Source organism: Suricata suricatta, chromosome 7 (genome assembly GCF_006229205.1).
Source record: "Suricata suricatta isolate VVHF042 chromosome 7, meerkat_22Aug2017_6uvM2_HiC, whole genome shotgun sequence".
Classification (NCBI taxonomy): Eukaryota; Metazoa; Chordata; class Mammalia; order Carnivora; family Herpestidae; genus Suricata; species Suricata suricatta.
This window is the reverse complement of record NC_043706.1, coordinates 96,104,427-96,166,910: the sequence shown is the minus strand read 5'-3', so window position 1 is coordinate 96,166,910 and position 62,484 is coordinate 96,104,427. Positions and strand designations below refer to the sequence as shown.

At 44.9% G+C, this 62,484-nt stretch overlaps 1 protein-coding gene and 1 long non-coding RNA gene across 3 annotated transcripts; one reads left to right on the top strand and one right to left on the bottom strand.

Moving 5' to 3' along the window:
* Positions 1–3,156: 3,156 nt before the first annotated feature.
* Positions 3,157–44,404, top strand: TRAF3IP2 (TRAF3 interacting protein 2). 2 transcript variants are annotated; one of them, XM_029944192.1, is made up of 10 exons: positions 3,157–3,359; positions 14,727–14,820; positions 15,594–16,424; positions 26,466–26,649; positions 30,631–30,809; positions 32,904–32,992; positions 36,934–37,002; positions 38,100–38,216; positions 41,564–41,638; positions 43,811–44,404. In XM_029944192.1, the coding sequence occupies exons 3-10, from the start codon at positions 15,602–15,604 to the stop codon at positions 43,955–43,957; spliced, it is 1,683 nt and encodes a 560-aa protein (XP_029800052.1). In that variant the 5' UTR covers positions 3,157–3,359; positions 14,727–14,820; positions 15,594–15,601; the 3' UTR covers positions 43,958–44,404. The 2 variants fall into 2 exon arrangements, with proteins under 2 accessions (XP_029800052.1, XP_029800051.1); XM_029944191.1 differs by lacking the exon at positions 14,727–14,820.
* LOC115295892 lies at positions 34,552–35,553 on the bottom strand. Its single transcript, XR_003910618.1, has 2 exons — positions 34,992–35,553; positions 34,552–34,920 (listed from the first exon to the last, which is right to left on the bottom strand). It is a non-coding gene; the product is annotated as an uncharacterized LOC115295892 (long non-coding RNA).
* Positions 44,405–62,484: the final 18,080 nt, after the last annotated feature.

Below are 62,484 nucleotides of genomic sequence, written 5' to 3'. Positions count from 1 at the left end.
TCTTTAGTTTTTGCTTCTGAAAGACACACAGGAACATGCTGAGAATCTTTCAGTTTGCATGCCTTCCACCTAGTGTGTGTCTGGAATGAGGCAAGTGCTCACTGAAGGTTTGGGGACCAGAATACCCAGAAGAGCAAGACTAGACCCTGGGAGCCTGGGCGTTTCTGCTCCTGCTGCCATTTGTCTTAGCGGCCACGCCGCAGCCTTGTGAGCCAGCAGCGTGAGCGCCAGGGACCCTCTGAGCGAGGGCCAGTCTCAGGGAAGTTCCTCATGGTGTGTCATAGTTTCGCTCTGCCCTTCCAGCACTTGAAATCAGACCATTTAAAAATGGAAAATCAAGGCTTGTCCAAGGAATGAGTCTTTTTCTTTTTCCCTTCTTCTCATAAATTAATACCGTAGAATGGATAGTTTCTGAACATCAGATCCAAATGGCTTTGTTTCGTTTACAGAGGAGGAGAGAGCTGACTTTCATCTAATTATGCATTTTGCAAGAGTACTGAGCAACTCTAGAAGCTGGCAAACACAAACCCTCCCCTCCTAGACATCTCACTGGAGGGTGAGGGCTGACCGGTGTCTTGGCTCCTCTGTCTAGTACGTACACAGCAGCCAGCACTGTGCACACACACGATTTCATGTGACTGGCAGTCTCAGCTCCACCGTTTTATTGTCTACACCTTTCTTGCTTCTTGAGTGCTGTCAAGAGTTGTGTGAAGGAGGGGCACCTGGGTGGCTCAGTCGGTTAAGAGTCTGACTTCAGGTTATGATCTCAAAGTTTGTGGGTTCGAGCCCCGCTTCAGGCTCTTTGCTGACAGCTCAGAGCAGGGGGCCTGCCTCGGATTCCGTGTCTCCCTCTCTGCCCCTCCCCCACTTATGCTCTGTTTCTGTCTCAATAATAAACATTTTAAAAAAAAAGAGTTGTGTAAAGGAAGCAAGTTACCTCTGTTCACCCAAACACGTAGGAAGGACAGACTACAACATGGCAAGAAGGGTTGAGAAGTAACATCCACCCAGAAGTGGGAGAGTTCCAGAATTCTTTTCCACAGACTAGCTGGGTGAACACGGAGAACTTGGATTCTGAGCCTTGGATTCCTCAAAGGTAAAGTGGGAATGACAGTAAATGCCTCTCTCAGGACTGTTGGAGGGTTGAATGTGCTGGCAGGTGGTGGGTGTGTGGTGGCTTCTCAGTGAAGCGTCCCTCTCCTAGGATGGCGGCTAAGAGGGTGTATGTGTTAGTGTGAGGACACCAGTGGGGACTCCTAGGGGCCAGAGGTGCTCATTTTCCAGACTCCCTGGCACTGCCCCTGCCCCCATATTTCACTGTAACTGCCTCCAGCACACTTAGACATTCTAAACAGTGTACATTCCTGTGTGGCTTCTCAGTAGGGGCCCCAGTGAAGGCTCCTGGGTAGGCACCATTAACCTATTCCTGCAAGTGGCTGACTTTTTGTTCAGGATAAATGAGACTGGAGAAAGGCCCAGCCGACAGCAATTCAAAGCAGCACCACAGCACTTGGTTATCTTCCTACAGGGCCCTTGGGCCTCACGGCTTGGGAACCAGTCAGTGGGAGCGATGGAAAAGAAGATTCTCCCTGTTCTTCCGGACGGCTTGTATTCCAAAGGTAGTACTCGACAGAGGCATCTTCCAGGCTTCTCCCAATCCATTTAAGGGATCTAAGAGAAATAAAAACGATTTTCATCCCGCCCCTTTCTCTGCTCTCTTTCTTGCTTCCTCCCCTTGACATTCGGCTCTGTCTTCCTCTCCTAACGCACCTTTTTCAAAGTATTCTGGTACCAGCAGCTGCACAGAGAGTACTATCTTTTTCTGAACTAAAAAAAAAGATTATTATTATAATAATTTTGAGGCAGAAAGTTCAAGGCCAAGGTAATATTATTTTTTAAAATATGGTTGTGGAAAAAAAAATCAAACAGCCCATATGTGTAAATAGTATAAAAGTCCTCCATTCTCACTCATTGCCCTCAATCTCATTCCCTGGTGGTGACAACCACTGGACAGTTTGGATGCATTCTTCCAGACATTTATGATTTTTTCATTTGACAGATATAGAATGATGGCTTACTATGTCAGATGCCAACCAGCAGTGGAAAGTGTGCATCGATACATGACGTACATGTGTTTATCTGCCATATATATTAACAAAAATGAGATCGCATTACTCCATAAATAGCATCTCATAGTCACTTTTTCATGTTAGAATGTAGAAATATATACATCCACACATATTTATGATTTTTCACAGCTGCATAGCATTCCATGGCAAGGCAATGACAAAATATATACAACCTGTTGTAAGTTATTTTAAAATCAAGCCATGTTTCCTTTGCTCGCAGAATGTAGAGCAACGCACTTCACGTGACCTACTTGAGCAGAACCTGCCAATGTGGAGGGGGGTGCTCTAGGATCTGTCCCTTGCACAAGGGTAGAGAGATGGCTGGCCACGTGGGCTGACCCTTGGACCTCTTCAACAGGCAGGCAAGGCCAGCATCAGGAGCACAGTGTGCCTGCCCAGGCAGTGGGCTGTGGTGCCCAGTCACCCAGTGGCCGAATTGAGTTCACACCCACATCCCTCTGACTCCAGAGCTCTAGTGACCACAGCCCCCATCACACGTTTCCTTTGACAATAAATTCTGTATGCTACGGATTAAAAAGGAGAAGGAAGGAGAGGAAATAAACTTGAGGTCATGAAGAATGCAGCCAAGGGAGGACAGTGCATACATGCTTGTGCACGTGTATGCATGCACGTGTGTGTGTGCACACTCACAAGGGGATGGGCAGTGACTCCTGCCCTCACATGTGGAAAGGGCAGCAAATCCTGACGTTTAAACTGTCAGAGAAAGTAAGAAGCTCTTGCCTCACACTCTACCCCGCTATCTGCCCCTAATCTCCTCTTTTCGGAGCTGCTAATGAATAACTGATCTTAACACCCAAGTTCAAGTCCCTCTCCAGGCACCTTGTCTGGCTAGGGCTCTGGAGTACCCTGAGATCCAGGGCAGTGCGGACATTCCTCCGCAGTTACTTAGCTGGGTGGTGGAAACAAAAATGCACCCTAATTGGTCAGTCAGTGGCCTTTTCTAGTGAATGAAGGAGGTTTCTGTTTTAAGAAATAAAGTGACTTCTCAGCTGTTGATTCACTGCCCACAGGGAGATTTTCTCGGCAGAGGCTTCCTAGCCTCAGTAGAAATTTGCATACAACTTCCACTTCCTGCTTCAGAGCCTGTTCGACAGCTTACCTGGGCCTGGAGAGGGAGGAGGGAGGCAGGAGCGACCCAAGGTGGAGTGTGAGAAGGAGAGAGCCTGACCACCCCCGTCGGCCGGTCTGTCTGTCCTTGGTGGTGCTAAGGTAAGTCGTTCAGAGCTGTCGCCTGCCTAGCCTTACTTTTGAACTGCTGACCCATTTTCCAAAACAGTTTTCGCCTGTTTCACTGAAATGTTCTGCCTTACTTTCCCCCCCCCCCTTCCACTCCCCACCTTTAACTGGTTCGCGTGGAGACCGGCTGGGGCCGAGAAAATGACGCGTTAAGTTTCTGGCTTCGAGAAAGTGCTGGTGGTTTAGTATTTCAGACAGGCGAGCCGAGATTAACTCTTTGAGGAGTGGACAGCGCGCACACGGGTGCTTTCTCGGAGCTGCCTGGGAACCATTTGTTTGAGTACTTTGTGTCCCTACAAGTTTCGGTTAAGAATCCAGCCTCACTTCTCCAAGGAGGGAACCGGGGATGGCAAAAATTAAGTCATTGGCTTCCAGCCCCTGGACACGTCAGTGGCAAAGATGGGAGGAAAATTCCCAGTTTTCTCGATCCTTGTTTCATGCAGGGAAAAGATCAACCCCATATTCTTGGGCCAGGAAGTTCAGTTCAGTTCTGCGCGGGCTCCCGGCTGCCTTCCCGGCACTCTCCCACAGCCCCTCCGCCCCTCCCAAGCAACCTAGACTTTTGCTGGCACCGAAAAAGGAGAGAAATGCTATTACTTGATCTTAGAAGCTAATCAAGTTTCATGTGACTTTCAGTTCAAGTTCAAGACGGTCTCTTAGAATAGGCGGAATGTTAATGGGGGAAGGGGAAAGCAAATAAATAATAAAGAAGGGCTAGAAACTCAGTTTCAAGTCCTCCTCTTGTTGCTGGCTCTGTGGCTTAGGCAATCACTTTGGTTTCCCTAGAACTGGATTTCTTCATCAATAAAATGTGTGTCAGGGGTGAACTAACAAGATTTTGTCTAAATTCCCTTCTAACAAAATAAAGCTAGGGTAATGGGAGTCCCCAGAGTGGTAGCCGTAATGGGTGGTCTTGGAAGACTTAACTTTGTTTACTGACTATTCAAACATATGAATTTTACCTCCTGCTACTAGATGGTTAGTTCCTTGAGGCAAAGGACTTTGTTTCTTAATCCTTTTCTACCGCCTAGCACCGAGTATACTGCCAGGCACCTCGTCGGTGCTCAAGCTTTTTCCACCTAAGCTGCTTTGATTTCTGTTTCACTCACCTGTTCCCGAGGCATAATGTGAAAGCCTCAGTGAGGGCCAAAGGCTAGGGGAGGTTGGGCAGCCACGTGGCTCTGCAGGAGGCTGCAGGGAACTTAAGCGGTTTTTACATAAAACAGGGAGTTTCTTGAATTAGTTCACGTCTCATTTGGGTTACTGCCTTATGCACTTGCCCACAGATTCGTGGCAGGCCAAAGAACTGGCAGACCAGGCTGGCTCCCGAAGGTTACTGACTTAGCTGGAGCTGAATACCACTTCTGGGCTAGACCAGTCACTGTGTGCCGGGCCTTTAATGGGAGGTGAAAGGAAGCTGTGAAGTACATCCTGATACCATGTAAGGGTGACGACTATGATTGGACACATTAGGTGCCAGGCACGGGATCCTTAACCTTTTCCAAACCACTACATTATTATTATTATTATTATTATTATTATTATTATTATTATTGTCATCATCATCATCATCATTATTATTATTACTTGTTTGGGGCAATTATTTTTTGTCAATACTGCTCCACCAGGCCCTGGCTGACTGGGATGGGCTGACTCAGGGATTTCAGTATTGCTAAACTGTTTCTGTGGAAAGGTCCTGGTTATAGGCATTGTCACGTTCTTAGATGGCTGTCTCTAGGCCCCGCCCCTCTCCCACCGGGGATGAGAGGACGGGGAATTTCAAGATGTTTCACCTGTGATCAGTTACTGATTCTATTTTCGAAGAGCACCATTATCTGAAATGAGGCTAACTGCTGCTTGGCCTCCAGGCCTGCTTTTACCCAGAAAGACCACCCACAGCCATTCTTAATCTGGTGTTACAGCTCCAAGTCATTTCGTGATGGAGGTCATGAAATAGTGCTGTGACTCTGCTGCCTGTGTGGGGTGGTGGGCGGACTGGGAGTGCGGTCAGGGCAGTGAACCAGCATGATCCGGAGAAGGTTCCTAACTCCGGGACAGATACTCTGGGAGAACGCAGAGACAAGTGTTTAAGCTTGTTTCTCTTAGGGTTAAGCAGTGACTTTCAAATGCTCTGAAAATAGGAGGAGGTATTCCGATTTGCAGACATTCTTTAACAGGCATTCAGAAAGCTAGCTTATGCGGGTGGTTTGTCTAAATGAAATCTGTACTTCCCCGCACAGAATTGAAATCTCAGAAATACCCTGAATTCAACCATTTTTCTGCGACAGGCATTTTTAGATTAGCCCATAAAAATAGGTAAGAATTGCAGGCAACTGCTTGGGGAGGGGTGGGAGAGTGGGCAAGGGCACAGATGAGGCACATTAAACTTTAAATTCCTTTCAGATCCAATGAAATGACCCCTGATGTTTGATCACATTTCCTTATCAAAACAATCCTGCAGGCCTTCGTGAGAAAGCATCTGAGGATTGGAATCAAGAAGCTCTCCCCTTGGGCCTCTCCCGTTTCTTCTCAGTGCGTTGTCACCACGATATTTTTAGTTCATGAAACCCCAGCTGTCCTTTCTCCCCCCGACGTATTTCTCGTCTCACCAGCAGGCCTCTACTAGCCCGCACGTACTCCGACGCCGGGCCGCTCGCATCGCTCTGTGCGCGCGCGCGCATGCGTGCATCTCGACCTGCCTGGAGGCCGGAAGTCGTACCCTGGCCGGGGAGGTGGGGGTCTTTCGTGTACCCGGTGAACCGTAGAGCTGTGCCAGTTTGGCTTGGCTCCCTGACGAGGCAGCCGATGTGGAGCGATTTGGGAGTGATGTAACTGACTGGCGCCCCCAGTCCGCGTGTCCCCCTGCCTTCCACCCAGAAGACTGAGGCTGGCTGGGGTCTTGGCAGGTCCCTCCGCCATGACGGAAACTTGGCTCTTGTCTGCCTCATTGTTTTCCTGCTCTCGGGGTTCCAGTGTTTTTCCTTCTTCCCCTCCCAGGGTCACCAGGTCTCCCTGCCATCTCCGATCTGCCTTCCTCCTCTGTGCTGTCTCCCAGGCTCTTACTGGCTCACCAGCTTACCGACAACGCTCTTGCCTTTCACCTCTATGCATTCTTTCCCTTCCCTTCCAACTGCCCTTTCTCATACTCAGGAATACATAAAAATGACAATAAAGAAGTCTCTCTCCTATGCTAATAAAAAGCAAATTGTTTAAAATGTCCTTCAAGTTTTCCTCCTTTCCTTGGTCTCTCCTCTTCCATTCTCCATTCTTACGTTGTATCCCTTCATCTTCCTCTCCTGATTTTTCCTTTCTGCCCCTTCTCCTTCACTGTAGGGCTTGGACTGAAATTAAGAATCATAGATACGTGCTGAGAGAAACCTTATCTGAAGCAAAACAAAAACCCGGGCTGGTTTGAGGCCGTTCTCCAAATGTGTATCTCCAACTAACATAGCCGAGTCAATCCGTTCCTACTAGTCCGCGGTCTCCTTGTTTAGCAGCTCAGAGGAGCTCCAGCATGAACTTCAAATCAGGTCAGGTCACGCTGTGCTGCCTTGAGCCTGAGGTGAGCTATGCTGTGCAGCGGGATGCACAAGGGCCCGTAAACGTAACCTTGTCTCCAGGGCTCACCACTGCGCCAGTCCTCTGGCAAACCAAATGGAAGAACTTCTCTGTCTGGGAAATTCTGCAAGTAAACTTGGAAGTGTTTATTCACTGGAATTTGAACCGGAGCCAAACAGTTGCCTCAAAACCAGCTTCCTCCCAGCAAACGGACATGGTGAAAATTTGCGTGCATTTGGGCAGTAAACGAAAAGCATTAATGAGTTTAAAGATTTTTTTTAATAACATGACTTTTAGACTTTTAATTTACAAAAAAAAAATCATTCTATGAGGAATGAAGAATGACCTTGAGAATCTGTAATTGAAAGTATCTGATCCAAATCGGGTCTGAGGATCTGGATTTCCAGCTGTAAATTTTATATATTTATTATGTCCACCTGAAATATTCATGTTGTGTGTTTCTAGGACTCTTCGAGACTATTGTTGACCCAAAGAATTCTTTAAAAAACAAAACAAGCATTGGTGAACAGCCAGCCTCGATTATTTAGGAGCTGGTAATGTGGTTTATTAATTACTCAGGCTGTGCACTCCTGCCCTTCCTCTGTTTCTTGCTACGCCATTTGTCTTCTTCCAGGGACATAACACCTTCATTAAATCCCATCCGTCCTTGCCTCCGAGGCGTCCCCTGGAAGACATCCCCTCTCGATATGCATCACCATTTATCATCACCCTTTGTTTGTGCTCTGTCAACCAGTTTTCAATTTATTTTGAATTCAGCTTATGATTAAAATTTAATGAGATCCAATCAAGTGCTTTTCTCAAATCAAGATGCCTCTGCATAGGTGTCTTCTATTGCATTGGCATGAAGGAAAGCCATCACTGGGTTTCCCGCCTGGTAATCCTTTATAAAACACCGGTGGCCTGTATCCATGTATCCTGTATCCTGTATCTGAAACCTATTCATTCCAGAAGCTTCCAGGGATTACTCAGCTCCTCCGATCCCCTCCCCCACCCTTCAAAGTCAGGCTCCTAACCAAGAAACAGATTGTTAAGTGCATAGGTTCTGGGGCTGAACTGCTTGAATTTGAATCCTGTCTGTGCTGCCTACTGGCCATGTGACCTTGGGAAAGTTACTTAACCTCCCTGTGTCTCAGTTTCCCCATCTGTAAAATGAGATTGACAATTGTAGCTACCAAATAGGGTAGCTGTGACGATGAAGTAAGTTAATACATGTAAATCACTTGGAACAATATTTTGATACATAGTAAACATTCAACAGGTATTAGCAATTACTACTGATAAAGGGGAAGGTTTCTTTGTGTTCTATCAGTGTAATCTGTATCAGCCATTGGTAAACTATAACCCACAGGCCAAATGTGGCCCATAGTCTGTTTTTGCTACAGCATACTGTTAGGAATGGTTTTTATATTTTTAAAGTGTTGCTTAAAAACAAAATTTTTTTTAAAAAAGCAAGAATATGAGACAGAGAACATCTGTGATCTATAAAGCGTGAACTCTTTAGTATCTGGACCTTTACAGAAAAAGTTTGCTCCTGATCCATGTGGTTTACTGGAAAGAACTCAGAGATCTATAGGCTAGATTCAGCTTGACTTTGGAAAAGCTACTCAATGTATCTAAACCTCTATGAAACAGGAATGCGGAAGTTCTAGAACATACCCTGTCTGGCCTAGCTCCTTTGAAGACCAGAGGCCATGTGTATTGAATATGCCAGAAGTATTGGTACATATTGGTTAAAAAGGTATGGTCTCCATTCATTAAGTTTATATAATAACATTAGCATTTAGGTATAAAACCGGTGAACGTAGTCTAGAAGAAAGTTCTAAAGCCAAATCACTTGTAGAAACAATAAAACGGGTTTTCTTTTTTGAGAGCTTGATATTGCTGGGTCCTGCCGTCAGCATTTTTATTTACATCTTTTATCCTCAACTTCCCTGTAAAATGCATGTTATTTCCCCCATTTTACATATTTGAAAAATGAGGCCCAGAGAAGTAAAGTAACTTTCTCAAGGTCTCACATCTGATCATGAAGCTGGCAGAGAAAACATTTAAAACACAGGGAGTTTGAATCTAGAGCCTGTGCGTTTAAATACCGCATTCTAGAAATATGTGTTGATTCAGAGTAAGTCCGTCTACAGTTAGGTGCAAATGTGGACATGACTCCTCTTTGCCTGTGCCCTGAAAGGGACTTGTTTTGCACACTGGCCAGGGGGTGGGGTATAATGGACATGCAGAAAGGGAGGTGGGGATGAAGCAAGGAAAAGAAGCTTTGTGATGAACTATGAGATTGGAAAAATCGTGTTGTGAAGACTTAATAGGCTCTGTTTCAAGAAACTAAGAATTTAAGGCAGGATGTGCTGCAGGAGAAAAAGTTGCTGGGAACAAAGAGCTGAGGGCAGCTGGGGTGTTGGGGTGGGGGGCTGATGAGAGCCATGTGCAGGAAAAGGAAGGAGGGGGTGGGGAATTCTGTGAATGGGACCCCAGGGAGCATTGTCACATGGGATGCCAGGACTGCCGCCATCTGGATAAGATCTTATCTTCAAAATCAGGCTACTCGAGGTAGAGTGGATATGCTGAGAAAGGTTTCAGGCTGGAGAAGGCAGAAAGGAAACCAAAGACAAGACTTGGACAGAGAAAAACTGCCCGAAGAAAGGTGTGGTCAGAATCAAGAGTTAGGACCACCGCTCACTGTCCAAAGGTCAATGAGTTTCAAGAGAAGGAAGTTAGCGTCTTTTGGGTCAACTCCATGAATCAGAACCAGACTCCCATGTGTGACTGCTTCAGCCTAGCTGTGTGTATGTGCAGACTAGCCTTCCCTATTCCTGGCTTGTGCCCACCCGTTCCTGCCCCCGGGGGCCAATTTTCTCACCCTCTGCTGAATGGTCTTTTTTATTTTCAGGGACACTTTGATTTCCGTGGGTGGTTTCAGGAATGCCTCCTTCCTTCACATTGGTTCTTCATCTTGGTGAACAGCAGAATCACTTGAAGTTTTCCTCTTCTCTCTTTTTTTAATTTTTAAAAAATGTTTATTTTTGAGAGAGGGAGATACAGAGTGTGAATAGGGAAAGAGTAGAGAGAGAGGGAGGCACAGCATCTGAATCAGGCTCCAGGCTCTGAACCGTCAGCATAGAACCGGGTGCGGGGCTCGAACTCATGAACCGTGAGATCATGACCAGAGCTGAAGTCGGATGCTTAACCGACTGAGCCACCCAGGAACCCCTCCTCTTCTCTTTTTATCTTTTAACTAGATACATAAGGTATAAAATGCTCCAGAGAGCAAGTGTCCCTCCTGTCCCTGATCCCTCGCCATCCGGTTCCTTTTCCATAGGTGACTGCTGCTCCAAATTTCTGACTAGATGGCATGTGCATATCCAATCTCAGATCATACAAAGGGTAGCATGCTCTAGAGCCTGTTCTCCTCTCTCCTTTTTTCTGACTTCACAAATAAATCTTGGACATAGTTCCACATCAGTCCCCAGAGCACTTCCTCAGTCTTTTTAAAACAAGACACAGAGTAGCCATTGTTTGGCTGAACCACAGTTGTTTAAAGATCAGAACCTTTCTGGACATGTGGCTTGTTTCTAGTCTCTGCTCTTATAAACAAGGCTGCGTTGCCTATCTTCAGAGCCTCTTCATTGCACAGGGTACACATCTATCCCTGTGAAGGAAATTCTTAGAAGTGAAATTATGAGGTCAAAGGGCATAAATTTTAAAAATTCTGATAGTGCCTGCCAAGTGACACAGATCACGTTCCCCTCGGTGAAGTACAAGGGAATCTGTGTACCTGTGGGACTTAACAAAGATACACGGAAGCCCTGACCGCACCTCAGAACCTCTAGGTGGGGGGCCTGAGCACCTGTGTTGTGAGCCTCAAAAAGAGATTCTGAGCCAGAAGACTCCCGTGAGTGGAGTTCCCTCACCCTCCAGTCTCTCCCTTCCCCCAGGAATTGGCCCCAAGGCCATTTAGACAGGCCCCACTCCCCGCAGGCTGGCTGAACTGGGCAGCATGCCCATGAGCCACAGAATGTCCAGGGCACTGCTGGCACTCAGACTTGCAGGGTCCCGGCTGGCAGCTCTTCTGTACCTTTGTGGGGCTCAGAGCCTTCTCCTCTAGAACAATGGTAGGAAACAGGGTTTTTCCATTTCACTCCAAGTGCCACCCCCTGTTGGGGACTGGAGCACAGGCATGCCAGCTGTAAAAGCATGTGCACATCATGTGAGAAGCCCTGGAATACAACAAGGGGAAATGGAAATATTGGCAGTGGCGAGATACCGAATGATTGCTTTTAATATGTAGCATTTTTACAATATTGATGTTCAAGACCAAAAATAAAACTGCCATTTCCAACACAACCCACTAATCTGTCATGACCCTCTGATGTGGCATTTGAGTATAGTTGTTTTCAATGACACCATTGCATATCAGGGTTTGTCCTGCCAGTTCTGGCTGGGATCTAGGGCTGGGAGAGACCCACGTGGTAGCTCGGAGGCATGCCCACCCTCTACTGTTTTGGGCAAAGCCCTGATGATGCATGAACCGACCAGCTCCCTCTCTGGAACAGAATACCAGATGTTGCCTTGACACTAGATGGTAGAATCATCTTTATTCTGCAAGTGAGGTTCATGGTCCTCTCTGCCCACGGATGGGACCTCTTAGGCATGGCCCAGACTTACCTTGGACCCTGACACTTAGTCAGCCCTTAATAAATATTTGAGAAAAAGCAAGGAAGTATGGGGGAAGGGTCCCCATGTGGAATAATTTTAAGAAATGTGAGTAGTTAGCCCACCAAATATTCCTTGCTACCCGCCAGGGTGCCTGGTATTCTCACTGTCAGTGATCCTTCCTGCTACATGGATCTGTACTCTTTCCAAAACAGGCATTTATCATTTATTCAATCCACAACTATTTATGTGCTGGGTACACCTCTAGGTAGTGAGAATATAGCCATGAGCCTGACAGTGAAAAGTCACACTCTCATCAAGTTTAAATTATGTGGGAGGAGGAGCGCCTGGGTGGCTCAGTCAGTTAAGCATCCGGCTTCGGCTCAGGTCATGATCTCACGGTTCGTGGGTTCGAGCCCCACATCAGGCTCTGTGCTGACGGCTAGCTCAGAGCCTGGAGCCTGCTTCGGATCCTGTATCTCTCTCTCTCTGACCCTCCCCTGCTCACACTGTTTCTCTCTGTCTCTCAAAAATAAATAAAATGTGGGAGGAGAGAAACAATAAACAAATAAGGAATGTATTAGATATTTGCATTTATAACAATTTGCAGTGTGTAAGATGTGATAATTACTGGAAAGGATGGTAAAACAGGGAAGAAAGGGAGTGAGAAGGGCAAGTAAACATTTTAGAGAGGGTGACGAGGGGGATTTCACTGAGAAAATGAAATAAAGACCTGAGTAGATAAAGCAGCTGAGTAAAGACCTGAAGGAGAAAGGAAGCAAGCCCTGCAGATATTTAAGGAAAGAATGTTCAGAAAAGCAAGAACAGCAAGTGCAAAGGCCCTGAGGTAGGGCTTTTGATTTCTTCTATTAATTTTCTCTCTTGATCTGGATCACAGGCAACATGAGGGTAGGAATAAGGCTTTTTAAGTCTTTAGAAATACTTTTGACTACCATTTATTATATACCCCTTTGTACTCTTGAATTTTGTATCACTTATAAGTATTACCTATTTAAAAAGTGTTTCATTCAGCCCATGTCTCAGAAGGAGGATACCCAGCACAGAGTTGGAGACATAGGTAAGGTTCAGTAATTATTTGCTGTTTGAATATTTATGATAGTGATACATTTAAAACATCAAGGTTTTTTTTTGTCTTTTACGGATTACTAATCTCACAGCTTTCCTTAGAGGCTATTTGTTGTCACATCATCCTTACTGCCATCCAATGGGTAGTTTTAATTTAACTTCAGACCAGTTTTAATTGTGGAATTCCCACCATGAGATAGGCCTCAGATTTCCAGTTATGTGAGCTGACCACACTTGTCACCTTTTTTTATAAGTTTCTTCTAAGCCCCTAGAAGGCTCCTCAGTTAGAAGAGAATTTGCGATTTTTAGGGAAATACTTATAAGGTATTCACATTTCCTCTTTTTTTTTTAATTTATTTTTTGAGGGGTTGGAGAGGGACAGAAGTAGAGGGGGAAGAGAACCGTAGACAGGCTCCATCCCCAGTATGGAGCTGATGCAGGGCTCAGTCCCACAACCCTGGGATCATGACCTGAGCTGAAATCAAGAGTTGGTTTCTTAATGGACTGAGGTATCTAGCCACCCCCCCCCCATTTCGGTATTCACATTTAAAAACCCAGGGAGAGGGGCACCTGGGTGGCTCAGTCATTAAGTGTCTGACTTGGGCTCAGGTCATGATCTCGCAGTTCAAGGGTTCGAGCCCCACATCAGGCTCTGTGCTGACAGCTCGGAGCCTGGAGCCTGCTTCGGATTCTGTGTCTCCCTCTGTCTGCCCCTCCCTTACGTATACTCTGTCTCTCTGTTTCTCTCTCTCAAAAAATAAGTTGATATTAAAAAAAAATTTTTAAACCCAAGGCGAATGTAACCCGTGGCACCTGAATCCCATAACAAGAAATGGCTGACAGAATGCAGCCTTTTTGCTGGTTCACTTGGCACATCTCCGTGCCCTCCCATTCAGCTGTGAGGCCACAGATGGCTGTGGGAGATTACACACCACTCAGCCACCCCTTCAGAAAATACTTTTGTTTCCTGACCAGCTGAAGAGCATGTTGTATGGCATATTCAGCTTCATAGCTGAAGAAAAATTGTAAGAGAGGAAAACAATGGTAAGCATTGAAAAATAATAAATAGCTGAAATATTTGTGTTTGCGGTAGGTTCCTGTTCATTTTCACAAGGTCTAATCAATGTAGGTGATGTGGTGTCTTTTCTGCAGAGTCCAGAGGCCGGGGGTACACACGGCCTAGCCAGCTGCCTAGAACGGGGGCAGCTTGCCAGAAGAAGGGGAACCGGAGGCAGGGAGGGAGAGGGGAGACAGCCGGGAATTAGAAACCAAAAGAGTTTTCTTCCGGGCCAGAAAACGGCACAAAGGTTGTTTGCCGCAGATGGGTGTGTTTGTTACCCACCGAGGCTAAGAGAAGTGTTGGGGTTCACCTTGCGGGGAGTGGAGAGGCAAATAGAAGGATCTGTCTGTAGGCACGGAAGGTAAATGTGGTAGGAAATTGCTGGCCCCACCTCTGCTCAGAGGGGAGCATCTTAAAATGCTTAAAAGTGCTGTCAGGCTGCCTTTGGGATGGGCCCAGGGCTCAAGAGAAGGCAATTCATATTCTTCAAAATTGTCTTAGAGTGACAACTGATGTATGTCAGGATTTCAGGCACAGCAGGTCCTCAGGAAATGTTTGTGGCTGACATTCCACAGGAACCCAAATTATCATTTAAAAATCTATCCTCTGGGGGCGCCTGGGTGACTCAGTCGGTTAAGCGGCTGGCTTTTGGCTTCCGCTCAGGTCATGATCTCATGGTTCGTAGGTTCGAGCCCCGCGTCGGGCTCTGTGCTGACAGCTCAGAGCCTGGAGCCTGCTTCGGATTCTGTGTCACCCTTTCTCTCCGACCCTCCCTTGCTCGTGCTGTCTCTCTCTGTCTCTCAAAAATAAAAACATTAAAAAAAAATTTTTTTTTTAAATCCATCCTCTGTATGATATTTGAAGTATACTATGTACAGGGCCTGCATGGAACAAACCTCTGGGATGTTTTTTTCATGGTCTTCCTCCGACTCCACCTGCTCTGGAACTTTCTGCAGGCCTTCAGTCACTCCTGTGCTCTTTTTCCCTGCCTGCCTCCCCCCTTCCACTGGAGGTTGGGTGTCCTGGGACGTCATCTCAACCAAACTAATGGTAAGGGGAGGCTCATTTTCTCTCTTATTCTATCGTGTTGATTAAGAGTTCTATTTTTATAGGGAAAACCAATATTACCCAGACTGTAGGCTAAAGGCTAGTTCAGCAAGCCTTGCCAGTTCAGCTAGCTCATCACAAACCAGACGGCCTCGGCCACCTTAAGTGTAGGCATCGCGCCACAGGGAATTAAGTCCAGCAAACAATCTATAGCTGTTAAGTGGGAAATGTCACTGTGACCTTTTCTCGGTGCTTTTTGACTCACGCTTTCTTTTCTGTTTCTTGTTTTTTAATCGTTTTTTGTTTTTGATTAAGCAATAGCCACGTGGAGCAACATTTTTTAAAGTTTATAAGGTGAACACTCTCCCCACTGCATCCTCAAAGGCCACCAACATACCAATCAATGTCTTGTGTATCCTTCACACACACACACACACACACACACACACACACAGAGCAGCCCACATTATGGTAATTTCTCTTTCCTCAATACTTAGCTGCTGATATTCATCTGTCTTCCCATCGCGCTGTCTACTGCATGATGGTCCAGTCACATTCTTTGAATCGCCTTCCATATAAAATTATCTTAATAAACATGAGAGCCGTTGCCTGGAGAATGAGTGAACGGCTTTATGTGACTGGGGCTTTGAAACATGTTGGTGTCACACTGCTGTTAATTGAAACCACATTTGAACGAGGTCTCTTAAGGTCATAAAGTAGGGGCTCCAAGAAATGATCTGTCTTCTAAGGCTGTGGCATGTTTTCTCTTGTTCCAGAACCTAGGATGAACCGAAGCATTCCTGTGGAGGTTGATGAATCAGAACCATACCCAAGTCAGTTACTGAAACCAATCCCAGACTGTTCCCTGGAAGAGGGCTCAGAACCCCCTGCTCCAGATCTAAGGAACATGGCACCCAATGGCTTGTCTGCACCCCACGCCCCTCCCTGTTCCTCAGGAGACTTTTCTCAGGCCCACCCCCCCCTGAAACTTTCTGATCCCGTGCGGCCTGTGTCCCAGCATGTCACCTGCCTGCGCACCAAAATCCTGGAAGAGAGTGAGGACAGCTTCTGGAGGAGACACCCGGACCCCGGCAAAGATTTTCCTTCGGGCTCCTCTGCCGCCTGCGGGCCGGAGCCTGGGGCTGTGGTCAGAGCCTTCCCCCGGGAGCATCAGTTTTCATTTATGGAAAAACGAAATCAATGGCTAGAGTCTCAGCTTTCGGCAGCTTCTCCTGACACTGGCCATGACTCAGACAAATCAGACCAAAGTTTACCTAATGCCTCAGCAGACTCCTCGGACAGTAGCCAAGACACGGTGCAACAGCCCCAGCCCCACAGGAACCGAGCGGCTCCAGATCTGCCTACAATAGACACCGGGTACGATTCCCAGCCCCAGGACGTCCTGGGCATCAGGCAGCTGGAAAGGCCGCTGCCCCTCACCTCCGTGTGTTACCCCCAGGACCTCCCCAGACCTCTCAGGTCCAGGGAGTTCCCTCAGTTTGAACTTCAGAGGTATCCAGCGTGTGCACAGGTGCTGCCTGTGAACCCTCAAGCTCAGTGGAACTGCCATTACCATTGTCCTGGAGCTCCCTATCACCAGGTACCATGTAAGTGAACTTTACTTCCTGGGGACATTCTGGGCTGGGTAACTAAGTAAACAAGGGCCTCATATCAATGCCTCATGTCCTAGACCAGCACTGACAGGTCAGAAAATAGGGAGGGCATTCTGCTTCCCAGAATAAGGGCTTTCCAGAAGAATGCTTCATCTTAGCCCAAAGCCTGTCCCACTTGGAACCTCCTTCTCTGTAAAACCTAAAGAAGAAAACAGATCCTTCTGTCTCAGTTAGTTTAATTGAAACCTGCCTACAGGCAAGGAGATGACCCAAATGACTTCCAGAGTATATTTTTGTTGTCTTCATTCTTGGGTGTCTGGGTTCTTCCCAGATCCTTCCCCATCTCAGTTTTGGCAAAGAAAGAGGCCTGCAGTCAAAAAATCCCGGAATGTTATTAAAACTCTGGATTCATGCCATTACATGAAGACCAAGTTGCTCTTATGATGCAGTTGCTTAAACCCCATTGGAGACTTGAGCCTCTACTCTAACTCTGGCCACCCCCAAGGGCCACAGCCTCCCAAAACCCATCTAGCTCCTTTACACCTCCAAGCATTTGCTCTTGGTCTTCTCTATCCAGGATGTTCTTCCCCTTCTTGCACATTTGACCTCCTTTTTTTTTTTAAACAGCTTTATTGAGATCTAATTTACATACTGTAAAGTTCACCCTTGACCCATGTAGGTATACAAATCAATGAATTGTAGTATATGCACACAGTTATACAACCATCAGCATATACACCTTGTAAGACTTGGCTTAAGAGTCCCTCCGGAAAATTCCCCGGATCAGTCCTTTCTTCAGGCTCTCCGTTTCCTTGTGCTCTGCTTGTCAGAACACCTAATTTCAGTACGGCATCTACTCATGGGCTTGCCTACCTCTCCCTCTAGCACATCAGCAAAGGCATATTTTTAATCCATAATTTTCCAGCATTTAGCACAGTGACCAGCATATACTAGACTCTGAGTAAATTACTTCTGAATGAGCGGTTGAGTGAATAATGTGTATCAGTGCAGTAAGCATCTCTGAAAGTGATAAAATCTTAGACTGAGATAAAAGGTTCATTACAATTCTTGATGTTAAGTCTCCGCTGAGGCTACTGGGAAGTCACGGGGCTGTGAGAGATGATATTTTTCTTAGCAAATAAACGCTGTACAAAAAGCAGGTCAAATAGTCAGACTCTTTGGTCTGATGCCTAGCTTTAAAATAAATTATAGAAATAATAAAAATATGCGGGGGCACCTGTGTGGCTCAGTTGGTTAAGTATCTGACTACAGCTCAGGTCATGATCTCATGGTTCATGGGTTGGAGCCCTGCATCAGGTTCTGCAGTGTGTGGAGCTCGCTTGAAATTTCTCTCTCTGTTCTTCCCCCGACTTATGTTCTCTCTTGTTCTCTCTCTCTTTCTCTCTCAAAATAAATTTAAAAAAAAGAGAAATAATAAAAAAAATCCTATAACCATTCACAATTTATGTATTTATACACACGCACTTCATATAAAGCCCCCTAAAGTGAATAGAGCAACACAATAATTCATCATTTAAAAAAAAAAGGTGGGGGGGACAGAAGTTTTTGTCCTGATGTACAAAAGCTGGCCTTCCGGAGGGCAAGGCCGGCAAGCCCATAAGTAGATGCCCTACTGATGTTAGGTCTTCTGATGGGCAGAGCAGAAGCAAACAGCCTGAAGGAGGCGCTGGTCTGGGGGAGGTTTCCAGAAGGACACTTGAGCTTAGAAGAGAGTTGGAAGAAAAAGGTAGGACTAAATGTAAGGTTAAGAGTGAGGGCAGGAGCTGTGGAAGCAGCAGAGCTCAGGGAGAAAGAGCCCCTGAGGCCTAAAGCTGGGACCTTGAGTTTTGGAGGCTGGGAAGTCACTAGCGGGGGGGTGGGGGGGGGGGTTGTTGTGGACCCCGCTGCCTGCTCTCGGTGCCCAGTAATAGGATGGGTGTGGTGGCCGAATTCCGAATTCCTTACGTGAGTCACTGCGGACTGGACCTTGGCAGGGTCAGGAGTGCATTTATTTCTCGGTGATTTCCAGGATAAAGGGGAATAATTCTGGGAGGCTAATACCATAAACTAGGTTTTAACATTCCATCTCTGCATTTAAAGAGAATTTTTCTGATCAAAAAAATCAGAATCAGAATTTTGTTCTCAAAGTTGAAATATGCCTAAAAGTTCAATTCATACACCCATCACCTAAATGGAATTCCTTATTGTGGTTTGACATATGAAATTTATATATGTAGCATATAGATTTCATGTAAAGTTAAAATAATTCCCAGTGACATTCAGCATGCTTCTGCCAGCATCACTTAAAAATACTGTGGGGCGCATGGGTGGCTCAGTCAGGTAAGCATCCAACTCTTGATTTCGGCTCAGGTCATTACCCAGGGTTGTGAGATCAAGCCCTGAATTAGGCTTGGAGCTGGAACTGGGCATGGAGCCTGATTAAGATTCATATTCTCTCTCTCTCTCTCTCTCTCTCTCTCTCTCTCTCTCTCTCTCAAAAAAAAATACTGCATAGTATTTTATCAGATGGATCTATCAAATTGTTCTTAGGCTATTCTCTGTTGTTGGCCATTGTTACTAATTTCCAGTTTCTGATCCAATAAGCAATGCTAGGACAAACATCATATACAGAAGGTTTTATTTCCTGCATTTCTGATTAATTCCCAAGACTACTGTGTAGAAGTGTGAATACTTCATTAGGGTTTTGTGATACTAAGTCCAGGCAGTTGCCTTTACCCGGCCTGCTAACTGGAGAAGGTGGCAAAGCAGCGGTGGTGATAGACAAAGAAAGCATTAACTCATTATGATTCAAGGATCCCGGAAAGATCTTCCCACTTGGAAATATTTTTTGTGCTGAAGCCTGAAAGGACACCACCAGCAATCCAGTCTATGGAGGTAATTGCCCCCTCTGGGCAGATTCTTTTAAAATGCAAACACCTCTGACTGGGGACTCTTTTGGTCTCTAATACCTGCTGATGAGATTTCTCTCATCAGCCGCCTAGCCTTGGCTCAGTACACTATTTCCTTCCACTGAAGTGGGGAGAGGGGACCGCTGGGGGTCCTGGGGGGAAGGGGAGAGATGATGAAAGGCAGAGGGGAGACCTTGGCCAGAAGAAGGGAATAATTTATAGAAGACATACAGTCAGGAAGCGTATGTAATGTTACTAAATTTAAGAAAAATGTATATATGCAAAAATCTTTAAGAAACCATTTTCCTAATTAGATGTGCAACGAGAAAAAAATGTCAGGCAACATCCAGTGTTAGTGGGGTTATGGGGCAATGAACACCCCCGTCGACTCTTGGCAGGAGTATAAGTTGGTACAACCTTCCGGAAGGCAATCTCGCTATTTGTCAAAATTGTAAATGTGCATCCTTGGCCCTGCAGATGTGCTTACAGGATCTATCCCAGGGAAGCACGAAACACATGAGCACATAAAACACGAACAGGGATGCACTGTTGTATTACAGTGAAAAGGAAAACAATTCAGTTGCCACTCAGTAAGGGGACAGATAAGTAATATGTGATTTATTTACACAACAGACTACTAGACCTCTGTTAACACAGAAAAAAATACATATTCTGACTTTACATTAAAAAGGTTAAGTAGAAAAGCAAGATGCAGTGTTATCCCATATGTGTTATTTTTAAAAGCTATATATGATTGTCCCAACTGCCACCAGTGATCATGGCTTGGGGAAGTGGGGTCGGGGGGTGGGGGGCAGTGCAGACAGGGAATTAAGAAGAGACAGACTTTCCTTCTAACTTTATATACTTTTCTTAAATTTGTTACAGCAAGCAGGTATTTATTATTTTTTATTTATTTATTATTGAGACAGGGAGAAACAGAGCATGAGTAGGGGAGGGTCAGAGAGAGAGGGAGACATAGAATCTGAAGCAGGCTCCAGACTCTGAGCTGTCAGCACAGAACCTGACATGGGGCTTGAACTCACAAACTGTGAGATCATGACCTGAGCTGAAGTCGGATGCTTTACTGACTGAGCCACACAAGTGCCCCACAGGTATTATTTTTATAATCGAAAAATAAGTAAAAGTTAAAAAGAAGAAAGACAAACTCCCAGAAAATGAGAGTGTACAGCACCCTAATTTACCATGCCTTTCTTTGCCCAGGCCCTGGCTCCCCAAAGCTTCTAATCATAGGGAAGAGGGTCAGGATTGCGCTGGCTTTGTCAGGGAAGACTTGTGCTTATGTGTTTCTTCAGGGCACTGCAAGCCCAGAATATTTATGAGGCCCCCAGCACCAGTGGCTCCCATGAAGGTCGCACTGAAGATTAAATGAGATAATATACTGAAGGCACTAGGAAAGTAAGCCCTCATCAACTAGCAGCTCTTAGTTATCATTGTTATTATTCACAGGGTTTTATCCCAGTCCCAGAGAGCGCCCCTCCCCTTCCACACTCCTCACCACCACAGATTTCAAGTATTCAAAGCAGGTGTACAAATGCTTAGTTTCATGTCAGGACTATAACTGCACTTAATTGCCAACAAAACCACTTCAAAAGAGCTGTTCACCTAAGGGATGCTTGTGCAGTTGGAAACCATGGCTACGTGATTCAACTTGGCTTTAGAAGAACATTACTTTCTTATCCGTTAATGAGAATATAAATAAATAATGATCACCATGCAAATGGCATACCTTAGCCTTTGCAAGTTAAAGCAGAAATGGTTACCGGTCACCCCTTTTATGTTAAAAAAAAAAAAAAAAAGCTCAAAGCAGTAGAATAAGCCTAATGTTTTCCACCCTACCCGCCCCCCCCAGACCTCCCAGAGAAGCTGGCCTCTTATTGTCTCAGGATCCTTCCTCTGAAGGTCATCACAATGGAGATCTTGGTTGTGCAATCAAATAAAACCCAGGATGCAAATAACTTGGGGAAAAAAGAACATGTCAAATCTAAAGAGCCTTTATTTTACTATAAAGATTTTTGCTTTCTCCACCAAGGATACTGAATAAAATAAAACTGTGGGCCTATGCCTACTATTGCTCCCAAGAATCCAAAAAAGTGATTAGTTGTATGCTAGAGTGCATACACAAAGTAAGGAAAAAATAACCCAGATGGAAGGAACGATAAAGAAAAGGAGCTGCCTTTCAGGAACCGCAGCTGCTTACAGCTGTGGGTGTTCCCGTAACAGTTTATGTTGGCCATTTTGTTTCCTGGCCAAACTGATTGCATTATATCATCCCGCTTTTTGATAACTTGAAAATCAGATTTTATTTCCTCTCTCCTACTCTTGTAATACCATTCTTAATAAGGAAGAAAAATGTTGAATGTTTTGACTGATAAGTGGAAAACCTCGTTGAGGATTTGGTTTACAAATTCCAAGTGGTAAAAGCCTAGTGACATGAAGACCATGCGTATCCAGGCCACGAGGGTCATAACATTCACAAATAACACACGGTTCTGGGCACCCACGTATGAGCGTGCAAGGTTTATGTTTTTGTTCTCTGATGAACACTGCCTCAGAAGTGAGGAGTTACCCTGCTCACAAATCATTTGTCTGTCACATCACCCTCCATCTGCAGAATAAATTCTCTTGATGGAATTTTAGGCACTGAGGACAAGTCAGTGGGGGAGATATTTTGGGGCAGTAATTCTTACGTCTACCAAGTAGGTGGCTGCCGACTTGCACGCCTCCCCTTCTCACATACTAACGAGTGTGGGTTTATGTTTCAAAACAGACACCCACAGACACACAGATTTTCTCTCTTTCTCCATCTATTTTGAGCTACTCAAAGAAACTGTATCCTATTTTTCTCTGTTCGCTGCATGGCTCGCAGTAGAGGTTCAGCAAATATTTGTTGAATGAGTTAAGAGAAGTCTGTTCCCTGCTACCTAAGGAAAGGAGCAATCCCTAATCATGAGTGGGGCCTTTGTGATATCAAGCCTTGGAAAGGCCATCTTTAATGGTCTTATGGAAGAGAGGAGGGGAGGAAAAGATGGAGGTCAATGGGACTTGGAAACAGAACTTGTTTATTCATTTATCAATTTATTCGACAAATATTTGCCCCATCCTATGCTAGGCACCCGGCGTGCAGTGATGCAACAGGTGTGGTCCTGTCTTCATGGAGCTCATAGGCTACTAGAGAGCCAGATAAGTAGAAATCAGCAAACAAAACAACAAAGTATAAGTGCTAGGAAGGAAATCACTGGGTGTTAGGCATTAATAGGATGGCGAGAGGAGACCTATTTGAGAGGACACATATGAGCTGAAATCGGAAAGATGGGAGAGCGAAGGAAGCATGGAACTGGGTGTAGTGAAGGCGCCCAAAGCACGCCAGTGGGGCTGGAGCAAGGTGACCTCTGCCAGAAGGCGGAGGATCCAAGGACCATGACAGGGGAATCGGAGTTTATTCTCAGTTAAACTTCTTTAAGAAAACAGAAAACTGAGCTATATAATCCCGACTAAGGAACTTAGTACAGTACCTGGCATGTAGCGAGTGTTCAGTAGGTGTCGGCCATGATGATATAGAGATTACCCAACTCAACAGGCAAGGCTCCGTCAGAATAGCGGAACAGGACGATTAACACGTGAGCAATGAAAAGATACTCATTTACCTGATAAATATAGTTTTCATTTAGCCACTTCTCCACACAACCAGATTTCACTTACAAAAGGGCAAGCTTGTTTTTGACAGACCCTCTAGGGTTCAATATTTCTTTGTTTTAACAATCACAGGACAGCAGAGAGGACTCTCTTGTCAATTTTAAAAATAGGTAAGGTAGATCATTTTCATCTGGTCACATACACCAGTGTAAGTTTTTACTTCAGGTGGCCATTTCAGAAATGAAAGTTACAGCTAATCAAACCTTAGCCCACATGCCTTAGTGATTTTAACGACACGATTTGTTGCTATGAGACAAAAACATGCTGTGCGGGAAACAATCTGTTAGAAGTCATATGACCTTGATACAAAGGCTTTTGACTAACAGCACTAACATCCGCTCTCTGGAAAAGAAACAAACCCTATGATTAGAGCCTGGTAGTCCTCCTAAAGCAAATAAAACATTATTAGGCACTTATTAATGGGAAGCCAAAATGGCTGCAAATACTAAAAACTTTCAAGGCCACTGGCAAAGTTTTTCCTTTTTTACCTTGTCTTTCTCCTTCCTACTTCCAGAGGGAGACACTGGAAAAACACAAAGGACTGCACATAAGTAGACAGTCTAGTGGCTTCTCTTTTTCTTTGTGTGTGAAGTGAACTGTTGAGTCTTCATTCATCTATTTTTTTGAGCATCCCTGGGTGCCAGCACTGTGCTTGTAGACCTGGTGGCCCACAGACTCAGTCTGTGTTTTCACAGAGTGTAAATGCTAGTTGGGAAGATAAACAAAAAGTTGACAAGTAAGAGTCATGCCGACGCAAACACGTGATAAACACCGTGAAGAAAATAAAGTGGGAGGCGGGTAGGTTGAGGCAACTGGGGGAGGGGGAGGGCCTCTTTGAAGAGGTGGTTTCTGAGTGAGCCTGGCATGACAAGAGGTCGGTCTGCGAAGACATAGTGCAAAAATATGCTAGGCAGAGGGGATGACAATCTCATGTCCCAGAGATGGGGAGCAGCTTAGGGTGTTCAAGAAAAAATATGTAGTAGTTGGAGCTTGGTGAGCTTGTAAGAGCACACTAGGGGCCAAGGTCAAGGGCAGGAATCCAACCACACGAGGATTTTAAGTGCAAAGGGAAATCTCTGGAGGGTTAGCACTGCAGCTGCTTTTGTAATGGTCCACTGATGTAAGACTCCTCTAGAAGCAGGGCTGGTCCCTGCCTGGTGAGCTGATGGCAGCGGCACTTTCTCTCCTCGGGAAAAGGAGCAGCAGCAGCAACCTGCCCCATTGCCCTGAAAGTCCCCCTGGCCATCTGGACCCCTTGGAATATCTGCTTGCCCCAAGAAGCCTGTGAAAGCAAAATCTGTGTGGTGTACCATGTCCTGTGGTCGGTCCTGTGTCCCCCAGCACCTTGGAGGTGCTCCCAAATCCTGGCCTCCTCTATCAGCCAGGGGACCAGGATAGACCCAGGAACCTACTCTTTCATCCCTCCTCCCCTTCCTTAAGCCTCTCAACAGCAAGACCAGGGCGAGCATCAGGGCCAGGGCCAGGAGACAACCTGGGTTGGACAGGTGACAGGAAGGGCCTGGCTGGCATCCTGTGTCAAAGCAGACAATAGGTTGCACCCAGGGACTCTGACCATGCTTGAGAGACTGGCTTGGATGCATTTCCAGGGTCACCCAGCCAAGTTTCCTGAGTCAGACAGTGGGGACCTGGAGGCAGTGAACATGCACATTATTTGTTTTCTGTCTTTGTTTGAGGCTGTCATTCCCTTGAATGTTCCCCTAAAAACGTCAATGGCTGCTGACTACCAAACTAAGAAGAAAATTCTCAGACATGTCCTTACCCTCCCATATTCTGGTTCCAACCTACTGGTGACTTACTCACTTGCTGGCTTAATTTGCTTGACATTCCTGCATGTATCCTACCTCACAGCAAGCAAACTTTTATTCTTCTTCTTATTATTATTATTATCAGAAAAATAATAAATACAAAAAATGTTTTGAAAAACAAGGTTCCTTCTTATTGTAACTTGCTGTGCCTGCTAGATCATCCAACCTCTGGGCAGAGGCAGCAGTGCTTAGATCACTAGGCAGTACTGGATATGTGTATTTTGCTGGGTTATCCACTTAGATCTCTCCAATCCCTCTGTAGGCCCTTAAGGCACACTCCCACACTTACTGCTTAGATTTCCCACTCTTTAAAAAATTTTTTAAATCTTATTTTTGAGAGAGAGAGAAAGAGCACATGCGCAAGTAGGGGAGGAACAGAGAGTGAGGGGGACATAGAATTCAAAGGAGGCTCCAGGCTCCTAGCTCCCAGCACAGAGCCCAATGTGGGGCTTGAACTCACAAACCACAAGTTCATGACCTGAGCTGAAGTTGGACACTTAACCGACTGAGCCATCTAGGTGCCCCATAGATTTCCCACTCTTGAGTTCTTCTGGACTTGGGCAGTTTCCTCAGAGGCTTCTTCTCATCCTTACTGCTTTCTCCGCATCCTTCCTCTGGACTTGAGTTCTCTTCCTTCACCTGGTCAGGCAGGGTGGCCTCTTTCCCGTGGGACCCTGCTGCTCCTGGGCCTGACTGGGACCAACTTTCTCCTGGGTTACACAAGCACATAAGTCACCACCAGCCCTGGCTGTGTCCTGAGGTCTGCCCTTTTCTCAACATTTTTTTCTTAATGTTTATTTTTGAGAGAGAGAGACAGGGTGGGGGTTGCAGAGAGAGGGGGACAGAGGATCAAAGCAAAGGCTTTGCACTGACGGCAGTGAGCCTGATATGGGGCTCAAACCCATGAACTGTGAGATCATGGCCTGAGCCAAAATCAGAAACAACCGACTGAGCCACCAGGCCTTCCCTTATCTAACTGCCTTGGTCCCAAGTGCACGTAGGCTTTAACAAGACCAAAAGTCAGGAGGTGTGGCCATCTGGTTAGCTACTTCCCAGAGGTATGAGCCAAGTTTGCATTCATTTCCTTCTTCCTTAAGAGGGAATGGTATATGTGTATGAGTGTGAGTGTGTGAGTGTGTGTGTGTGAGTGTGTGTGAGTGTGTCTGTGTCTGTGTCTGTCGTGTCCAATTGGGGGAAGGAAAGATAAGAGTAGTGATTCTATATCTATCATGGAGGTGATTCCTCCTAGCCTTGTGTTCTGGAAACCTAGGAAATTATGGGAGGAATGGTGGTGTGAGAGGATCTTCATGGTTGGATTATCCTAAATATCTTATTAACATAGGGGCCTGCCTGCTTTCCAATTAGAACACCACACTCGTGATTTCACAGATGTTTTTATTTAGGAAAAAATGACTCAATGAAAACTATCAAACAAACAATAGTACAGAAATATGGCAAACATTACAGAGGTGGTAACTGGTATCTGGAACCGTCAGTATTGAGACAAAAATTGTCAGTGGCTTATAGTTTCACATGAAGGAGTTAGAATCCTTCCGCCCTGTTCACTTTGCTGTCTTCACCTGCAGGTGGCCACGACCATGCTCAAGCTGCCTACCGGCAAGTGTTCCCACCCGCGGTGCGTGCGCAGCCCTTCCCTGGAGCCAGCGTGCGAGGCCCGAACCCTGTGCACAAGGTCATCCTGAACTACCCCAGCCCCTGGGACCAAGATGAGAGGCCTGCACAAAGAGACCATTCCCCAGGGCTCCCAAGGTATCAATATGACAGGGCCAACTTTCAGACAATTTTTAAAAATGTTTATGTATTTATTTTGAGAGAGAGAGAGAGAGAGAGAGAGAGAGAGAAAGAGTGCATGTGCATGGGTGCCATTGAGTAGGAGAGAGGCAGAGAGAGGGAGAAAGGATCCCCATGTTGTCAGCACAGACCCTGAAGCAGGGCTCAATCTCACAACCCTGGGATCATGACCTGAGCCAAAATCAAGAGTCAGAGCCTCAGCCAACTGAGCCACCCAGATGCCCCCAGACATCTTTTAATGGGAAAAAGAAAAAGAATCACATCATTGCAATCAAGATATATCAAAACTCTCTGTTGGTTTGTTGCCCAAGTTAGTGACCAAGGGAATAGACTCTTTGAGTTAGGAGGAGATGGAAAGTGGTTGACAAGGATCTCTTTCCCAGACACATAAAGCCACTGGTGACTAGTCAACATTCTTTGGAAGGAATGGCCCCTCCTTCTAACAGTGAAATCACCTGGCCTTTTAGCCCAGATAGATTTTTCTTTTTACTATGACTGACTTCCACCAATAGGATATTCTTTTTCTATCCCTGGTTTCTACACCTGTTTAAACCCATGTCTTACTTTTGACATTTTAAATTCAGTTTGCTCCCAAGAGAAATTTTTAAAAACCTGGTTTTTGGATTTTTTGTTTGTTTGTTTGTTTGTTTTGGTTTTTGTAATATAAGCATCCACACATAATGGAACACCATTGTTAGGTCTTTCCTATGCTTCTTCCAGAAAACTACTTCCGGTATTTCTTGACTTCAGTTGTCTAAGTTCTAGTCTTTTTTCCCCTCTATTGTTCTCCTTCAACTCTTCTTTGAGTTTTCCTCTTCTCTCTCCTTTTTCTTTTTTAAGTTTATTTATTTTGAAAGAGAGCATGAGCCAGGGAGGGGCAAAGAGAAAGGGAGAGAGAGAATCCTAAGCAGGCTCCGTGCCAATAGCACAGAGCCCGACTCAGGGGTTGATCTCACAAACTGTGAGACCATGACCTGAGCTGAAATCAGGGGTTGGACATTCAACCAACTGAGCCATCCAGGCACCCCTCCACTTCTTTTAATTTACAGATCTAAAATATAGAGGAAGAACTTGTTAAAATGGAGCTTCTTAAGACAAAATTGAAAAGAGTGGATGAAATGTTTGCTCTTGCTCAAGCACAATTTTTATATGCCATTCAAAGTAAATTTTTATTCTCTTTTAGGAATAGAATGAGATACAAAGGTCCTTTTAAAGCAGAATTTTCAGAAATGCAGAAGTTGGTAATTAGTTCAGAAACTTTATTAAAAGAAAAAATCCCACTCCATTTACTCAAAAGCCCATACATTCTCAGATTTTCTTTCTAGACAGAGCCCTTATTTGTCAAAAACAAAATTGCATGGAGTTTAAGGTGCCTGGCTGGCTCAGTCAGTGGAGCATACGGCTCTTGATCTCAGGTTTGTGAGTTGGAGGCTTAGGTTGGGTGTTGAGATTACTTACATAAACAAACAAACAACCAAGCAAACTTTAAAAAAGTGCATGGAGTTTAAATAATGAAATTAAGTGAAGTGCGATTGTACAACCAGATAAGCACTCTTGTAGAAGAAATATCTGAAATTCCAAGAGAACAAACCAAATTTAAGCACCTTTATGACACATGTCCACTGGCAGTGAAGAGGTGAGGCAATAGTAATTTGTTAAATAAACATTGATTTTGAAATATTTTTAGATTTACAGAAGAATTGCAAAGTTAGTACAGAGTAATTGCTTTTGTAACATCAATTTGAGCCTGCCATGGTCTCTTTGGATTTATTTTATCATTTTAGGATAATGAAAAATAAGTTCAGGTAATGAAGCTAATTCTCCTCTTACTGATAAACTTGAAAGGGAACCTTGATACAGAAACTTTACTCTGTCATTAATGTCCATGATATTGTTTTTATACGGAAGTTTTTTAATAGTATCAAAGCTTTGGGGTTCCTGGGTGGCTTAGTCGGTGAAGCATCTGACTTTGGCTCAGGTCATGATCTCACAGCTTGTGGGTTCCGGCCTTGCATCGGGCTCTGTGCAGACAGCTCAGAGCCTGGAGTCTATTTCAGATTCTGTGTCTCCCTCTCTCGGCCCCTCCCCAGCTCACATTCTCTTTCTTCCTCTTTCTCTCCCTCTCTCACTCAAAAACAAATAAACATTAAAAACAATTTTTTAAAATATTGTGAAATCTTTAACATGTCTTTATCAAATGAGCAATTGTCTTCTATAACAACCAAGCTACTTTCAGTATAAAGGGATTTCATGCAAAAAGATGTGGAACTGGATCTTCATTAGATGAAAGCATATTTTATGGAGATGTTTTCTATATATTAATAAAAATATAAAATAAAAATAAGTTCCTCAAAATTCACACTTTAGAAATAAGGTATACTTGTGATTTTGTATAATTTTTTAAAAATCCTGTTGCGTAAGACTTTCAAAATTTGTACTACTCTTTTGGGTAAAAATATGAGCATTTGCAACAATGTATAAAAATGGGGCATATACACATGGATTTTGTAATCAAGACAGTTTTCAAAATTTAGAATATAAAGGGGCACATGGGTGACTCATCAGTTAAGTGGCCAACTCTTGATACTGGCTCAGGTCATGACCTCACAGTTCATGGGATCAAGACCTGCGACAGGCTGTGTGCTGACAGCGTGGAGCCTGCTTGAGATTCTCTCTCTACCCCTCTCTCTGCCTCTCCCCTGCTCGTGCTCTGTCCCTCAAAATAAATAAACTTAAAAAGATTTAGAATATAAAATAATCTCAAACACACAACAAACAACAAACATCCATGTTCCCACTCCCTAGATTTTTTCACTGTGAACATATTGCCACATGTACTTCAGAGTCTTTCTAAGGAAATAAAACATTACAGATGCAGTGGTAGCTTCCCTCTGGGTCAGGATTCAGTTATAGGAAACAGCTATTTTCAGCAGGAAGGATTTAACACAGGGAATTGGGCGCTTATGGAATCGCTGGAGGATGGAGGAGAAGCTTCAGGCCAGGCTTCCAGGAATATCCCAGAGCAGCACCACAGAACAGGATGCCGAGAAAGCTGCTTCCTCCATCTCAGTGGAAGGGGCAGAAGATCGTAAAGCCACCAGAGAACCCTCCGTTCAAGGCCACACCGCCACAGTCCAGTCCAGGATTAGGAAGCCACGGGCCGTGCAACATCCATCCTGTGCCTTCTAGAGCTGCACCGGCCGATGCCAGGTGCCTCTCCCCTCCCCTCGACATGGGAGCTGGTAACGGGATGCTGGGGTGCTTCCCAAGGAGCTCAGCACCTCATGGTAGCACTTATCAAAAGAAACCACAGAAGTGGCAGAAGCATATTTCCTTCGGCTTCCCAGCTCTCACACGAGTGCATCTGAGTGTTCCTCTTAGCACAGTGTTTGTGGGAATACTGGTGACCAAAAATAATAATAAAAAAAAAAGATGCCATGTAACAATTTGGTAAAAACTTCTTTAAAGGGTATTCAAAATCAGATTTTTCACCCATATATTAACAACATAAATGCTTTAAACCTACAAGTCATTTCTACCTTCAGGTATATAATTAAACGTTCTCTACCATGAGTTAAAAGTCCTGTCTTTTTATCTGAATGTCTATAACGCCAACCTTCCATGTCACCTGGTACACTACTTTCTTTTAGTGGTCACCGTGTCTGCCTTCCCAATTAGACAGTCCTTGCATGGAGAAATCGAACCCTGCTCCTTCTTTCGACCCCTAGTGCAGGCCCTTACAAATGGCAGCCAGCCGAATTACTTATTGACTGAAATTCAATGGAGCAACCTCTCATCCCTCTGGCTCAGGAATGAAATGGAGGCAGAGGAGAGATAGCTCACTGGTATCTTCCCATAGTTCTTAAAGGCTTTCTGTCCCGCTAGGTTTGCCTTTGTAAAAAAAAATGCAAATTTTACTGTAAATGTATTCTTTTCCAGGGACCAACTATATAATCAGCCACCTAATCGAGTGGGAGCTCCTGAGGAGTCCTTGGAGTGTCCTGCAGAGTTGAGACCACCAGGTCCCCAGGCTCCCTCCCCAGCTGCCATCCCTAGACCCCCTAGTAACCTTCCAGCCAGAGGAACTCTGAAAACAAGCAATTTGCCAGAAGAATTACGTAAGTTGTTTGCAATGTTGTTTTTCCTTCTTTTTTGTCAGGTCTTCTACTTAGAGAGTACTTGATGATTTTTCATCCATGACCTTGGATATTTCTCATATACACAGTGAAATAAATTTCGCTTTCTTACTTTCTGCTTTAAAAAGTAACCAGCATGTTATATGAATCGTTTTTAGTGATGCTGACACTACCAGCAATACTCACAAAATGCTTACCGTTAGATTTTCTTAAATATATACTCCAACAACAAATAACTCCCACACTTCTCTCTTCTAAATGATGCTCTTGAGTGGACTTGTCCCTGGGCAAATTGATTGGATGTCCATGTGGTATTGGCCAGGGACCTAGCATTTCACCATAAATTAGCAACAGCCATCAAGAACGAGGTCATTTCCTGTAGGAATGAGCAGTCTTGTTTGGAAAAAGCGGTCTCACATTCTCCGTACTGTTTTACAACCAAATGCAAACTAAGCCTTTTATTTAAAGAAACATTCTACTAAGTGTCAGGTGATGATTCTTTTTCCATATTTTGCAGCCAGAACCAGAAATGTTGAAATGTCACCAAAATGTTCTCATATTAAGGTCAGTCAGGACAGTAAGTTCTAGAAATCTTAAGAAAACAGCTACGACTTATGAAATTGTTATATTCTGTTGTGGTTGCTAGAGAAGTTCAGGTAATTCTAATAAGCCCTTTACGAATCTGGGCCTCTTTGAACCAAGCTTGAAAATTTAGCCTTTTGCATTTGCTAATTCCTATCGGGGGGAATCTGTTCTCGTTAGTCATTTAGGGCTCTGGAAGATTTCTCTTTTTTCTTTTTTCTTTTTCCCCAGAAGATTTCTATGGTAAGGATCCATTGCTGTTTATCATTCAAAAAAAATTTTTAATCTTTTAAAAATCTTATACATTTTAATCTTGAGTATTTCTGGAGACTGGATGCGGTCCTAAATAGGACCTGACCCTCACGTTAATCAACAGGTAGTATTTATGTTACCATACTCTCTAAAGGAGTCCTGAAATTCTTACCTAGAAATTGGTTGAATATTAGGTGTGCAGAAGATCACATTGAGTGCCATCAATATGCCTGGCTACTTAGATGAATCTGTATGACCCTTGTACCCACTTCTATTTGAGATATGTGTTTCAAAAGTCCAGAGCCCAAGCATAGATGAATACATACAAACTCATATTTTCTCTCCAACCTTCCTCTCTTCTCCACACCCCTGCCTCAGGGACTGCCTGAGATTGAGCTTGTCCATTTCAGACTAAAAGCCAACACACAGAGATTATTCATCAATCCCATTAACATGCTACCCAGAAATTTCCCCAAGATTTTAGCCTGAGAAAACATTGGCTTGCCATCCTGACTGGGGCAAGTCTGTGGGCACAATGCCATCTGTTGCTCCAGGCCGACCTAGGGAGGAGCCAGAGAGCAAGTGATGCTGGATGCCCAGAGGTAGTAGCTGTCCTTCAAGCTGCTGAAGCTCCTGCTAATGTTCCTGATCAATGCTTTGGTGTGCCCCCACTTCCTGGCATTTCTCCCAGCAGTGAGTGGGGAAGGGGAAGGAGGTGGTAGGGAACCACTTGCTCCCTCTCCCTCTACTTGCTTTTGTTAAGCAAGAGCTCAGGGCAGCAGAGAGCATCATGAGATCAAAAGAGGACACTGCTGGGCAGCTCCTTAGCAAGGTTCAGCTTCTTGGCCTGCTGGGAGAGTATTCCTCAGGCACAGGGCCAAGTGTCTCTAAGAAACCAGGAGGTGGCCTGATCTTCAGGCCCCTCAGGTTCTGAGTGATAGATTTTGTTACTGCATCGTGTGATTTTTCAGCAAACCTCCTTGGTTTGTCTCAGGCTGCCAGCACTGTTCTTCCCATGCACACTGAGCAGTCTGTAGCCCCTTGGACAGAACACCCCCTATCCCCGCTGCCCCTTGGGGCCTAGCGATGTGCACAGTTGCAGGCACAAGCCCTCAGACCAAGCCCCATCCCAAAGTTTCACTTTATAAGTTTAGAAAGACAAAAGACATTGCGTACAATTTGCAAGTGTTCAGAATAGAATGATTTGACTCATTTCTAATAAATGTGATAACTGTCTCGTAGGGAAAGTCTTTATCACTTATTCTATGGACACAGCCATGGAGGTAGTGAAATTCGTGAACTTTCTGTTGGTGAATGGCTTCCAAACTGCAGTAAGTATTTTTTCCAAAGAGAAGACTTGTGAGTACAATGAGGGGCGCCTGGGTGGCTCAGTCAATTAAGCATCCAACTTTGGCTCAGGTCATGATGTCGTGGTTCATGAATTTGAGACCTGTATCAGGCTGTGTGCTGACAGCTCAGATTCTATGTCTCCCTCCCTCTCAGCCCCTCCCCCACTCATTCTCTCACACTCTCTTTCTCTCTCTCTCAAAAATAAATAAACATTAAAAAATAATAATAAAGTGAGTACAATGAGAAGCAAAACAAAAGGAGAAAATTATAAATAGCTGTTGAGGATTCAAACTGTATTATCCGAGTTATGTGCTTAGGAACTAAATGCTTGTAAGATGTAGGTAAAGTATTTTCTAGATTTTAAACTCTCCAGTCTCTAGCACTTACGTCTTGCATGCTATTGGAGTGACCCCGAGAACCTCTGAACATCCGGAACAGTGTTAGTTAAAGCTGACCACAGATGCAGCTTGGCCCCCGACCCAAAGGAAATGCCAAGCTCTTGATGCACTTTCTACCTTTGCCCCCACCCCTCTTTTTTTTAAACCAAGCCTGCCTGCTTTGGTTGTGCTTCCTGTGATGCAGGAGGTTTCAGGCTCAACCAGGCCACCCGCTATTGTAGAAGGCCCTTCTGTTGGGCACTTGGTTGTAAGGTCTGAGGTCAAGGCCCACTCTGCACAGCTGCCGTCCACACCTTGAGGCAGCAGTGGTGCCTCTGGGCAGAGAATACATGGCCTGATTCACAGCTGGTCTCATCTAGTTTTAGGGGAGGTAGACAACGCAGCCCTGAAGTTCACTGTGACCTTGGCCCAAGAAATCTCAGGAAGCACACTCCTCAAGTTTCCCTGCCGTGCCTTCCAACAGTAGAGCTTAAAGTCATGTAAGTTCTACTGTAGGATAAACAAAATACCACAGGAGGCGACTCAAAGGACTGGCTTTCCTAAAACACTGAGCTCACTTCTTTTCCTCCCAGTGGCCCCCTTTGGGTATTGAGTGATAGTAAATTCTAGAGAGTGCTGAAAAATTAAGGAAAATATCTATGACTAGGAATGTGGAAGGATAAAAAGAGAATATTTAGCAACTAAATATCATTTTAAACATTACTTAGTGTTAACAGTTTTTATTGAATTTTTTCTTTATTCTATAATTTTTTTAAATAGGAGTGTCTGCAAGTTTAAAAATACATACAGTTTATACATTCCAACTTAGTGACTGTATAGAAGCCAACATTTTAATTTCTCCTTTCTAGAGAAAGAAAGCACTGTGGTAACCATGATATAAAATCAAATTATAGGTCATAAGGCCAACATTTGCAGAAAAGATCTTTGGTCATTTCCAAAAAAGCATACTGATTGCCCTTGGAGAAGAGGACAGGTTTTTATGAACCTAACAATCAGGGACTCCTTAGATAGAATTTAAATCTGTCCTTAATCTTTATCCCCATGAAGCCTTGTAGTAGAATCACAGAGCCCCATCCTGGATGGCTAAGTTACTACCTTGATACATCAAGAACGCCTTAGTGGAGAGAAAAACACTTAATGGGTAATTTAAGCAAAGTTTAATGAAAGGACTATTTTCAAAGTTCTAGGTAAATTTTAAGAAATCCTCAGGGAACAGAACAATATCCTGGGCCCATAGCAAAAGCAGGAAGTTGCTACCACCCCGAAGTCTAAAAAGGCAAGGGAACAGTGAGTATGGCAACCCGAAGAGCAGGCCTCATGGGTTGCTTGGGCTGCCATGAAGTACCACACGCTTAAACAACAGAAATTTATTTCCTCATAGTTCTGGAGGCTGGATGTCCAAGATAAAGGTGTCGGCAGGATTGGTTTCATTCTGGGTCTCTTCCTTGGTTTGTAGACGGCGTCTTCTTCCTGGATTTCGCAGGTCTTCCCTCTGTGTGTCCTAAGCTCTTCTGAGGACACCAGTCCTATTAGATCAGGGCCCATCTGACCACCCATTTCTACCCACATGACCCCATTTTACCTTAGTTACGTCTTTCAGGCTCTGTCTCCAAATATAGTCACACCGAGGCACTGGAGGTTAAGACTTCAACATATGAATTTGGGGGAAAACAGTCTAGCCTATAACAGTGGCTGTGTGGAAAAGTTGGCCTGACAGATGCTGTGGACTTTGGTAGAGACCTGGAGAGACAAACGAGAGATATCAAGCACATTGTGCCTCCCAGAAAGTCCACCTCAGTAGCAGGGAATAATTTAGGTACTAAGTTAACAATAAAAATTATCATTTATTGAGCACTTACTTCAAGCCTGGCATTATGATATACCTTTTTCATGTCCAATTGTTTTAATCCTCATAACCATGCTAGGAAATAGGTTTAATAACCACATATTACAAATAAAGATAATAAGACATAGAGAGTTTCCATAATGTTTTAAAGTTATGCAAGCAGGAAGTGCAGAAACCATTAGTAGAACCAAGAGTAGAGCCAGGCCAAGAGTAGAGCCAAAAGTAGAGTCAAGAGTAAAACCAAGAGTAGAGTTGGAGTTTCTTCTCATCCCCAACATTATATTGCTTCTGTCTCAGATAATAAAAATGGATTCCTGATACAATCATAGAGAGCTACAAGCTTTCTCAAAATTACCTTACATGGTCATTGGCTATCAGACATTTTTAAGCAGGAGTCATCCAATCCAAAAGGAAAACCATTCCATTTTTAATATGCCATCGGTAAAGAAACATACTCTGAACTTGTATTATGTAGTGGATGTGTTTGACAATTTGGTGTTGTTGGGGCACTTTCTCGTTCCGCAGGAAGATTAGAACTAGGTTGAAGAGATAAGGCAGACATAAATGAGTCATACAGTAAGTGAAAGAATATCATGGTATGTTAAGTGTTCTGGTCCCGCGGGTCACAACAGGGCTGAGTCGGGTGAGGTGAGGACGAGGAAGTCAGCGAGTGGGGAGGATTCACAGAGCAGGGAGGCTTGGGCTATGTTACCAGGGTGGAGAGGAGTAACGTAGGACACGTGAGGAAAGAGGTAAGGCTGAGTCATGGACAGCACGGAGAGCTTACTGAATGATCAGCTCAGACTTGATCAGTCTCAAATGGCGGAGTGACATTTAGGACAATTGATATGAGAACAGTGTGGCCAAATCAAATAACCTCTCCTCAAGGACCCTCTCCCCAAATCACCTACTCTCGTATATAATCCCTCTTGCAAACAAGAGCACTTTGTACACATGCACATTCCTCTCTGGCTGCAGGGCAAGGGCCTGAGCCCCAGAAAGGCCTTCTTATTTGGTCTTCTGAAAAAAACAGAAAATAGCTGGTTTTTTTCCCCTTCAAAGACTTGATATTTAATATCTATCTTTTCAAGGTCCAAGAGGTTCTGCTTCTTGACTTTCATCATAAACCTTTCCCTACCATCTTAGTAATTGTTTTTGTGACTGTTGTTTGGATTTGCTCCAAGTTTCATACAATCCTTTTTAAATGTATAGATCGAAACTGGACATAATACCGTAATAATGACCTGGCTAATGCAAGTGAAGCACCAGAACTAGATCTCAGTACTTGTACACCTCACATCCATTAAAACATTTCAGAGTCATATCATGTTTGCCTTTCATATGACAGATACATATTTTGCTGGCTTATATCCAACTTGGTAGTCTACTATATCTCTCAGATTTTTAAAACATAATTATCATGTAGCCAAAGATACATTTTGATGTGTACCACTATATCCTAATTACGGATGTTAAATACTCAAATGCCTACTAATGTTGAAATAGGGAACATTTTAAGAAAATTGTATTTTGGCTTTTAGACTCATATGCTCCTGTCTGCAAAAAGCACTCGTAATTTTCTCCATCTTAAATGCATATAGTCTCTTGTGTTTTCTCTTGCTCTGCATCTAGAGAAAGCTTCTCATTAAGAGCCACCTCCCACATCTTTTTCTTGTAGATTGACATATTTGAGGATAGAATCCGAGGCATTGATATCATTAAGTGGATGGAACGCTACCTTAGAGATGTAAGTACATTCCAAAATTCCGAGCTCATTTGCTGGTGAAAAAGACAAGGAGCTTGTGGAGCTATTTTATGAAAGGAGCAACTGGCAAACCCACCAAGTCCAAAGTTGAGAAAGTCCCAACAAAGCCTCCCTTGTTGGCAGCCTCGCAAAGACCTGGAAAGGAAGGATGGGGTCGCCCTCGTGGACATGCACAGGCAGGAAATAACGGTCAAACCAGACACAGGTGGTTGATAACAATCAGAACAAACAATTTTTTGACCAGAATAAGAAAGGAGGAAATGAAGGCAGGGAGCGGGAGGGAGCGACAGAATTCAATTTAATCGGAGGCCACCCCAAGTGTTTTGCAGGATTGGGCTCTGGAGCTTTCCCGGGAGGCTGCCCGTGCGGCAACCGCCACCACCCCCCAACCCAGGCGCCCACTGGCAGCCCTGTGATTTGTTTTCCACTGACAGAATCTATACTGACCACTGGGACACTTTGTGCTTTAACAAGATAGAAATTGATTGCTGCCAGTGTGTCCGTGTCGGCTGCTTCAGTTGCTTCTTTTGGAGAGAGCGGTGGGGGAGAGAGTCTCAGCAGGCTGGAGTTTTGTGGCTTTTCCTTTTGTCTGCAGCCTGATGTTTGCTTTGTGCTGAAGGGGCTGCTGCTCCTGGCTGTGCTAACACAACCATGCCGCACGCAGGGCAGTGGAGAGTGCGGTAACTGACAGCTCACCCCCAGCTGCCGAGGGAGGGGGCTTCTCATCGGTGATGTTCCGGAGCCTGTTTGCTACGATGCACAATCACTTCGCGATTCAGGCTTTCATTAGACGTTTATTAGTGCTGGTTGCAGGAAATGGTGGGTAAAACCACCTCCTTTTAGGAGAGCTCCTCACAGAGCCATTGGCTCTGCGTTTCAAGGGAGATGGAGGGGAGAAGGGAGACGGGAGTCTGCTGAGTGGAGGCCAGTGCCTATCACTCTGCGCAGAGAACGAGCCGGGCCCTCCACTCTGGAGCACGTCATAACGCTTACAGTCCCCCTGGCCAGTTTCCAGACTGCCTTCACCAAATGGACCACACTTTACACTTCCATAAACATGCTTTCTCTCTCATTAACAGAAGACAGTGATGATAATTGTAGCAATCAGCCCCAAATACAAACAGGATGTGGAAGGTGCTGAATCGCAGCTGGACGAGGATGAGCATGGCTTACATACTAAGTACATTCATCGAATGGTGAGTGGGGGCGGGGGGCACAGCACCTCGCCGCCCCTCAGAGGGGGCTCTTTCTTCTGTGAAGGCCTGTCCCTTCACTAGAAAGCAACTGAAGGCAGTATGATGATGGATGAAGAACCCCAGGCAGGAGTAGGGGGTGTTGGCTCTGGCTCTGTCCTAAGTGACCCCATCTCTGGGGACTCTGTTCCTGTTGGGAGCAAGGTGAGACATTATCTGTGATCTTGAACTTCCAAGGCTTTGGAAAATAGTGCTCTGCTGGCTTGGTTGTTTACCAATAAATGTGAAGTCCAAGAGGGCAGGGGACTGGGCTGTGTGGAGAGCAGGCTCCCACCTGTGTCCTATCAGTCCCCTGCCTTATCAGAGAGGCAGAGTAGCATCGTGAAAAGGACCCATGCAGTTGTGTCAGATAGAGCTAGTTCAAATTCTGCTTCCTCACTTATAGTTGTGTGACTGTGGCCAATTGCTGAACCTTCTCCGAGCCTCTGTGTCCCTGATCATAAAATGGGTCACTAATACTTACAGTGTTGTTGTAAAGATGGAATGAAATCGTTTGTGAAGTACCTATTGGCGCTCACACCAAGGCAAGGGATTTCTTAGCTCATGATAGATGAGCATCCATCCACTGTCACTCCTACCTGAACTATGGGGCCTGGTCAAACTGAAACCAGTGATTAACATTTATCGGAAGTCAGGCTTGCTCAGCATCTGGTAGAACATTCTGACTGAAAATACCACCCAACTTTGGAATTGGCTGTTTCGTGAGCTAGCAATATCCCTGCTTTAAGATGACAGAGAATGCTGTGGAGACGGTCCCTGCTTGACTAGGGCACCGGACTAGACTTGTGACTTTCAGAACATCCTGTGGAGTCCCCGATGGGTACTCGCCAGTGCTGGGGGTCAGGGCGGCTCTGGGCCTCCAACCCCAACTCAGCCAGAGCTGGTTTGCCTTTCTCAGGCTTGTTTACCAAAGATTTTGAGATTTGAAAAGGCTTGAAATCCACCGGACCAGAACTTATAAGCTCCATTTCAACTGTAACATTCCACAGGCACCTGGAATGTGCAGAAAGGATCACTGACTAAGACAGGAAGATGCGGCAGGACGCTGAAGTGGCCCTGACAGAATAAGTAAGCAGCACAAGGCAGGACACAGGCAGGCAAGGGACATGCAGCTTTACCCCAGGGGAAGCTGACCTAAGCCTAAGTCTGTCCTGGGATCAGGAGCACAGGAAAAAGGCAAAGTGGATGAGGGTTCCCCATCTGTCTCTTCTTCTGTCAAGTGTCGACCACTTATTTGAGTTCAGAACCAACCCAAGGCAAGGTGGTGAGGTCAGAATGCAGGAAATCAGTAGCTAAGCCTCCCCCCCAGTCATCCTCTCCCCATCTGACAGCCCATGGGCAGGGCCCAGAAAGGGGTCACGGCTGGCTGTGGGTGCTGCCATCCCTTGGCTATCTGCTGCATGTCTGGCTGGCCCCAAAGCACTCAATGTCCTGTCTGCATCTCTAGGAACCCGCCAGTCCTGGGAGCTGACAGCTGGTGTGTGGGAAGGGCTCCAGCTCCCTGCCAGGTCCTGAGGAAACCTGTCAAGGTCTGCTGGTGTGTGGCAATGCCAGGCAGTAAGACACAGATCAACCTCAGAGCTTGTCTGACTGTGCCCGGCCATTAACCAGATTGTCTCCAAACTCGGTGTCTGGGGACATGGATGTCTTGGGCCCTTCCGTAGCACTGAAGGAGTTGAAGAGGCCAGATACAGAAATGCCTTCCTGCCCAGCTGGCTGACCTCCGGTTCCCCTCCAGGCAGCAGAAACCTCTAGGACAGAGGGAGTGAAAAAGTACCCATGAGTAACCGCATCATAGAGCCAGTGGCTTCACGAAAAGCCAGTATCTGGAAATATGGGAGAAAATGATAATCCGCCACCGCTGTCTGGCCTGCCAGCAGATTGGGCAGCCCAGTGGACAAGCAAAATGTTACAGATAAATCCAGTTCTTCACTTTTAACTTCAAAACCCTATGCCCACCCTTTCACGTTTGTCCTGATGACTGGTGCTTTCATTTGCACTGTACGTGGATCATTTTAAAACAATGCTTTTGGTCCTCTGGATTTTAAAAGACCATGGTCCTGAGAAAACACCTTGTGGAGCATTTGTGTGTGGTGTGTGTGTATTCGTAAGAGAGTGTGTTTAATAGGGGGTTTCTATGGTGACTTCAATAACCAACTGTCACCACTGTCACTTCTCTGTCCTGTTTGTATTCCCCCTGCACAATGAAGATTTCTCAGCTTAAAAAAATCAATTGGAAGATGAAATACTTGGGAACACATAGTTCCTCATCTCCTTGTCATCGGATGACTGAGAGCTTTGTGCTGGTCATGGGATTGAGAAGACTCCCAACTCCCTTCATCTTGAGAATTCTGGTTTTAATAGAGTTCTTGGCAGTTGACTCTTATGGGGCCACAGCAGTGTCACAAAAACTGGAACCGTGTGGGGAACCTACATGTTCTGTGGCAGGCAGGCAGAGCTCCTCACGGTTGACCCCCTTCCCCCCCAGCCTCATTGCCCATTCCCTCCCTAGCTCATCCTGTGCTCCAGCCACAAAACATTGTTGGCTGGTCCCAATCCCACTAAAATTCCTTCACACCTCCCAGCGTTCGCTCCTGCTGTCTTGGCTGCTGAGCAAGTCCTTCCCCTCTCCCCCACGTCCTCTGCCCGACCAAATTCTTCTGGTCTTCCAGTATCTATGTGACACCTCCCCTGTAACTCTTCTTCAAATCACCGATGCAGAGTCGATGGTCCCCCTTTTGGGCTTCCACAGCAATTTGTTTAAACTTTTCCCACCGCACTATGGTTGGCAATTTACCCTTCTTCCTCCGCACCAATCTGCTGGCTTTGGGGGGATAGGGATTGTGTCAGCAGTGTTCTGGTAAACTCGTTCTCAAACAAAACAAAACAAAACAAAAAATCCTGATTTGTAGCATTTCCCCATTTCCATGGTATAAATACCATTATGGCCCATTTCAAGCTATCAGTGTAAAATCACTGAACACAGAATTAGGAATGGATGCATTCAACTGGCTTTTGTGAGCTGATCCAAGCCAGCTCAGCACACCCTGGAAGGCATCCTAATCCTTAGAACCCAAAGTCGAGCACAGAGTGTGACTTTTAGGAGGCCTTCAATAAATGATTCAAGTGCATGGTATGCGCATGTCATGGGGGGAGCCTGAAAGGATTAAGTGTGTGGCACTCGAACGAGGAAATCAGAATAAAAAGGCTGTGTGGGCCTTGCATGATTGTGGGTGCCGTTAACTCCTCCTCATTCCTGAAATCAAACCTCCGCATTCTTTCTGTTCCAGATGCAGATTGAGTTCATAAAACAAGGAAGCATGAATTTCAGATTCATCCCCGTGCTCTTCCCAAACGCTAAGAAGGTAAACAAAGAACTAAGCAAACAAAAAAACCATACAGTTCAAGCTTTGGCTTGTCTGCTAGCTGGGATTTTTAAGTGGAAAAGCTTGTGAACTCTGTATCAGTCCTTAGAGATAACAGTGTTACCAGAAAGATCCACAGGTTGTAGCACACAGCTCAGCTGCATGAATCAGGAAGGTTTTACAACGTTATCTGATAGACCATCGCTGCCCTAATTGTTCAAACACCATTACACACAAAGAAGCAGTTTGTGTTTTAACTCATGAGAGAAAAAGAGGCTGTTCATCTGATACTTCTTATCTCCTGTACATAAAAGTCAAGATATGTACATTTTTTGCTGACTGGCCACGGAAGTATTTTGGTGCACATAGCTCAGCTCTCAAACCTGTAGATGAAAGGAATTAAATCTATACAGTTGCCAAAGTGAGCTTTGCTGTGGTTCGAATGTGGGTTTTTGCACCAGAAGAGCATGCCAGCGAGTTTGGGGAGCGAGGACAGAAACCATCTGAAGCCACGTTCCAGGCTTGGCAAGGGGAAGACAGAGGCGTAGTGGGTGTCTTGAGAGTCAGAGCACAGCATCCTGAGTCCAGGTCCAACTGCACCCTGAAGGACCCCTAAATGTCAGGACTGCATTGAGACTCGGGTGCGGAAGGAGGGAGGGGCCAGCCGATTCAAATGGGATGCATCGGATTACAAAGCTCACTCCCACTGCGATGGGATGCATTTCCATCCCTTGCCCAGGGGCTCATATCCACCTTTCTTAGCATCACAGATGAGGCCCCTTAGAAGAGAGCTTTGCCCACATGCTCAGTCTTCTTTCCCGACCGTGTGCGTGTGCGCAGGGACTATGCTCGGTTCGTACTGGACTATTTCAGCATGGCCCTCACACCTGCCGTGTTTTTTCATGTTTCTGTGCCTGCGCACTTTCTGCTCCCCCTGCTTACGATGCCCTTCCCTGATGTGTCTGTGTAGTCAACTCTTGCCCATCCTTATATCACCCAAACTCTCTAGCCTCTCCTGACCTCTCGTCCCCCTTGCCAATATCCTGCATGGTTCCTCCCTTGAGCTCTCTCAGTCATAGTGCCTTGAGTCAATGTGGCTGGGGGTGGACGCACTGTTGGGAATACGGTGATGGAAAAGGAAATGGACTTTCAGTCCGTTTTATTCATGTTTTTAAAGCTTCTTCAGACGGTTCCCTTGTGGCCTGTGCTCCCACCTCCTGCCCCCCTGGCACACTATTGCCTAGAAAATAGTTTCTTTACATTCCATCATTAGACCATGAACTCGAGACGTAACTGCGTCTTTTCCTTTGGGTACCATCAGCACCTAGCTCAAATGCCTGACATGTAGCAGGTGCTGCTTCTGAGCGTGTCCTGCAATCCCCAAGGGGATCCCACTTCCTCAGAGAAAAGCCTCCAGGGCCTTATGGGACATGGGCTCTACTTCCAGACCTCCTCCCCTACTTAATCTCATGCACTCCTGTCTGGCCACACTGGCCTGTTGCTCCTTGAATAGGCACGCCCCGCCACAAGGCCTCTGCACTGCCTGGACCCGCACATCCGCAAAGCGGGCACCCTCTGCTCTTTGGGGTCTGTGCTCATTTTCTCAGCAAGACCTTTCCTACGAGTCTGTTTAAAGCTGCAGACCTTTCAGCCCTGCCCCAGCGCCCCCTGGCCCCTTTCTTGGTTTCACTTTTCTTCACGGCATGTATCACCACCAAACACACTATACATTTTCCTGACTGGTCATCTGTCTGTCCCCCTCCACCTGAGGGCAGTCAGAAAGTGCACCCTCACGATCCCGGGCTCACAGTTTTCTGCTTTGTGCCCGCTAACAGATCCGGTGGGCTCCTTCCACTGCAGGCCGGATCTGTGGCTGAAATGAATTAGATTAAGCCCACAGCCTCGGCCTACGTCTCCTGGAGCCACGAAGGAATTCACATCACTCTGCATGACCTCTGTCCTACCCCTTTTATGTGAGGGTGGTGAAAAGCACGTTGAAATGCAAAGGGCAGGTAGCCTGGGAGGCCGAGGGAGAACGCGCGCACATGTGGTTTCCATAATGAGAGCCGCCAGCCCCTTCCGAGAGCAGCGCGTGCTGGGAACGGAGCCTGGGATCTGCAACCCAGGTTTTCCCGCTAACGGCCTTCACTCCTGTCGTCCCCTCTCCCCCAGGAGCACGTGCCCACCTGGCTTCAGAACACTCACATCTACAGCTGGCCCAGGAATAAAAAGAACATCCTGCTGCGGCTGCTCAGAGAGGAAGAGTACATAGCCCCTCCCCGGGGGCCTCTGCCCACCCTTCAGGTGGTACCCTTGTGACCCCTGCCTCCCAGACCCGGAGGGCATGCTGTGTGTGTGTGTGTGTGTGTGTGTGTGTGCGCGCGCCGGTGCTGACAAGCAGTCTTCTGGAAGAGGCTGCTGTTGCAGGCCCTCTCAGAGGGCTCCCCATACCCACTGCAGAAAACCTGTCCTGCAGAGCATTCTTCTTCCCGAGAACTCCACAGACGCCTTTCAGACAGAGGCCTGGTGCTCTGCATCCTCTCCTGCCAACACCCGCAGCATGCTGCTCCCAACTGTCTGGTGTGTCCACTCTGGGCCTCTCACTGCTTAGCTAGTAGATCATATAAATGATGTTGCAATAAATGTAAACGGACCATAAACACTCTCCCATTGCTTAGGGCTATTTTTATGAGTTAGCCAGATGTTCGTGTGTCCTCAGACTGACCTGATTCATGTACAGATAATAAAATGTTTACCCTTTTATAAGATTGTATTTGACTTATCTCACAGGAGATGGATGTGTGTTAATTCCTGAGGAGATGGGTGGTTGCTTCCAGGGACTCAGGAAAGCTGCTTGGATAGAATATTAGATCCATGTAACGGACACGTCTGTATTAAAGGATTAGAGCCAGATAGTTAAACAATCCCTTTTCACAGAATCTTGAAAGCTTTATTCCTGCAGTAGAACTTTAACACAACCACTTGTACAACAACCGTGATGTACGTGTGTAATGTCCACGTATGGTAGGGAATGGCCGTGGATGGAGAACTTTGGCTGGAACAGTGGTTTGTGCTCTAGTCTTGCTTCTACCACTAAGTAGCCATGTGACCTTAGGCAAGTCCTTTCACTTTTCTGGAACCCCATGGACTCCCTTATGAAATGACATGGAAAAGGGTGCCGGGATGGCTCAGTTAAGTGTCCCACTCTTCATCTCAGTTCAGATCTTGATCTCAGGGTCGTGAGTACAAGCCCCTCATTGGGCTCTGTGCTAGGCATGAAGCCTATCCCAAATCAAATGACCTGGAAAAAAAGTACCTCTAATGGCCCTAAATGGTTTAAGGTCTGGGACCTTAAACATGTACACCTTGCTCATCTGATCTCAAAAAGCACACAAACATATCCGAATGTGAAATATATATGTATAATCTACATAAACTATAGAGCAAGGTGGGATTGCGTTAATTATAGCCTGAGTAGTAAGCTAATATGAAGATTCAGGGGTGGGGAGCAGTGGAGAGCTCCTGCTTCCTATTACTGATCTACCTAACCTCTTAAATAAGCTTCAGTTGTGCTAGGAGATAGTTCAACCCTGGTATGTCACCACAGAAAAAAGACAAATACGTACCAACTATAAATAAGAACTGCAAAGAACACTAATTTCATTTCTGTTGTAACCTAGAGGTCTTCTGGGTGGTAAGGTGAGTGTCTTTGATTAAAAAAAAATAGGAATAGGAAAAAAGCTAGTATCCCTTAAGGAATCATCTGTAAGACTATCACAAGCATCTTTAGCTCTGTGACATTTGAGACCTGATCAAACTCTCATTCTTGTATAACTCAAAATGCCTAAGAACAACCCCAACACAAACTTCCAGTCTTCTTTCTCTCTTTTTAAATCGTTTTTGGAGGTGACACAATCATTAAGGATTCACACACTTGGAAATAAAATGACATCAGTAATTACTACCTTGAAATGTTTCTAGTTTGCAAGGTTTAATAATGTGATGTTAATACCCCTCCTCCCTTCAGAGATCTGTCCTGAGCGTCAGCTGCTCTTCCCACCCCAGGTGATTCCCTGATGTTCCACAAATAGTCATTAAAGTGTCACAGCTGGTAGCACTGGTAGCAAAACAAACAAACAAAAAATAAACACACACACACACACCACCTGGCCAAGCGATGAAAGTTTGACCCTTGAAGTTTCTAAGAAATCTGATGACCACGGGTATAAAAGGAATTTCAAACAACTATTTTAGAGCAATGACAGTAAGATTAACACTTGGTTTATTTGGATGTTATCCCTGTCCTCTGCATTCATCCACAGATATTTTAGGGGTGGAGGTGAGGTGGGGCTGACTCAGTGAAAATAACCTCTAGGCCTCAAGGCTTTATTCAGACTGAAACTGACTTTAGCGGTGAGGTGTGCAGTACGTAAAGTCAGATACCTAAGTCTAATATTTAGTGACTCACTTAAAATTTGAAATGTAATTTTTGAAATTTACATTAGAAAGCGACCGGCTTCAAAATATATGCCTAGTTACTTTAACTTCTGTATCATTTAACAGCATCTCAGTGCATGGCTACAATCTAAGTATTGGACTGGCTATTTCTCAGTTCAGTGCTCAGAAAAATTATGGTTGTTGATACTCTTTTTTTCCTAGTAAAGAAATCACCCAGAGATTGAGGTTTTTCTCAGTCATCTCAGCAAGAGAGGAAAGCCCTCCCCTTGGAGCACTTCAGATCTTGTTTCATGATGTTTTGCCAAGAGCATTTTTCTTAACCTCAGTCACTTCATTAGCCACCTCCACCATTTTGCCAAACACCCCATTGTCACCATCACCTTTGCCAAAGGGATTGCAAAACTCCTGTGATCATTGGGAAATGATCCAGAAAGAGTTTCACAAAACACAAGATCTTTCTGTTTCTTCCAAATGAACCAAGAAGAATAAGTGAGACCCACCTCCTAGTGGCAAATGAAAAGAGGAGGAAGGTTAGACTGTGGGAAAATGGCACGAAGAAGAAACGCCTCTCATCCTGAAGAATTAAGCACTACTTTTCAAGCTAAGTTGCTCTATATGAGCCCACCAGCCAAGTAAATAAAAAAAAAAAAAACAGAAAGGAAGAAAGTAAGCACCGAAATAAATGTAATTCTTAAGTCTTTTATTTCTGGAACCAGTTGGAATTTTCTGTCTGAAAAGGACCCTAGAAATCCTGCACCTCTGCAGTGTGTTTTCATGCTTGAGAAAAGTGGGACCACAGACACCTCAGCTTCAGTTCCCCCCGAGGGCAGGAACCCAGATTGCCTGATTTCTAATCTGCGGACATTTGTTTACTAAACCTAGATAGTTTTCTGGCTTTTGGTTGTAGATCTGTTCAACAAATGACCCAGGATCTCCTGGAGGTAAACTGAGCCTCGTGAAAGAAAGAGGCCTGAGGGACGATGCGTCTCTGTCCTCTGGTGGCTGGCGGATTAAATGATCGTGTTGCAACTTGTTCTCTGGGAAATTCTTGGGGGGATTAATTATTGCGGTGATTATATGGAGGGTAACTTCTCCTGAAGTAGTTTGGCATATTTATTTTATACTAGTATTCTCTAAAACCAAAGCACAATTTAAAAGATCTTGGCACCCCCCCCCCCCCCCCCGCCCCAGAAGCTTCCAGATAAAATCTGCTGTTAGATCAATTTTGTTTCAGTTTTATCTGGCCAATCTCCAAGGCAAAAACAATGAAACATGCTTTTTATTTTTTAAATACTGTGATATTCATCTTTCCCTCCTGCTTCTGATGCTACAAGAGTAGCACTTGTTGGAATAATACATAGCTGTTTTGGAAAATGCATTATCTTTCAGATGAAAAAAGGAGAAAGGTGTGGGTCATGCTGACTTTCCCTGTGGGTGGAGGGAGGCTCCAGGAAGGGTGCCTTTCATCAGGAGGTACAGCAACAACACAAAAGAGCCTCACCCAATGCTTGCTCTGGTCTGAGGATAGGAACATAATTTCTAAGATAGCATGTTCCGAACTTCATACAGATTTGTTCCGGTGTCTTTAAAAAATTTTTTTTGATGTGTATTTATTTTTGAGAGGGAGTGGGTAAGGAGCAGAGAGAGAGAGGGAGACACAGAATCTGGAACAGCTCCAGGCCCTGAGCTGTCGGCACAGAGCCCGAAGCAGGACTCGAACCTACCAACAGTGAGATCACGGCCTGAGCCAAAGTCAGACGCTCAACTGACGGAGCCAGTCAGGTGCCCCTGATTTGTTCCATTTTCTATTAGAAAAAGCTTTTGGATAGAATTACAGGATACTTGGTAGGAGCCAGGAAGCTCTCATGGACCCGGAGCTGTCGTGGGCTGCCAGCTCACCTACATAGACCACGGCACCTCCACCTGTGAATGCATTTGCTCCCACGTCCTTAGCCTCCAGCAGAGCAGGCGGGACCTGTGAGAGCAGCACTCAGTGTAGCCAAGTTCCCTATTTGACTTCTCAAGGAGCCTATGAGCGTGGGTCTAGGTCACACTTCCCAGGGCGTTTAGGAAGTGGTATTTGAGCTCTTGCTAAACAGTGAGAGCATCTTGGACCAAAGTGTACCTGGGCAAAGTGTGCTGGGCCTGCCTGTTCTTTTCTAGAATCGTTCGGGGGAGAAGGAATAATTGCAGCATTGCAGCCCCCAGATCTCCCAGTACTTGTAACTAAAGCCACAGGGGCACACATTTCTTGTCCCTTGCTTGACCTCCCTCTGCTCCCTTCACCAGGAAGGCGCTGATGGTTGATGGCAGCTGGGGAAAGAGGGGAGCGGAGGGAGAACTCATGCCTGATGGATCCCATTAGGCTTAGTGTGCAAAGCAAGTTGAGATGAAGTAGCTGCTCTGGTACGCGTCCAAACTGCTGTTCTATTTTTAGTCTCTCCCGTGTGCTTCTTAGCCCCGCATTGTCCGCCTGGGCACCTGGATCGGCAGCAAAACATGGAACCGAGCCTCTCATTTGTAAAACTGGAAGGAAGAAGGCCATTGATGCAGGGCTCGTTTTCGCTGACGGGGAAGGGGGACCGGGAATGTTAATGAGGATGGCTCTCTGAAGCATGCCTTCACGGTTAGCTAGGAGTTCAAAGGAGAAGGGAGCCTCAGTCCAGCTCCGAACAAATGTAAACCGTTGATAGAGAGAAGGAGAAATCAATTATGCTGTCTCGGGAGTCCACAGTATTGTGTTGGAGTTGTTAGAAAAGGTAGGACAAGGACCAGATCTCAAAAGGAAACAAAGCCACATGGCCTTGAAGTATAACAAGTTTGCCATGGCAACTGATGGAAATGAGCCTCCCGGGCACCGAGCAGGTGTGTTATCTTACAGAATAAACACACTTCTCTCACTCCCTGGTTTTTATAATAAAACCTGTGTTTGGATTACTTCCCCCTCCTCTTTGTTACCCGGAGAAGCTGGCCATTGCTCAATCAGCCTGAGGCTCTGGTGAAGGGAAACGTAATCAGTGTTATCAGAAGGGCGGCTTTAGAAAAGCTGGCGTGGGCTTGGCTGCAGGCCTCGTCACCCCGCAGCCACTGGGCCGCAGGTACCTGCCTGGCCTCTGTCACCTTTCAGTCGACGCAGAAAAGCCACTGGTTCCCGCATTCATCCAGGCAGAACCGGGAGCCTCGGCCTGGCCCGCAGTGGTCAAAGCCGCACCCTTCCTAGGAGAGGAGCAAAATGTTTAGTGAGGCTGGGACCGGACCGGTTTTCAGCATCCTGTGTTATCTGGGATACGGGCCAAGGTTTCCTTGAGTTCAGGGATTAACCGATTCTATCTTCCAATCTGTCGTTATCTACAAAGTTCAGTTACTCGGAAACCTGCGCGCAGAGCGGCTGTTTCCCGGAGCTTCAAATCCCTCTCGGATGGGTTCCAGGCAGGGATAGACCCTCAAGTTCAAACTGTGCACAAACTGCGGAGATTTTATAAAAATCCTCCCAAGTTAAAAAGAGAAGTTTCACTCATGTTTTTTTTTTTTTTAATAGTTACAAGGCCAAAAAGAAGGATCGATCAAGTGGGATAGTCCTATTTTTATTTTTCTCACTTTGTGACTGAAAGAAAACTTCTCCTAGCTTCTCATGGATTTTCAAAACAGGATGCTCATTCACAACAGGTTCCAAGAACACAAGGCAGGGCTAAACCGGGTTGTGGCAAAACCCCCGCCCTGGGGAAAGCTTCTGCAGCCGGGCTGGGCCACTCAGTGCAGTCCAGTCAGGCGGGGCTTAGGGTTCAGCAGCTCCCACCCCCTCCCCGCTTCTGTCCTGCTCTGGCTTCCCTCCCCAGAGAGGCCCAGCGGCCACACTCCCGCCCCCCTTGTCAGGCCCCTGCTCCCCAGATGATGCCGGGGAGGCCCCTTCACACATCACCTTACCTTTAACCCTAATTAAAAAAAAAAAAAAAAGAATGGCTGAAAAACAAATTTAAGCTCTGGTGTCAGTGGAGGAAAAAGTTTCATGCACTAATCTTCCCAGGCGAAATCCTGTCACAAAGTCCAGGAGCTAAATCACGTGGAGAGGTGACTCACGTGGGCTGGGAGGGTGGGCATTCCAAGTCAGGTGGGCAGGGCCTTTCCACATCCAGGTTTTTCAAATTCAAGATTCTAAACTAGGTCTCTGGATACCAGCACTTAGCTGTTTGTTGAAAAGCCACGTGAAGCAGAAGTCCCCGACACCTTGGTGTGAGCCTGAAGGCTCCACCATTTCTTTTGAGCCGGTCATTCAAAAGGTGATCCCTGAAAGTCACAGGGAGGGAACTAAGCAGCAGCTAGAGATCAGCAACCAGTCTACAATTAGTTATTAAATGCCTACTGTGTACAAGGTACTATGCTTGGCACGAAGATGATACATGCCCTTGCCTTCCAATTATTTCAAATCTAGGGATGTGGATAAAATTATTTCAAACCTAGAATGGGACAAGCCGGGTGAAAAGACCGAATCAAGGCAGCACGCAGTAGAGGCTAAGCAAGGGTAGCTGCTCTCTTTTCCCTGACCCTCACTAGGACCCAGGACTGAGCCCACATTTATACAGTTTCAAGGTCAGATCCTCCCAGAAGCAGCTGACTGGACATTTTTCCTAACAAACAGAAGACTTTGTTCATTCCTCCTCCCCACATACAGCTTTGGGATGATACTATTCAAAATCCCTATATATCACTACCTGGATGACATCCAAGATTAGGAGACACAATGCAAGGGGCACCTGGGTGGCTCAATCAGTTAAGCATCCAACTCTTGATTTTGGATGGTTCTCATGGTTCATGAGATCGAGCCCTGCATTGGGCTCTGCACTGACAGTGGATCCCTGCTTGGGATTCTCTCTCTCTCTCTCTCTCTTTCTCTTCCCCTTCCCGGCTTGCACTCTCTCTCTACCTCAAAATACATAAATAAACATTTTTAAAAAGGAGACACAGGGGCGTCTGGGAGACACAGTCGGTTGAGCATCTGACTTCGGCTCAGGTCATGATAGTTCGTGAGTTTGAGGCCCGCGTTGGGCTCTGTGCTGTCAGCTCAGAGCCTGGAGCCTGCATCAAGTTCTGTGTCTCCTTCTCTCTCTCTCTCTCTCTCTCTCTGCCCCTCCCCCACTCATGCTCTGTCTCAAAAATAAATAAACATTAAAAATAGTAAAATAATAGAGTAAAAAAGGAGACACAATGTAAGAACAGGAAAGTATGGAAAAGCACTGCAAAGTGTATGTAATTAAGCCAATAAATGACAATGCAGCCTGCAGGGCATACATCAGCCCTCTCTAAAGACAGCCTACATCTGTCTGGCAAGAAGGGCCAGACCACACTGTGGCCAGAGGGAAGGTGGGCAGGTGCTTTTTACACTGCACTGTCCAATGATCTGGGAAGGCAGAGACCTGGCTAGTGACGAGATCCATGGGGAGAGAGCAAATAGGTCTCTTCTATACCCTGCTAAGTAGGGAGTGGGGAATGTCTGAAGGTGAGCCTGTCAGCTGAATTTACAAATAACTGATTGCAAAAGCAGAAAATGATAATTCGCTGGAATGGGCAAGGAAACTCTCTTCATGAATGAATATTGGCATTGTCCAGTTTCCCCAAGCAAAATATGTGGCAGAAAGCCCTGACCAAGCGGAATTGGTTTTAACAAGTTTAACAAGCGTTTTAACAAGTTTCTCACTTGCGCATGCTGAGTGGCTTTGTAATCAGACAAACCTGAGTCCCCATTCACTTATAAGCTGTGTGGCTTAGGCAACTTACTTTCAGAGTTTCAGCTATACAAAGAAGAGGACAGATCCGACTCCTGGGAAGACTGGCAGGATAAGGTAAGAGGGGAGGTCTCTGGCTGGCTCAGTCAGTTAAGCGTCTAATTTTGGCTCAGGGCATGATCTCATGGCTCGTGGGTTCAAGCCCTGGCGTCGGGCTCTGTGCCTGTGGACTCAGCCTGCTTCAGATTCTGTGTCTCCCTCTCTCTATTCCCCTCCCCTGCTCACGCTCTGTCTCTGTCTCTGTCTCTCTCTCTGTCTCTCACTCTCTCTCAAAAAGAAATAAACCTTAAAAAAAAATTTTTAAAGGATAAGGTAAGGTGGATGATATAAATCTTCTAGAATAGTGCCTGGCAGGTAGTCAGTAAATATTCCTTTCTTGCCCTTTTTTGTCCGTCCTTTCTTGCTTTCTGCCTCATAACCAATGATTATGTATAGGGACTTTGAATATTTTCTTAATTCCAAAATGTAGAACAGCACATCCTAACCAAAAAAAAAAAAAAAAAAAAAATCTTTCATTGTAAAATGAAGGCTTAGAAGAGGTCACACTTGGAGCTCTTACGCTAAGAACACTTCTATCTAGTTTTCCAGAGGAGCGCATCAGGCTTAGTCTGTTTTCTTCCTAAGGCCCGGACCGCAGCGGACTCACAACAATCACAGCGTTCTTCCCTCTAGCGGGTTGCTAAGGACTCCAGCTGCACGGGCTAGGACGAGTAAGGTGTAACATATCAAACCTGGCAATGACGTTGACTTTAAAGGAAACTGACTTTAGAGATTCACAATGGGGCCTCAAAAATAGAATAGTGGATTTGAAACTATTTTGAAAAGGAATCTGAAAGGCACTATTGTGTTCATATTATACCTATTATTAAAAAGGAAATTTTGAATTCAGGTTGGGAAAACTGCTATGCTCTCCCCTGGCTTTGCTTTTTTTAAGAAATGAGGTATCCCTGTCATCTCTAGAACAGCCCACTCCAAGCTATCTAGCCTGGAAGGAAAAGAGGGGAGGGTCAGTTAAGCAAACATTTAAATCGAAACATAGTTACCATATTGACTGGTGTTTCTCAAACCTTTTTTTTTCCCCTCAAAGGAAAAAGTTCCCTTGAAACGTCCCCCATGTTGGCTTAAGTAATTTTCAGTCTATGGTTCCTTAAATATGTACCAGGTATAAATGCTTCATCCTTGTAGCTCACTAAAAGCTATAAAAACACAAAATGAAAACATTCTAGAGATCTGTTGCACAACAATGTGAATATATGTGGCATTACCAAACTGTACACTAAAGAATGGTCAAGATGGTGAATTTTATGTTATGTGCTTTTTACAATTAAAAACACTATAAGAACAGGGGCGCCTGGGTGGCTCAGTCAGTTAAGCCTCTGACTTCTGCTCAATCATGATCTCAGGATTCGTGGGTTCAACCCCGCATCAGGCTCTGTGCTGACAGCTCAGATCCTGGAGCCTGCTTCAGATTCTGTGTCTCCCTCTCTCTCTGACCCTCCCCTGCTCATGATCTGTCTCTCAAAAATAAATAAATGTTTAAAAAATTTTAAAAAAAACAGTAAGAACAAACTAAACTTCCAAATGAAATAAAAACGACATCACTAGATACATTCAAATTAAAAAATCCCAATAATTTAGTATGAAAGTGGTAACACTTTGCTGAAACTAAATAACCAATGTTAGATTTAATTTATACATGTAATTATAAGAGCATAAGGAGGTGCTTTTAGGTATTTTATCTTTCAGTTGTTGACTTAAATATTTGATGTGGAACCTGATGGACAGTCTTTGACTCACAATCATATATCATCACTACAATTTTTCCTCCCATCAGGTTACTTTTATTTTTAATGGTTTTTTTTTTAATGTTTTATTTATTTTTGATACAGAGAAGGCAGAGCATGAGAAGGGGAGGGGCTGAGAGAGAAGGAATCACAGAATCGGAAGCCGGCTCCAGGCTCTGAGCTAGCTGTCAGCACAGAGCCCGACGCAGGGCTGGAACCCACGAACGTGAGATTTGACCTGAGCCGAAGCCAGAGGCCTAACCGACTGAGCCACTCAGGCGCCCCTAATGTTTATTTTTGAGAGAGAGAGAGAGAGAGAGAGAGAGAGAGACAGAGACAGAGACAGAGACAGAGTATGAGCAGGGGAGGGGCAGAGAGAGAGGGAGACACAGAATCCGAAGCAGGCTCCAGGCTCTGAACAGCAAGATCAAGACCTGAGCTGAAGTCCCACGCTTAACCAGCTGAGTCACCCAGGCACCCCTCCTGTTACTCATTTGAAAACTATCAGCTGATTATTTTAATTGGTCCAACTGATTTTAAAATGGTTCTTTCCAAAATGTGATATTGATATATCACTTTTTTTAAAAAAAGCTCTTAACGAAAAGTTCTTAGTGGAGAATATTTGCAAGCTGGTGTGTCATAAAAACATAGAATTAAACCAACACATCTGCTTATAATCTGAATTAAGTGACTGCTTTGCCTAGCTTTTTTTTTTTTAATATTTATTTTTGAGAGACAGTGTGAGCAGGGGAGGGGCAGAGAGAGAGGGAGACACAGAATCAGAAGCAGGTTCCAGGTTCCTGAGCTGTCAGCACAGAGCCCAGCACGGGGCTTGAACCCACGAACGGTGAGATCATGACCTGAGCCAAAGTCAGTCACTTAACCGACTGAGCCACCCAGGTGCCCCTTGCCTAGCTTCTTTTGAATCCAACCCATGCCACCATGAGACCTGTAATGACTCAATTTGCTCTCCATTTTTCTCTCTTTGAAGGATTGTTAGAACTTCATTTCTGCTCGTGCCACGAGGCCTTTGGCCTTCACTTTGCAGGAACACATCATCTGTGTGTCCAGTCGGCCCCGTTTGTTTCTCATTAGCCCGTGACAAGTAAAGTAGCATGGTTATTTTCATGATGGAAAAGCAAAGATAATTTGTTAAATACATTAAAAGACTAAACACAGTTGCATCTTACGGAAAAAGTAACTTCAGCTTTCTCATTGGTAAGATAACTCAGTATGATTTTTACAAACAAAAAGCAAGATGGCTTTTGTGATTTTGATGCCATGAATGTCCATTTAAAGATCACCAACACATTAAAAGTTGAATATTGACACATTAATGATCACGTGGTGCCAACCTAATGTTAAACACAAAGCACTGACACCAAGAGTATGTGACTATAAAATAAAAATCCCAGTTTAACCAAATAAACAAATGTTTTATAACCATAAGTGTTTTTAGATTGTCGTTGAAATGAAAACATTGTTTGATGGGCCATCAATAATATATAGAGAGACTTCTGTAGTGTGAGGAAAAACTGATATATATAGAGAGCATACAAATCTTTAAAGAATTTTTTTAATGTTTATTTTTGAGAGAGAGAAAAAGCACAAGTGGGGGAGGGGCAGAGAGTGAGGGAGACAGAAGATGTGAGGTAGGCTCCACGCTGACAGCAGCAAGCCCCATGAGGGGCTCACACTCACGAAAGATCATGACTGAAGTTGGACATTCAACCAAGCCACCCAGCACCCTCAAATCTTTAAAGAATTTAAAGAACACCACTGGAGCCTGCTTCAGATTCTGTGTCTCCCTCTCTCTCTGCCCCTCCCCCTCTCATACTCCGTGTCTCTCTCTCTCTCTCTCTCTCAAAAATGCATAAACATTAAAAAATGTTAAAGAATTTAAATACCAGAAAATTGGGGTGATGGGGGCATCTACACATGAGGGAGGCCTTGTGCAGCGTGTAGGCCCAAGCAAGACAAAATGGGCATTCCTGCAAGAGGGGGTTGGCACGGCTTGGCATCGGAACCAAAGCAGGCCAAGTGCAGGTTGGATGCCCGGTGGGATTGGGGGGCAGCCCAGTATGGGCTTCAGAGCCCACGTGGGCTTCGTACCTTACTTGCAACTTTTTCCAAACATTTGAAATTGTCTCAAATCTAAAATTTAATGACACGATGTTAAGTTTAAAAAAGGATAAAAATGCGTTTGTGAAAGTATGACCAATTATTCAGAAATACCTGCAAAATAGTAAGAGTTCTCATACTGAGCATTGATTATGTGTCAGATACTGGGGGAAGTAGTTTGTGTTTTATCTCCTTTAAATTTCATACCAGGGCTCCTGGGTGACTCAGTCGGTTAGGTGTCTGACTTCGGCTCAGGGCATGATCTCACCGTTTGTGGGTTCGAGCCCCACGTCGGGCACTGGAGCCTGTTTCGGATTCTGTATCTCCTTCTCTCTCTGACACTCCCCTGCTTGCACTATCTCTCTCTCTCTCTCAAAAATAAATAAAAAACATTAAAAAAATAAATTTCATACCAACCAGGGCACCTGGGTGGTTTAGTCAGTTAAGTGTCTCACTTCAGCTAAGGTCAGGATTGCACAGTTTATGAGTTTGAGCCCTGCGTCGGGCTCCGTGCTGACAGCTGGGAGCCTGGAGCCTGCTTCAGATTCTGTGTCTCCTCTCTCTGCCCCTCCCCCATTTGTCTCTCTCCGTCACTCAAAAGTAAATAAATGTAAAAAAACTAAAAATAAACTTCATACCAATCTTACAAAGTGGGTATGGCTAGTTTCAATTTATAGATGACGAATCTGAGGCTCCGAGAGGTTAAGTACCTTGCCCCGACTCTTAACTAACCTGGTGTGCTGCTCAGAGAAAAGATTGGGAAAAATTTCCGAAAAGATTGCGTAGAGACTAAGGGCATGCTACCCCATGATGGGCCTCTTTGGCATGGAGATTATTCCGAGCTGAGAGCACTTAAGACCCTACAGGCTCAAGAGAAACTTCTGCCCCTTCCTTAACTACATGGAAGAGCCTAAATTGGGGGTCTTTCCCAGAGTGAGCCTTATTAGCAGAGATAAACTTTATCTGAGTGACCCATCTGGGTGGCAGGGCAAACATCTATCATCTAATTAGCATCTGTTCTTCTAATCACCCTGCAAAGTACATTCTTTTCCTCTGAAGTTCCAGACCCCTCTCCCCTTCTCTTTAGTTCAGAATGACATCTCTACCTCATTTTGCCTGTCTTTGGAATTTCCATGTCTATGTGGATCCCCTGTCTGTATGCTGTTAAATTTTATTTTCTCTTGTTAATCTGTCTCATGTCAGTTTGAGTCTTAGTCCAGCAGAAGGACCCTGGAAGGCAACAGACCTTCTTGCTTCCTGACAATTGGAAAATGTTCAAAGCAGAAGGAAGTCTCTGGGTAGTGGGACAATGAATGACTTTTAGTTTTTCCCTTTGTTGTTGTCAGTATTTTGCAAAAACTCCACACTGGCATGTTGCTTTTGTAATTAGAAACAAAGATAAGGCTTTCATTTAAAAAATAAATCATTCGTTGGGGACCAATGTTGTAAAAATGTGCTGATTATTCAAAGCTGTATTGAACAACCCAAACTATTGATAGTTATGTTATCTTTTTAGTAGTGGCATTATCAGTGGCTTTCATTTTTAAGTTTTTAATTCACGATAATTTGTTTCTATAATTAATTCATTCATTCAACAAATACCGAGCATCTGCTATGATTTATAAGAAAAAAACATTTTAATGCACTATATATAAGTCCAAAGTTGTAATTTTTTTTTTCAAAAATAGCAGTTAGGAAGGACATGTATGCCTAGAAAAAGACGGGGCACCAAAATATTAATAGCAATTATGTTTTAGTGGAAATTTTCTCTTTTAAAAATACTTTTCTATGCTTTCCCAGTTTTCAACAATACGAATTGCTGATATATTCAATTCATGGCTGTGTCTTCAATGCTTAGAACTTTAGCAGCACTGGTACACACAGGAGTTCAGGAAGAAGTGTTGAATGAATACATGCTTTTGAGTACAAATATTCCAAAAATATAGTTTTTAAAAAGAACATTGACTTCTACTTATTCATTCCCTCATGGTAGTTGGTAAACTGTGCATTCAACCTCTGCTCTCTTCCGCTGGAGAAGACCTAAGAGGAGGCCCAGGGATGGTAGGGAGGAGGTCTAGTGCCACTTACTGTGTGGTGGTGAGATGGACAGCCATGTCACAGAAAGGCAGCGTGAGCAGACAGAGGGACACACGACTTGGAAGAACATCCCAATGTTGTTTTATTAAGATTCCTATTCAGACTACTCCTCGGAGGAGGTGACACTACTATACTAGTGTCTATTGAGGAGAGACCTCATGTTGTCATAGGTGGATAGTAGTGATATCTAAGGTTCACAATGGAATGGAGGGTGAGATAAGGTGGGAATGACTCAGTCATAAGCTCCTTCATTGCCTGAAATTATGAAGCTCATTTCTCTGATTTTACAAATGAACTTGGATCATAAACCTTAAGGAATAGCAGATACAAGGCCATTGTGGGGAAAGAAGTCTCTTAGCTAGTGTGTAACACAAGCTGACTGCCCAGGATCCATATCTCCACTTGGCTGTCCAACTCATTAATGGACGAGGTTACACAGGATGGTGATATTGACAAGTCTGAAGATTCTAAAAAAACACACCAGGTAAGCCTCATGTTTATCCAGATTATTGGAAGAAACAAATCCTTGAAGTCATCCTGGGGTCTTCTATTTCTCTTTGGCAAATTCTGTGGGTTCTACCTTCAGACTATATTCAGAATCTGACCATCACCCATGCTCCCTTTACCTCACTTGGATTATTGAAAGAGCCTCTTAACTACTCCTTGCTTGGCCCCAAACAGCAGCCACAAGAATTCTTTTGAAACCTAACTCAGACCATTTTTTTACACAAAAAATTGCAATGGTCACAGCCCATGTCATAAGGAGTTACCTAGTGTCCGACAACTCTGTGACCTCTCTGACCTCATTTTCTAGAGCTTGCCCCTTGCTCACGCCACACTAGCCACCTGCACTTGCAATTCCTCACACATGCCAGGCACCCTCTGCCCTCACTGTATCCTCTGCAGGAAGTAGTCCCCACCCCCAGCCAAATGGGCCTCTCTCTCTCCCTTAAGACCTCTCCTCAAATGGCACCTTATCAGACACAACTTTCCCGACCCTCTGTCAGGCAGAAACCTACCCGTACACCATCTCCTCTACCTTGTTTTCTTTTCTTTGTAGCAACTGTTATCACTGGGGACAGTTCTAACCACAAAATGTGTCTGATTTTCCCAAACACGTGGTGTGATGACACTTCTCACCTTTTGAAGTTGGATGCCCCCATGTGATTTGCTTTGTTCAGGGACCTGTGAGAAGTGTCGTGTGTCACTTTCAGGCATAAGCTTTAAGATTCAGTGCACAACTCACACTCTATCTTCTCCCTCTCCCCTGATGTCTAGCCATTCTCCAGTTGATGGTTCTCCAGGCAGCCTGGGCTCCAGAGTAAAGGTGCACAGAGCCCCCAGCTGACATGCAATGAACATGCAGAATAAGTGAGAAACAAATTGTTGTTTTAAGCCACTGATATATTGGGTTGATTATTGCCCCTGAATAGCTAGGGTATCCTAACACCCTCTCTGATATAGTACATATTTATTTGTTTACTGTCTCCCCCCGCCTCTCTAGAATGTGCATTTTATGATGGTAGAATTCTGTCTGTTTACTGTTATATCTCCAGTGCCTGGAACAGTGCCTGGCACATGGTAGGTATCCAATAAATATGTGTCGGCTGACTGAATGAATGATAAATTGATCACACCAACTGAAATAGGAAGATTTAACAATGGCAGGTGAATCTCATCCCAACTCATCTATGAAAACACATTCATTGCACCTGCTCTGAATGTGAATGAACTTGCCCTGATTCGAGATCAAAAGTGTGGCTGCTTATCTCACCAGACACAGTTTGAAAGCACAAATCGCCTCTGGGTACGTAACATAGCTGGTCATGAAAGCCCATAAAGTAGCTGAAGTTACTACACAAATGGAGGTCTGGCATACTGCTGAGGGGACTCAGTGACAACCATAAATAAAAAGCATTAGCAGTGTTTGTGTGGATGCTGAATACTGATGCGGTTTCCTTTCCCTGTGTGGACATTAGCATTTGTAATGAACCGAGCTTCAGAGGACTGGGACTTTATCTGCCGTTATCATAAATTGGCGTGTGAGCCCCTCTCAGGACTTTTGCAAAAGCTGTGTGTGCTTTTGTGAGCTGCTTTCTTTTCATGTGCTTCCTCTTGGTATGTCTGAGTTTGGATGGGGATAATGCATTTCCTGTATCATGTGGCACCGCACAAGGAAACTCATTGTATCCCTTCAGAGGAAGAGGACATCTGTAAGTAGTTTTTAAGAGTGTACTGAAGGATCTTGTTAGGGTGACTTATTCTCCCAGTTCCATTTGGTTGATGAAGTGGATCACGTGACAGATGTGCATAATGAACTGCTTCAGCTGCTGCCAGTGGGAAGCTCAACCTATAAAACGCGAAATCTCATGGCCTCATTGAGGGCATAGTGAGCTGATCACATGAGAGAGAAGCCTGCCTCATTCTGAGCTGTCATTTCTTACTGCCGCACACAATGCACCAGTGTTGCTAAGCTTTTGCTTTTACTTTCCCCCAAAGTCGCTGCCTCCTAATTCACCCTCGAAAGGCACTTCTTTCTGCATACAATTCCATAAAAAGCTTATGTGATTAGGATAAGTCATCATCTACTAAATGCACAGGGAAGGAGCCTTTATGTTGTGTCATTAAAAAGGGAAATATTGGGGCACCTGGGTGACTCCGTCACTTGAGCATCTGACTTCGGCTCAGGTCATGATCTCGCCTCTGTGCATTCGAGCCCCGCATTGGGCTCTGGCATTTCAGAGCCTGGAGCCTACTTCAGATTCTGTCTTCCTCTTTCTCTGCCCCTCCCCCACTCACTCTCTGTCTCTCTCTCTCTCTCTCAAAAAGAAATAAATATTTGTTTAAAAAGCTTAAGAGAGTAGGGTTGGTAGAGTTTTTTTTTTGTGAAGTTGGTTTTTATTTATTTTATTTGTCTCTTCCTTGTCTCTTTTCCTCTTGTCCTTTTCTATGTTTTCTCTCTCTGTTCCATGACTTATTTTTTCCTCTGTATACGCATTGGTAATTCCCTAATGACTGCAATCATAAGGGATGCATTTTGTCTCCCGTTTTCCATGGTTGGTCCAGAATGGTGATGTCCAAGTCAAAAAACACAAGTGATGAGCCTATCCCAGGAGTGATCCAGCTTGCAGCTCACTCTGGATGCTTCTGGGTCACTGAGGGACATATAGATAATGGAGAAATAAAAAGCAATAACACAAACTCTAGCTTTCAATAGGATAATAGAAGAAATGACAAAAAAGGCTATGTCCGTTTAACTCCCTTCTACCACAGATCATTCACACGTGTTCACCACTATGCTAGGCACTGGACGGGGAGCTGCAGAGAGAATGTGGCCCTCGCCTTGAAAAAAGCCAGTGAATAAATGATGGTGTATGATGATATATCCAAATTCCATAACAGCTGCATAATAATAGGGCTTCAGATGGTCCCAGAGGGAAGATCTCAGTGAGTACGTAAGTTTTCAGGCGAGGCTCTGTGCTGGAGGCAGGAACTGAACTAGACCTGGTAGAATAGGAAGGTTTCAGATGCTGTCAGAGGAGCAAAATACTGTATTATAAAGAGGTCAAGAGGGCATGACATCTTGATCGAATTCAGCTGTTTGGGGGCACCTTGCTTCATAGCCCCAGTTTCTCAACTAATGACACGTGTCAGGTGTACAGGTTATCTAAAGAATGTTATTTAAAAGATAGGGACATCTGGGTGGCTCAGTCAGTTAAGTTTCCAACTCTTGACTTCAGCTCAGGTCATGATCTCCTGGTTTGTGAGTTCAAGCCACATATAGGGTTCTGTGCAGACAGTGCAGAGCCTGCTTGGAATTCTGTCTGCCCTTCTCTCTGACTTTCCCCTGCTTGCTCTCTCTCTCAAAATAAACAAAAAGAGACTAAAAAGAAATAGTCATCAGGGGCTCCTGGGTGGCTCAGTCAGTTGAGCATCTGACTCTTGATTTCAGCTCACATCATGATCCCAGAGTCATGGGATTGAGCCCCATGTTGGGTTCCGCACTGAGTGTGGAGCCTGCTTAAGATTCTCTCTCTCTCTCTCTCTCTCTCTCTCTCTCTCTTTCTTCCCCTCTCCCCTGTTTGCATGATTCTCTCTCTCTCTAAAATAAAATTTTAAAAAAACATTAAAAAATGGCCATCAGATGTTAGTGTAAGGCAATTAATCACAATATAAAGTACCAAGATGTCACAGCTGTAAGCTTTAAATTTATTATGAAGATAGCACAATTCTTTTGTATACCAATGGGTGTCATGGATTAAAAACACTGCTAAGGGGAACCTGGGTGGCTCAGTAGGTTGAGTGTCTGACTTTGGTTCAGGTCATGATCTTGTGGTTCATGAGTTTGAGCCCTGTGTCAGGCTCTGTGGTGACAACCCACAGCCTGGAGCCTGCTTTAGTTTCTGTGTCTCCCTCTTTCTCTGCCCCTCCTCCCACTTGCGCTTTGTCTCTGTCTCTCTCTCTCAAAAAATAAATAAACATTTAAAAAAACAGAAATGCTTCTGAATATAAGGAAAATAGAAAATATAATCTAAAAAATGAGAGCTTACTCTTCTAGTAGAAAAAAAACAGCTTACAAAACTTCTTTTGGAGACCTTTAAATATG

Coding starts and splice junctions, on each gene's coding strand:
- TRAF3IP2 (XM_029944191.1), top strand. CDS start 15,602: ATGAACCGAAGCATTCCTGTGGAGGTTGATGAATCAGAACCATACCCA. Junction 30,810..32,903: donor CAATTTGCCAGAAGAATTAC/GTAAGTTGTTTG, acceptor ACTGTCTCGTAG/GGAAAGTCTTTATCACTTAT. Junction 32,993..36,933: donor TGAATGGCTTCCAAACTGCA/GTAAGTATTTTT, acceptor TTTTTCTTGTAG/ATTGACATATTTGAGGATAG.